Raw genomic sequence first — 61,525 nt, forward strand, 5'->3', positions numbered from 1 at the left:
TATTTTTATGCTCGCTTTTTGTCTCCTTTTGTGCGTCGGCAACGCCCTCAGAACTTTCGGTTGGGCCAACAAATTGTCGTCGGCACAATTGAGTGCAAGAATCTATGATAGATTTACGGGGAATTATTGGGAATTTGCCCGATGACAGCCGGGAGAGAGAGGCCTGCTAACTAGGATAATATGAATGGAATTGTCCTTGGCCAATGGAGGGAGCATCTTGAAAGGAGTTGAAATGAATGGACCTAATGGTTTGTAAGGGAAACATGACCCTAAATGGCAGCAAGTGTTTGCACACAGATACCATACAGTGCGTTTCGTAAGTCAGCTGCAGGTGTGCTGGTAATTATATAGAATTTGTATTGTGTTTGGGCAGGGTATTACATGGATTTGCTCTAAGACTTTGATGGAGATATCGTGGCTATACTTAAGGTTATTATTTTGATATTCAAGGTACATTTAAGGAGTTAAAGAGGGAGAACTCTCTTCTTGCATCCACATTTAGTTACAATTCCATCCAAAGTAGATCCAAGCTCTTTACCTCTGGTTCATAATGGGATTCCATGATCTGTAAGGAGAAAATAGGTATTATGTTAGTTTCCCTTGTGGAAGTGCCATTTGTAGTGTAAGTATTGTGATCTTTGCTTTCATCAATTTGTCATCTCATCCCAGCCATCACTCGCTCTCTCTATATTTAGCTCTTGCCCCTCTTAAGCCCATGGAAAATCCCCTTTTAGCTCCACCACTCACTCACCTTTTGTCATTGAGAAATGTTGGGCCTTTGGGTTATCCGAAAAGGGCTTTAAGCATTTACTGATAGACGGGGAGTGGGCGGGGCAGGGGGGCCCGTGGGGCTTACCAGGTATCTAGAAAGTTTTCATTCTCTTACTCTTCGGAGCTGGAGTTGTCGCTTTGCATAAAGAAACAATTATAAAATTGCCAAAAAGCCAAAACGCCTTTTTTGGGGGTAGCCGCACAACAAGACAGCCGCAGACGGAAAGAGAGCTACAGATAGAGACAGGGAGTCGAGTACAGAAATACAGGAATAGCGTTAAGTACACCCGATGGTGGCATTTGGCAGGCGCGAAAGCGCGAAACTCATTAACTTGTGTCAAGAGCAGAAGATGCCACAGCACAGCCCAGGGGCTGTCCCCCGCCCCCTTCCCACCCGGTGGCAGGCAGCAGAGAAAGTGAGAAAATTATCATTATCACCACGCGGGACGGGGCCAGTGCGGGGCGCGGTGGGGAGGTGGAGACGCCCACTATTGTTAGGCTTAATTAACAAGGGCCTGGTCGGGGGGTGGGTCTGGCCTGGTCTGGTCTGGTCCGAGGAGGCATGTCTTGGGTGGTGTAAACGCAAAGTACTAATCATGAAAATTAAAAATAATTAAAACTTTTCTTTCAATTTGGCTTCTCGGCTGGGCCTCTGGGCCTTTGTCAAGTTGTGGAACATTTCCTTGGAGGCCATAAAACGCGGAAATGTTGATAAAGTGCCCCAGTGCGCGGGAGGGGGGGCGATGGAGCCAGAGCGGCAGGGTGGTTGGGTAATGGCCGTCGCGGTTAAATGGCGTTTCAGCGATTTTCATCACAATTTACGCCTCGACCCGAAAAAGGGTTCACCCTAAAAGGCAAGTCGTAAATTATTCAAATAAGACAAAGACAAAGTAAAGTCAAGACCCCGGAGGAAAGCCGGTTAATATTACCCAACAGATGGATGCAAATCCTCGCGTAAGACCTGGATCCAAGGATATGATTTCTCTTCACTCTTCTACAAATCGGTGGTTCCCATGTAGCTCTCTTTATATGATTACTGTTTTTCCTGTAACTTCTAGAGTAATCCGATGCTTGCTGGATAAGTCCTCGATTAAAAGATATACTGGTCCAAGGAAAACTCTCGCTTTTAGATACATCATCAATGTGGTTCCGTTTGCATTCAAAAAAGATAAACCATGGGCTAATGTCAATATCATCTTCGTGAGGCTGCAGATTGGCTTTGATTTTTGGTGCACAGATGCACATGGGCCTCCGTTTGAAAAGCTGTGTGGAATAACTATTTTTAAGATACTTTAGTCAATAATAAACAGACTATATGGTATCTGCACATATCTTAAAGACCCATAGATGGTTCCAGCCAAAGGGGTTGGGATTTCGCTTTGGTTATTCTGCTTGTGGCGGGATTAGAGAGGCTGGGAATCTGTGGCTGTGACACCTGAACCAGCTTCAGTGCCTCCCCCCTTGTCCCATAGGATTCTATGATCTTTTGCCGCAGGAGCAACATCCATTTAGGGCTATGGTGTGCTACGGAGATTCATTCATGGGAACCAATGTCAGTGGTAATCGGCTCTTAATCGGCTGGGTAATCAATCCTCCTGCAGCTACTTGATGTCGGTGACATTGCCACAGGTTGTGTGTTGTCGTTGTACCGTTGTCCTTGTTGTCCTTGCTGGGATTACTATTTTCCCATGTCCTTTTTGCCGCCGTTATCTCCGCTGAGCCGCTTGCGCACGGTTAGCCGCATTGTTCTTTTCCCTTCCCGAGGCCATTGTCCCTCCTTCTGTTTGCTTGATTCCTTGATATATGTGTCTACAATATGTATATAGATATACCTTGGATATCTTGCCATGTCTTCAGCATGTAGATGCAACATGATGCATTAGGCACTTCCGAGTCGATGTCGTTGTCGTTGTCGTTGTGTAAGCCGCTTAGCCAAAGTGTCCTCTTATTGATCTTTGGGCTCTACTCGGATCGGTTCGGTTCGGAGCAGTTCGGGGCATTGTCCTGCTTTTCTCTGGTTTTAATGCATTTTAGCTAAATGCGCTTGACAGATGATCCTCCTCCCAAGGCATCCTAGGATCCTGCCATTCACCTTTCCCTGCACTGCACTGCACTGCACTGCGTTCGTCCTGGAGTCATTCAATCATCTTTTCCCTCGGCTTCTGGCTCCTTGCTGGGCCCGGCTCAAACAGCTGACGAGGGAAGTAACCAGGGGTTGTTCTCCCTCTCCCTCTCTCTCTGGTTGACCATGGTCCAAACTACGCTCCGCTCATTGGTAGCTAATTATGTAATTATGTTGTCAAAGGGTTTCGCCGTTTGCCTTCGGTCGTGCCAGGCGTCAACCAGCTAAATGTGCAACAACAACAACAACAACCATGACTGCGGAGCTAATCAATTTGTTGTTGCCTCTCGCTTGCCCCGTTGCGGTTGACCAAACTTGCTGGTCACTCACTCGGAACCAATTCCCGGCATCTTTGGCCGGGCCTGGGCCCCCGGCTTCTTAAGACGAAGCTTGGCCAAGCGTGGCGCCCCCAAAATCGAGGGTGGCGCTGCTCTGGGGGCTCTGAGGGCTCTGAGGGGCGCGTTCAACCGAAATGAGTGGCTCCGAAATCTGTAACTATATGATCGTATATGAATTCTGGTCATATAGCCCATGCCACACACATACCAGTAATCCATAAATGCAATTAGAAGTACATCATACTACGGGCAATGTCCACTAACCCATAGAACATTCTTCAATCAAACCCAACTGCGCCGAAGCCTTGGGAACAATCGAGGTAAATCCATAAGACTTTCCGGAGAGGCCCAAAAGTGTGTTGATACTCTCCAGGTGTCTCGGGAGATATTCCTGATCGACGAAACCACTTTATATCACAAATTAAGTTAACTTTCAGTTGCTCTCATATACACAAAACAGCTGTTCTCCGAGTTGCCAGACACATGGAAACGCGAAATGAGTGCGTAAATGGTGAATGGCAAATCTAAGATTAGCGGATTCTTTTTTCTTTAATTCGATTAATTTGAATAAATACCAAATAGTAAATTAATCAAAAAAACAAAAAAGGTACATTCATCGTGCCTCGAGGTCTTTAAGGTCTTCCTTGGGGGGCCGTCTGAATTGAAACCCCGATTTGACCATCAAATTGCTCATTAATATGGTACATCCATATGGTTAGAGAGTGCTGGTTGCCACTGCCACTGGAGCTGCGTGGCATGGCGTGGCGTGGCGTGGCCCTTTGTTTGCTTCCATGTCGCTCTCGGGCTGCCGTTGGGGGCTGCATTTTGACATTTTGACGAAGAGGAAATGTCACGTCACGTCGTGTTTTGCCGCACACCTCCAATTTCCGGTTCAGTGAGCTGCCTCGACCGTCCACCAGCCACCAGACGAGTGCAAAGTTGGCTGGCTGGCTGGTGGGGCCGCGGCCGTGGCTGTGGCAGAGGCAGGGCACATCTGAGTAGTTTACCCCCCGCCGGACTATGGGCCGTGGCCCAGCAAAAATTGCACGCACAAAATCATTGCACTTGCGCCCAGATACGACGAGCACTCGTGTTCGCCACTTGGTCGCGAACAGGGCAGGCAGGGTATGGAGGCTTTTCCTGCCTTGCACGATTGGTTGGCATTTTCTGGTCGCTTTGCGGATATGCCTGACTTTGACAATGCCCACACACGTATTTCCACATATACTTTGCGGTTTGGGCGGTGTTCAATGCGGCTCGTCACGGTGATAAGGTGCTCTGCTGTTCGATGGGATGATATTAAAGTCATTTGCTTGATTGAGAGATGCTTAACCGTGTAAAATGTGTTTGGCCTTCCATCGAACTTCGTTTGGCTCTGGCTCTGGACTTAAGCGGGTATCCAAATGATAGCTAATCGCAACTATTTCAGGTGCAGTTTTGGTGCTCCATAGCCACTTATTCAGGCATCTCAACCTCATCATCATATACATCAATTTTTTATTTATTTATCATATTTTTGTATTGTCTTTTGTAACACAAATTTAGCTGTAGGCCAAAATACTCGTACTCCTCAAAATCTTCTTCAAAAACGCATTGGTTCACAGAATTTTTCGATGTTTTTGGTTTAGCAAATGAAAAATATTTGTTTTATTTCGAAAAACCCACAAAGGATACAAATGTATAGCTTTAAACCAATGAAAAAACATATGCAACTATCAATGCCTTTCAAATTATTGAGCCATTGAAACTCTGACATACGAAACCACATATTTCGAATTTAATTAGGTATTACCTAGTTCATGTATTTAGATATTATAAACAATACTATAGGTAAGAGTATTGCCGGGTACTTAGAGCCTTTGTCTGCTCCATCATGGCATTGGGATTGTCCTCCTGGTGTATGTCCATCCATATTCATGAATGGATATATTTAAAAAAATATATATTCGTTATCTTTTGTATTTAGAGACACCTTTTAATTTTACTAAGACCAATCAGTTATTATTTTGTATATATTTTTATTGTAGAAACCAGCAAATTTCCGTGTCAATTATAATTACTTTTATCCAGTTCATTTAACTAACGACTCACACCAGATTGGCCAGCTTGTTTGGCTGTTTTTTGTTTCGAAGACTTATTCTTCGATTTTCCATATCCGCCCTCCGTGGCGCCATCTGGCAATCCGCCGGTGAACCCGTACAGACCTGAACTTAATTTCAATATCTTTTGCCCGCCTTCATATCCATATTTTGTGTGTTTGTGAGCCGCGTTTCTTGTCTATTTTCTGGCTTTGCGAATGCCTTTAAATTCAGGGCCAAAGTTTGCCATATTCGATGACGGACACAGGAAATCCTTTGTATTTTGGCTGAAAGCGGCGGCGCCATCTGGTGGCGGCGGCAAGCAAGCTGGAATTTTTATTTAAAATGGCGAAAGCTTTGGCGCCATGGCGCTTTCTCTCATCGCTTTGGCTTAAAAAGCGAGCGAAAGGGTTGCGCCTGGGGCGAAAAAAAAGTTCACTTCACGGACTGTTGCCGTGGGGATGGTTTTTGGTTGGGGTAGGGGTGGGTGTTGGGGGTCTGCGCCTGCCCCATGGCCGAGCTCGGGCCAAGAATGTTTTGTGGCCATCTTCAGAGCGTACTCCCCGGAGAATTGTAAAGGGCAGGGATCTTTAGCCAAGCTAGAATTAAATGTAAGGAAATCTGTTTATGTTTCATTAAAATTTGTACACCATAACTATGTGAAGAAAAAGGGTCACAAAATTATAGTTTAAATTGCTGAAGATGTACAATATCATTGGACAGGCCCATGGCCAGTCTTTGAGCTTGGACAGTCTTCTTCTGGGGTTTACAATCGATTTATGTGTGTTCAGCAGAACAAACGGAGAGGAAAATACTTTGGCCAACCTTTGCAAAGATGGAAGCAAACAAGAGTTGACGTACAGTGCGCTCCATAATCAGCATGGACATAATCATAGCTTAGTGAATTTTTAAATGGGGTCGACACACTTTTATTGATTAGTCAGGTCTTAAGAAATGGTAGAACCCCTTAGCTTTTAATCGATATATCTTTGGGTAAACAAATCCTAGGAAAAGTCATCCAATTGCTTATATTATTCCCTCAATTCTTTTGTACATCCATGATGTAGGACCACAATTAACCTATTTATATTTAGTCCATTTAAAGCGGTTTATCTCTTTTATATTTGGGAGTGCAACTGAAACTACAGCCATGAACCGTACTATATGTGTGGATTTGCCTATGTATCCTTGGGTCCTTCGGTGGGTTTGCTCATTAAATAAACGAAGACCCTTGCAGTGGGATAATACATGGAGAGCACCAGCCAAGAGCAGCAACAGCAACATAAAAGATTGAATCAGCCAGAGCCAGGGATTGGCTTTTTAATGCCACTTTTTTTTTTTAGCGCTGCCGCCTGTACCAGCACCAGCACCACCCAAGCCAACCACCCACCCACCCAATGATCCACAGACTCCGTCTGCTGCGTCTGCAGCTCTTCATCTCTTTCACCTTTTTATACCGAGTATTTGCCAAGCCAAAGGGTATATTGCGTGGAGAGGTATTAGAGGTAATAGAGGTAATATCTACACCCAAATATTGCACCAATAATGGTATTGTTTATAGAAGAATTTCCTTGTTTTCTTGTGCTCATTGTAAAGGATTGTCTGGTTAGTGAACCGTTTAGTTGGTATCTTATAGTCGAGACCCTCTCGCTCTTGCTTTTCTCCTTTTTTTGCGCCATCGAAGCGCACGCATTAATTTTCTTTTGTAACCCTTCTTTGTATTTAGCATATGTTCTGCATCTGTCTGTGTGCCTGTGTGTGTGTGTGTGTGTATCCGATTTCGTATGTGTGGGTGAGACAATTTAATGAATTGTTACACATGTTCCGAGCAGCAATAATAGCAACAAAGTGCCGATGCTTTGTCCGCTCATTATGTCGATATTGTTCGCCAGTTTCGCCATTTTAATTGCCAAAAACCAAACGCACACGAAAAAAAACGAATTAAAAAAATGGTAAAAAATAAAGAAAAAAACCTTACTGATGGGTCTTATGTGTGTAGGGTTCAACTTGGATGAAATGTTCCAGAAATGATGCACAGACATACGAAGATGGAGTGGAGTGCAGTGGAGAGGATTGTGAACTTTCTCTCTATCCCTAGATTGTTTCTATAACAGACTCAGAATATCTTAAAGGCTATATCCTTGGTTAGTCACAATTCTGAACAGTGTCTGGTAAATAGTTCCTTGCCAGTAGCAAAGTCCTTCCAAATAGTTCCTTGCCAGTAGCAAAGTCCTTCCAAAAGGTTGAAACATGTTTTTCCCCCCATTACCTACGGACGATCCCGCCTCACAGGATACGCACACGTAAATTAGAAATACTCCTCTTCAGGCCTTGGGAAACATGAAAGGATGATCCGTGCTTCCGAAATTCAAGAACAAACCATATATCCTTTGAGCGTGTGTGGTCCATCTAGCGATCCCAATCTGTTGGCTGTGGGTCGCCTTTTGTTTGTTGTCGCTGGCACTTCAACTGGAGACCACTTGAGGCCGCCAAGCTGTCTGCCTCCGATACTGCCGTTGTCCATAGTCCATACATGTCCATGTCCTTGTCAGCTGACAAATGTCTTGTAGCCTGCTTCCGGCACTTGAGGCGGCGGCACAGCAGCGGCGGTCAACCAACAAATTTCCTCACCCAAGCACCAGCCACTTGACCAGACCGGGCCGGGCCTGGCCTGGCCAGGAGGGGTCTGGAGGCGGTTTCCCATCACAGCCAGAGACAATCTGGCAGACATATCGGAACTTTGGCTATCCAATATCAAATGCGACGACGGAGTGGTCGTGGACCCATCCGCCGCGAGGATAATTAATGATTTGTTGTTTTTGGTCGGGATCGTTAAATGTTGTGATCCGAGAGGCGGGCCGAAGGTGCGACGAGAGTTCTAATGATAGATCTCTGCCCACTGATTGATGGAGCTACGGCCTCAGTAATGATCTTTGTGGCATCCTGAAGGAACTGAAATAAACATTTTTAAATGTGCTCAGAGACTGATAGTTGAAGAGAGAAATAGAGTGGATTTGAATTCCGTTGGAATAACTATATCCCCAAGTCCATTTCGCTTACTGCCATTGTAATTAGCGATGCTATATCTTTTTCTTGATTATGTACATTTATCCTTGCGCATATAGTTTCCCATTAATTGGACTTGGAATCTTCTCTCAAATTAATCTTCATTCTTGAGTTTTGTCTGGGAAGCAAAAGCCAGCATCTAAGCCAACTCTTCTACCCATCAAAGCAAACATAATTAATGAGGCAACACACACTGCCACCCATTCGACAGCCCCTTCTATATAGAATACCATTTTCTTTCCATTTGCAGCCGCCTGCTTTGCCCCACACATGTCGGTCAAATTCCGCTGGAAAACTTATTTTAAATTGCTTGGATTAAATGGCAACAAAGAACGAGATTCGACTAGAAGATACCTCTTTGGGAGAATCGAATGCACTGCACATCGAATATTTACACTTGGATCCCACTATATTTCTGATTTCAAATAAATGTATTTCATATTCAGATTCAATTTAGAAATATTTGTATTTAATTTAATTAATAATGTTTATCTTAAAGTGTTTTTATTTATCTGGAAATCAAAGTGGAGTCATATTTTTGTACTCAAAAACCGAATATTTCATTTAAATATGGCTGTTTTTCTATGCACTATGCCACATTTTTCTCTCAGTTTTGCCACAGATGTTATAGCCAGATGTAGTCTCTGCCAGTACATATATCTACCCATCTTTTGATGTACTATAATGTTAATAGACACAACATACCCTTGTACTCAGCGAGTACCCGAGGTACATTTAACAAGCATAGTTTAGCTTATGGCAAGGGAAAGATAAGCAGATGTGGAGAGATACGATATGTGGATATAGGAGAGCTGCATGAAGAGAGTGAGAGTGAGAGTGAGAGTGAGAGAGGGACACAGGGTGACAGTGTGCATGTGTGTGTGTGTGTGTGTGTGGGTGGGTACGTCTGGAGCTGAGTGACAGGCCCACCTCAGATGAGGACGCCTCGTGCTGTCACTTTTGACAAATTATAAACGTCATTGCCAGCGACTTTGATGTGTTGTTGGTTCGGTTAGCTGGTTTTGGCTTTTCCCGAGGTTTTTCCCGCCTCAAACTGCAAACTTTCGCTACAGCCAGGAAAGTTTATCCATCTGATTAATGCAATAGTTTCGCCAGACGTGAAATTAATTAAAAATTTGCTTGAGCCCAAGACCGGCAGCGGTAGTGGGACGGGAGTCAATCAAATAGGGCCAAAATGTGTCGGGCCATATCCTGCTTAGGGCCAGTAGTCTTCCCGGCAACAGCCATTCTTCACTCTATTTTTTATGGGAACCCATTGTCCCGTCTTCAATTCCAAGTATTTTCCCGAAAAGAATGGGAAACAGAAAACAATTTTGTAACAACTGTCCGAACTGTTGGCTGGGCTAACAACCCCCGAGGGAGCCGATAGCGGATGAAATTTAATAACACTAATAAAGCCATTCAAGGAGCCCAGGCCAACACGGGCCAAGAGCAGCAAGATCCTCATCCTCCCCATCATCATCATCATCATCATGATCGAGGAAGATCATGAAGATCGTGTTGATGGCGCAGGCGTATAATAAATCAATTAACAAACGATCAACACAACAGCCTGAACAGAACTGAAATGTTACTGCCGGATTAGTGTAGGGTGGACCGAGCATATAGTGTGTGCATAGGGAGCCGGGCCATATTTATTGTTTACAGTTCCGGCTGGACGAGCGTGCAATAGGATCATGATCCCAGGCTCTGCCAGCCGATGAGCCATAACGTAGGCGCGTAGCGCGCAGCGCGTATCCTTCGTACAGGAAATGGCACGCGTTTTGAGGGCCAGGGTCGGGGCCGCCTAACGTTTCAATTCCAATTAACGCATCTTTGGCATCGGCTTACTCCTTTGTCCCCGTTTTTATGAGGGGTCATGCCCCATCCCATTCCGAGCCGATCCTCAACAACTGGCGCATATCCTGTGGCACCCACACACGAAGCTGGGGCGAACGTGCCCGGGATAAGTCTCTCGCGTGTGTTCCATGTGTTTGTTTGTTGCTGCAATTCCTCTTAGTGCTAATCCCTGAAAGTAATATCCTTTTGCACTGTATAAATATTCTTTGGTTTGTGCTGTTTCTTGTTACAGCAGCCCATCCTTTTGAGGATGGTTTTCAGTTCTTAGGCGTCGCTGTTGCCTAAGGGAGGGCGCTCTGCGGCGCACCCAACTGTGGCATACTTCTCGGCTCCCGATGGAAAGCGTTACCACCACTTGAGCCATAGATGGCGCAAGTGAGATCGGTAGGAGGAAAGAAGATCGATAGCGATATACATATCGATAGTTTCAGAGCTGCCGCAATGAGGATGATCAAATGATCGCATTCAAAATGATGTAAGCTATATTTTGGTAGGTTTTTTGCTTTCCAAAGAAGGAATGGACTGATCATTCTTTAGGGAAAGTAGAAAAACAAAAGTCAATAGATTAAAGGATCATAAAACAACTGTAGAAACTGCCACCACTACGCAGGCGCAACCTCGGAAACCTGGACCTTGGATAGAGGAGTTGCAGAGTCGTGGCATTCCAGATCTGGATGGCTGTAAAGACAAATCAGTTAAGAGAGATAGCTTCAGCTTTGCTCAATTGTGGGCTTTAATTTGTGGAGATCCAAGTATTTTTCTCTCAGAACTGGTTTAGCCTCCACCGCCAGGGACGAGAGGGGATCAGTGATGGACTAGTGACTGTGATGCATAAAATCGAGCGTAAAACTACTACGACCCATTGCTGTTGGCTTGTATCGATATAGATAGCAGACATATCGAATAGAATACTCACTAAACCTGATAGATGACACCTGACACCACATGATGGATGATACATTTTGCTGGTGAGCCGCCCATTAACTATGATTGACCACAGGAAGAGTTCATCGCACCCGTGTATTAGGCAATAGTCAAGGTAAAATGACTTAAAGTCTTTAAGGAATTCTAGATCAAGTGAGTTTTCTCTGCCTTAGTCCTATTATCTATTAGCCCTATTAGTCCTATGTCTTTCTTTATAGCCGACTTTCCCCAATGTACACTCGATAGTACTTTGTTTAGTATCCATTGAGAAGAGCTTCCACTGCGTGCGAGAAGGAGACAGCCTCGAACAGGTAAACTCATTAAATAAAAGTCTTCATTCCCATTCTGATGACTGCCTCTGGCCATTCTGGCCTCTGTTTTGCCGTCTCCCTTGAACTGAAGGATCTCCAAATGACCCGCAAATACGCAAATTCTCTAATACAACTAACGAAGTGGACAAAGGACCCAGGCAATGGGTTTTTGCTGCAGCTCATGATGGGGTGCCTGGGCCCAGGGCCCAGGGCCCAGACTCAGACACACAGACACCCCAGAGAAGGCCAGAACAGAGAGCAGACCCCAAAAGAGTTGAAACGAAAACAAAAGTGAAACTATGTGGCCCAGATGGTGGGGGCAGAGAGTGGGTCTGGGGCTGGGGCTGGGGCTGGGCCTGGCCAAAAGAAAGGGCCAGGGGGAGGGTAACACCCATAGAGGCACAAGGAGTGAGTGAGAGGGGCAGAGGCATGGTCAACCGGAGGAGGTTAAATGAATGAACGGATGAATGGATAAAGGCCACCGCATGTTACACAAGAGTCTGCCGGGCTGACTGGCTACATGTGTATGTGTGAGAGTATCTGTGTCTGTATCGGCTTGTGTGTGTGTCTGTGTGTGTGTGCTTCTAAGTGTATCGCTGTGTCCGAGTATTCGTGTGCTTTTGGGTGGTTCACTCTAGTTTACTTTGGGATTTATGAATGCTTTATGGCGGCTTGTCTGGACAAGGTCTGGGTGGCATACAGTCTGCGGAGACTCCAAGAGGGGCATGTGGGTGTTGTGGGGTTGGGGGTCTTTTGGGTGGTTGAACACCCAACTAATTTATTGCCAACTTCCGGCAAAGGCGAATAATTTTGTTTAGTTTTTGGTGTTGATAATGAACGAATGGTCAGTGGAATAAGTCAGATGGACACAGAACCCTACCCACTCCACTCCTCTCCATCCCCTTTGCGGTGGTTTTGTGAAAGGGTTGGAAAGCTTTTGAGCCATCAGCTCTCGCTCACTCACTTCTCAGAACTTTCATTTTTGAGATATACTTTTCATCGTCGTCTCTGGACGGGACTGGACCTGGAGTTGGACCTGGACCTGGACCCACCATTGACTTCCAGCCAACCTCCTCCTCCTTCTCCTTCCTCCTTTTCTTTCGCCCTGTGGGAGTGGGAGTGGCAGTGAGGGGTAGTACGTTTGACCAACCCTCTGAAAATCCTCATTTAATTTTCAGATATTTGCGCATAAAACTTGCCCTGAATTTATTGCTTTTTAAATAAATAAACGAGCAAATAAAGTGCAGAAATTAAGGGGCTAGGCAGATGAGAGGGTTTCCTAAGGGTAGGGGGCAAAGGGAAGGGGCAGCTGCCTCCTTAGTTGCGGCACAACTAATTGAAAGTCACTCAAGTGTGAGAAAGACAGCAACAGAGAGAGAGAGAGAGAGAGGGCTAGATTGGAGGAAAGATAGAAGCAAATTTCCTGTTTGTTTAGTTGGAAAACATTCAAATAAATATTTAATTAAAATATCTAGCAAAAAATTACAATTTTATAGAAAAAGGGGCGCTCAAGGAGTGTTCAAGGATACCACACAAATATTACAATTATCCAAACCGATTAGCAATGTTTTATGATTTACAAGAAATACTTAAGATTGGGATTAAAAAATTAAAAATAAATTAATCAAAAAATATTCCCATTTAAATTTCGAATAAAAGAAATCAATCACAATTTGGCAAATGTTTATATTTTTTTATTTATAAAATTAAAATATTATTCGTTTAAGTAAATCCTGTAAAAAATATAAAATAAAAACGACGGTATATGTGACCTTTCCTTTGGGGAGTGTGAAACCTTCATGGCGGCTCCCAATGGTGCCCCAAAGCATATTTGCCCAGCAAAGAAATAATTATCCGAATTAGCCCCAAGTCCACACACAAAAAGCATACGAATGGCAGTGGATTTTTCTTGCCATTTTCTCTCTTTGCTGATAATAAAAAATGAAACTTTCGTTGGATTTTCTTTATGGTTTTGCCATTTGCTTTGTTTGTTTTTGGTAAGCACACACACACACACCACCCCACCCCCTTGGCTAAGCCCTTCCCCCAGTTCTTCCGTCCCCAAACAGTAAAAAGCTTTCAGCAGAAACGCAACCTCAAAATCGTCTGCCATAACTAATTAATGCTATACTAATAGTGATGGCATACCCCGCACCGCCAGCCCGTGGCCCGTGGCCCGTGCCCCGTAACCCTACCCCTAACAGAGCACTCTGCCACGCCTGCCACAAGGAACACCTAACCCCCAGTGGTAGTCCCCTAATTTCCTACCATCCATATAGATGTATGTACATCCATATACATGCTATATATATATATGTGTATATTCTTCTTTCTGATTCTGTTTTTTATGTGTCTCCGAGATGGTGCTGTTGCTGCGACGGAGGATGCCCCCAGAAGAGGGGGCTGGGGCTGGGGGGAAGAAGAGTCGAGACAGCCAACCACAGCTACGCTGAGGCCGAACCACTGCCGCACCGCCAACCCGAACCCGAACCACCCGCTAGGGGCGCCACTTAGAGCAGAGGCCAACAGCAAATGAGAATCACGAAAACTTTCGTTTTTCTATTTTTCACAAATAAACGCACACACACACACACACACACAGAAAGATACGAGAGAATGAGGGAACATTTTCCTTGCATTGCATTTATTTTTGTTTTTCTTCTACACCGCCCACCGTCCCACCCATAGCACCCGCCGCTATGCCCGCACCACCCGTACCCCCCCCCGTACCTTGTCTGGCATTCGTTTTGCCATTTTTTGCCCCATCGCCGTCTCTATGGGAATGGGGCATCATCAGCAGCAGCAACAGGAGGCTGATGAGGAGGCGGCACCAGAGGAGGCTGCTGCTTTCTGCACTTTTCCAATTTTGTTCGGGAGGAAGGGAGGTCGGGGGGCCTGCAAGGGGTATGAAAAAATTCTGCGCATGTTCCCTACCAAAAATGGGAATACGCAAAAATGAAACAAAAACTAGAAAAACAAGAAAAGCGAAAAACGAATGCGAAGGCAAAATGTATGGGATGAATGACAAAATCCCGGGGTGCCAAATGCACTGTGCACCGAGTGCTGTGTGTGTGGGTGTGTGGGGTGTGTGGGAGTGCCCCTCTGGAGGTTAGTGGAGCACCATTCAACGTACACCAAAATGGCGGAAGAAGCAGTGCACAAAAGTGGCCACGACTATCGGACACTCTTCCTTGAACGAAGGCCAATGGGGCTGAAGGACATCCCCGAGACGAAGAAGCCACCGAATGACGATTCTGTTGTTGAATATTTCTTCCGCATTATTATGCAAATATATGTTTAAAGAAATTTTAGAGTATAGATATTTCAAGATACATTTTCAAGAATAAAAAGCAATATTTTCTTTCTTTTAAATTGAACAAAATTACTATTAAAACTGGACTAAAATACAATCCTTACAATTAATACACTACCTATACACTACATATACATACGGCCATGGACAAAATACTAGAAACGATATAGCTATTTTTTCGTATTTTTCAAAATGCTCTTCGGTGCGTATTTATTTTTTTAAGTTTAAAAATCGGAATTTAAAAAAAAACGATCCGATTAAAAAACTGTTATGCACCGAATATAAATTGTTTTACATTTTTTTATGGCCTGTTTAAAGATCAAACCCCTTTCCCTTCCCTTTGCCGGACTGTTCGAAATGCCTCTGGTAGCTGAAATGGCCGGCCGCCTCATTTTCCTGCACAAAATGAGCAGAAGAGCAAGAAAGTAAAACGAAATTGTCACCCACAAGTATACCCAGGCAGGTCGGGATTGAGGCGCCACCAGCCACCAGCCGCCAGCCAGTGGCACACGGCCGCAAAGTGCAGCATGATGAGGAGGTCGAGTGGAGGCGGCAGCCCCCAAAAAGGGGTGCCCCCGATATGGTCGGGGGGGCGGCAGAGTCACCCTGGGAAACTATTAAGGCATCGAGTCGAGTCGAGTCGACGGTCGGTCCTCTTCCAATCAGCGGATCGGATGGCTGCGCATTTTTCTCATTGCAACAAAAACAACACAAAAACAAAAGGAAAAAACGAATGAAAAAAGATGAAAATCCGGGCACAGAAATAAACTAGAAAAGAGACGGCTCCGCCTGCTGCTGCTGCTGTTGCTGTTGCACTTGCAACACACACAGACACACAGAGGGAGGGGGTGAGAAACGGCAGATGGAATAAGAGAGACCCGACCCCTCGCTCGTTCGAGTGAGAGCCGAAACGAGTGAGGCGGCACTGTGAGTGCAACTAAATTGGGAGCCCGTTCGGAGCACAATGCGATTGTGGCTCAAACAGCAGCTAGAACAGGGTTGCCAGGTGGCCAGGATTTACAGGGTTTATTTATTTCATTTATTTGGTATAATATTTGGCATCTTAAGAACATATCAAGCCCCTCCGCACCCCAACCGAATCACCCACAAACAAATCTTCAAGGAAAATTCTTCTACAGACGCTGGCAACCCTGGCCCAAATGCAAATTGAGCGCAAAAAAATACTCACTTTTTGCCCCACTGGAAATTGCAACTGGGCACGGCAAGGCCATCGGGGCAGCCCAAGGAGGGGGTGGGGGGCTGGGGGCAGGCTGTGATTCTTTCTTTTGTTTTTATTGCCTTCTGTCGTGGCACGTGGCACACAGAATGTAAACAAGCCGCAAGAGTGAAGCGCGTGGGAGGTCCACATAGAATCGAATGGATGGAGAGGAGGGGAGGGGAAGGGAGGGCGAACTGGTGCCAAGGGTGGGGGGGAAAGGGTGCTTCAAATGTGTCTGGGATTAGGGTTCTGCGGTAAGCAGGAGAGAAGATTCAGTCCTGCTCCCCTCGAAAGTGCATTAAATTAATGCGAAAGCTGGATAAATAAAATCTGCATATGACAAATAGATTTTGATTGTGTTTGTGAGCTCATGGCTTCAGAATTTTAGTTCTTAATTGACAGAAAATAAATCCAAAGGTATGGAAGTTTTAGTTGAACAACATTTAAATAAATGTTTATTTGTTTTGATCACATGAAAAGTATATCAGAAATGTACATGGTCGGTTCGAATTATTATTATTAAATAAGCCCAGGTTATGTGAGGTCTCATTAGATTTTATAAAGGGTTCCTATTTTGGTTGTGAATATATGCTTTTAGGGTTCGACATATACGAGTATTTCCGTATTATTATTTGCGGTTAGGCTTCTCTGGATTTTTCTGGGGGTTCCTAAAGGTTTCCAGAAGTTCAATAGTTGTTCGAAGGCTTTCCATGCATTTAATTGCAATAGAGATATGTTTTTCTGATCTTTCATAGGACTGAAAATGGGACTGGTGTCTCAGTGTTTCAGGTTTTACAAAGGAAGTCCCAAATTGAACAAGAGTTTGGTGCCCATAAGAATGGATAACCCGAAAGTTACTCCTCTCCGATCAGCCAATCCAGAAAATCCCATTTGTATCCTTGGAGAAAGGCATCCTCCCCACAAGAAAGGCAAAGAAAAGTGTTGTATTTGCTTAATCATGATTGGATTGCCTCGCTGTATTACGCACCTGGCAACGGGGATCGTTGTTTCCCCCGGATACGCGGACGAGCACGAGTACTAGTATTTGCCCCACCCATTTCTGGCTCAGCTCCTCCACCTGTTCGACACTCTCTTTCTCTCTCTTTATAACATGCAAAATGGCCGGGCCATGCCGATGCCGTGCTCCGAGCTCTGTGCTCCACCTGGTCCGCTGGTCGTTTGGCTCCTCGGATTGCATGTGCATTGGTTTACTTTTGTTTAGCAAAATGTTCATGCAAATCCGCGCTGCATTTGCATTTGCATAAGCGGCCCCAGGACGAGTCGGTGCCGTGGCTGGGTCGGTTTCGTAGCTCCATCATTAACCGTGGGTGAGGGACGGGGCATGGGGCACGGAGCACAGGTTGAGTGCGGGATTCAACTTTTCCGTGCAGCAAGCAGAGTGCGTGCCACGCCATCCAGCCAGCCAGCCAGCCATCCCATGCCTTGCCACGCATATTCTCGCACGCACAATGACTACACATCGACCTCCCCTCCCCTCCCCGGCACATCCCCATCCATTCCCCTTGGCCAGACCATCCCATCTCAACTGAATCCTTTTCGAACTTGCCAAACTGGTTGGTTTAGTTTTCAAAACGGCGCGGCGCGTCCTTTACTCCGGCTCCGGCTCTGACTCTGACTCAGGCTACGACTACGGCTGCGGCACTGGCTTCTGCCTCTGTGTCCCCTCTGTGTGTGTGTGTGTGTGTGTGGAAAACCATTTAAAATTACTGCAAAAAAGCAACAAAAGTTTTTCCCTGCTAAAAGTGGGAATGCACACATGGACAGGGGGCTGAGGGTTGGGGGAAGGACTACGGGTCTCGCGTTGCGTTAAATTAAAACGCGTATGTTGCACACATTAATTGCCAGGAAGTAGATACAGCAACAACAACAACAACGGTCCGAGAGGGGGTGTGGGGGGTGCTGGATGGAATGGTTGTGTGAGTGTGCGAGTGGGTGAGTGGGTGTGGGTGGTGGCGAGTGTTGCAAAGGTTTTTCTAATCATTAACAGAGTTGCCATCGCCATCGCCATCGGAGTTTGTTTTGTTTGCAAGGAATTACACACACACAAGCACACGTACACACACGCACACACACGGTCACCGATACGCGTACACATGGAGAAACATTTGCAAATTAGAAATGTCCGTCACACATATGCCAACCTGCCTCTGCCCCAGCCGTGTGCCACGCCACGACACGCCTTCCGCCTCCCGCCCCTCACCACCACCCCCACCAGAGTGCAGACAAGTTGAAAAGGTCGCATCGACAACGCTCAGATGCCAGCCCGTGCCGGCCTGCTGTAAGGATAATGCTGATGATGTCCTGGGCCCACGCCATTGGAGCACTGCACGGCACGGCACATGTGAAGACAGCCACTGAGGCACAGTGTGGCAAGATCACAGGACAGTCCGCTTAGAGCTGTGGAGCCTTCGATGGATAAGCTCGAAGCTCATAAGAGGGTAAATCTCTTCTTAGATGGACTATTTTCGGATTGAAATTATGCTCAATTAGGCCAAGGCAAGACTTCCAACCACTGTTCTAAGACCAAAAAGATCTGATGTCATGAGGGTTCCAGCATACCAAAAAGCGTCTGTAATTATCTTGCAATGTTGATTGACAAAATAAAAATATACTAAGATTAATTGAAGAGCTGAATAATTTCGATTTGTTGATGGGAAATTTTTTAGATATTTTCTAGAAATATTTCAAATTTCTTTTTGGAGCCAGTTCAAAGTCAACTGCAACCACTGTGCATTATCTTATTTAAAATAAATATGCAGCACAGAAAACAACAACAACAACAAAAAAAAAACAATTACAATCAATTTAAATTTAAATAGAAACTTGTCTAAGTACAGTCCCGCTCTCCCGTCACACACACTCGCACACACCTGCAGCACCCCCATCTGGAATAGAAAAAAAATTAAAAAAAACAAAAAAAAACAAAAAAAAGAAAGAAGAAAGCATCAGACGAGTGTCAGCAGGAAGGAGCATACGAATGCGAATCCGAATCCGATTCGAAGTCAGCAACAAACTAATGGCAAATGACGATAGTTCTCTCGCTCTGCCGCCCCTTTGGCGGAAAATAGTTTAAAATTCATTTGATATATATATATATATATACGTATGCTATATACATATGTATATAAGTAGATGTGTAGCTGAGACTGAGAATGAGAGAAACTACTCAACTCTTTCCGGCTCGCTCTGGCGGCACTCAGTCTCTGTGGCCCACTCCGTCTCTGTTGCTCTCCAGCGGCCGCCGTGTGGGACTCTCTTTTGAGTATCGCCTGTATATATAATTCTGAGCGCTCTAACCATATATTATATGTGCATATATCCGTGTATGTTCAGCGTGCTGTGTAAATCTCCTGAAACTACTATATATGCCCGTTTGGGGGTATATTATGTAAAATGTTGCATTTTACTGCTCAAAAAACATTTGCGCCTGGGTGGATGTTGCCGTTGCCGTTGCTTCTGCCACTGCCACTGCCACTGCCAACCCAACTGATTGTTGTTGGAGTTTATGATAATGAGCATTTCGCTCATGTGGCACACACACACACACACACACATGTGTGTATCTGTGTGTATATAGAGCCATCCTATGGAGAGCAGAAAGCCCGCACAAAATATAGCCATCTCGCTTCATTTGTCTATCCCACCGACCCCCACCCGCCACCTCCATACCCAAAGCGCATACCGCAAACTTCCTTCCCCTCCCCCTACCGCACACTACACGCTCTCACACCACCCACAACCCCACCCCCACCCCCTCTACACACTCTCTCTATAGGGTTGCTTTCTAGTCAAAAACACACTCACACACCCATACTCGTTTAACCCGTTCAGATAATGATGCAAAATTTATGTATTTTGTGTAGAAATAAAACCTGATTTTCAAATGAGTGAAAATTTTCGAGTTTCCAAAAAGGGGGGTGAGAGACAGAGACACAGAAAGAGAGAGAGAGAGTGAGAGTGAGAGAGTGAGATAGCCAGCGAGCAGGGGGTTGGTCACTCGTTGGTCCATTGGGGGGCGGACTGACCCTGGGGTTGCTCATTTATTATCAAAATTTATTCAATTCCAAAATTTTTGGCGCGCTTCTCCAAGGCAACTCCGAAGAACAACTGACCAAAGGGCCGCCCTTTGGAGGCACTAAGGGTTGGGGTACTACCACTACTACTACTCCAACTTGAACCCCATCTTGCGCCACTGTTTTGTGCTCTTTTAATTGTTGCATAAAATGTTACGGTAAACACAGGCCCCTCGACAATGAGCCTGAGATCTGAGACCTCGGCCGCTGCGTCGTCATCGTCGTCGTCGTCGTCGTTTTTGAGCTGAAACTCAATTTCCGTTTGAGTTATTTAAGGCCCTCTGTGCCATATGTGTGTGAGCCGCCACACATATGTATCATCATACCACCCACACACACAAACACATACAGAGAGATAGGAAACGCCGACGCGGCGTTGTTGCTGCTGCCTGCCTGCTTTGAAATTTGAAAAGTTTTTTTGTGTGAAAATTTCGAAAATTTTCAGCCCGAGCATTTTCGTGTGCGTGTTATCATTTGCAATTGTGCCGTTAACCGGTTCAAAGCGTCACACGCACGGCACGACAGGAGACTCGGAGACTCGGAGACGACCCACGCACCAACAACGCATCCTATAGCTCGTTCAGAACGAACTCGTATCGCGGGCTTCGTGTCGAGGTTCGGGTTCTGGTCGAGTTCGAGGTTCGAGGTTCGGCACTGCTTGCCCTTTACCAATTGCAATCTGCAAATCGGGTGCGCTCAAAAGCTGTTGTTGTGCGTGGCATTCGGCGGCACTCGTGTGCGGCACACGAACTGCATTCCCATCCATCCATCCATCCGCAGCAGCAGCGGCAGGCAGCAGCAGGCAGCAGGCAGCAGCAGCGAACCGAAGACAGCTTCTGTGGGGCTCTGGATGCTGTGCAGGTACCCCCAATGTGTCACTCTGCATTCTGACCACTAACTCGCCGGCCGTGTGCTTCCGTTCCGTTTGCGTTCCGTTCCGTTTGCGTAGCCACTACGTGAGTGCGAGACCCTTCGGTGTTCCTTCGCTGCGTTCTCCGCTCCGCGCGCTCTCCCGTTGCAGCTATCGAACGTTATCGAAGTGTATCGCAAGTGATTGAGGAGATCGATCCTGTGAGCGATCGGTTCGTTTTGGATTTGTGTGATCGATCGCCCGAAATATGCCAGGCCAATCGTTTATGTGGATGGTTTTCTTTTTTTTGTTTTGAGTGTGCTCCAGCTTCAGAGCGGCTCTCTGAGCGGCGCCCAAAGGAAAGATCGAAAGTTGAGTACAGTGAAGAGAGAGATCTTGCAGAGAGAGATAAAGAGTTCTGTGTCAAAGATAGTTATAATCGATCTATCCAATCGTTCCAACTGTTCATCATCACACCAGCAGCTGTCGATCCCTCGATACGTGCACTCCGGTGCACACACAGCGGAAGCCAGCGGGTGAGTTATCTGAAGGAATTTCTTACATTTTTGGGGTTCATTTTGGGGTAGAGAAATGATTCAACTTGAGCGATTACCAATCAATCATCAAAGCTCTTCAAATACTGCTTTTTAGTGGACTAATTTCCAAGTTGAAGATCTACAAACTGTCATACACTTCAAGCTCTTTAATGGTTCTCGTATTTGATTCTTTCGAATCACTTTGGCTTGGGAAATCTATCCCAAAGGTGATTGAACCATTGGAATTGGAATTGGAAATGGAATAATTTTTTCTAGATTATGATTAGGGCAGAAAAACATCCAAGAAGAGGTGAATCAATAATTAAGAATAATTTAGGAAATGACTATTTGATCTGGAACAACATTCGGATGAAAGTAAGCGGTAAATATCCAGTAAAAAATCGCATCTAAATAAGATATAGAAAAACTGTAGCAAGAGCAATTTTATATATGCTTGAATGGTTAAAGAAATGCTAACAATAACATTAATTGAACCAATTGAATAATTGAGTTTCGCAGAAAAACAGAAGCATAGCCGAATGCAAGAGAGAAAGCGTTTCGAAGAGCATTTAATGAAGCACTTGACATGTCAAAAATGCAACGTGCAGTGAACCATTTTTACTTAATGTAATTAATTAAAATTTAACGTATTAATTTCGTGCTGCGAGAGTGTCAGTGCGATTGTGTGTGTGTGTATGTGTGTGTGCAAACAAAGACAACAATTATAGGACAACTATATGTACAGGTGCTCACCCTCACACACACACACACACACACGCACACAGACGTATACAATATGATACCTTGGAAAACTCATTGGTGAACCGCACTTATGTACCGCAAGTTCAACCGCGAAATTGATAATTCAACGGTTAACCAAGCGGGCCAACAACTAAAAAAAAGAGACAGAGGAAATACGAAAACAACAACAAAAAAAGGGCAGCTTCTCCAGCGAGTGTTAAACGTTTTAAATCAACTGAAAACAGTTTGTAAAAAAAGCAGAGTATAAATGCAAACAGAACTCAGATGGAGTGGGTCGGATAGAAAGGCACAGAGGAGAGTACTTGACAATACTTATATCGTTCATTCATTGGGAAGATTGGAGTTGAATGTGGAAGAGATCAAGCTGTGCTATGCGATCGTCCAGCTTGCTTAACCATCCATCTGTCCCGTCATTTCGTAGATTTCTCTGGTATATGTATCTATAAAGAAGTATCTATCCGCAATAGTTGTGTTAGTTGATCAAACTTCTAGTTTACTTTCCACTACAGATAGCGATTCACAAGTGGAACATGGTCATCGGTAAGCCTTAGATTGGAGTCATTGATCGGCACAACTAAGAGTACTTGTGGCAAAAAAAAAGCAGAGTAGTAGACATCAAATATTGTGCATAATCAACAGAGATTCGGATATGGATCCAGGCGAGTGAGGGCGCGCCAGTCAGTCAGTCAGTCAGTCAGATGAGCCGACAGCTCAAGTGCGAGTGCGATTGCGATTGCGAGTGGATTGGAGCCTGATGTTGGACGTGAGCATGGGCAGGGGCATGGGTGTGGAGAAAGGTCGGTGGGCTGTATTTGAAAGTGGTCAACCAACTCGTTGACCGCAAAAGAGAAAAAATAATAAAATGAAATAAACACACGCAGACAGATGGGACAGATGGATGTATCTGGATCTGTATTTGCAGATGTATCTCTCTCTCTGTCTGTCTGTGTGTGTGTGTGTGTGCATATGTGTGTATGCGGCCTGGCAGTCAAATCACAAACAAAACAAATTGCAATGGCAACAGCAAAAGCAACAACAAAAAATAAATGCAAAATTTTTGCAGCCTACGCTGAAAAGTAGGCAATGAAATTATTCTTTTTCCCTTTTTCACATTTCACATTTTTTTTTTGTTAACTGCAGAAATGTTGTTTTCCTGTTTTCCCTCATTGTTATCTCTGTTTTTCCATATATTCATCTATTTTTTGTTTTTGTTTTTTTGTATAAAAAACATGCATTCATACATGTATTTGCATATGTATATATTTTTGCCGCCGCCTAATGCAATGCGACAGTTGAACGTTTCATTTTATAATATGTATTTAATTTAATTTCTATAATTTATTGCGAAATGTTTAGTTTTAGTTGTTGTTGTTGCTGCATTTGCTGCCACTGCCGCTGATTGGCCAATTTGAGAGTTTTGGCTGCCACTTTTTGTGTGCCGGCAAAAGCTTTTGTGTACACTTAATGATTTATTTTAATATGTTAAAATTATATGCGTTTTTTGGGTGGCAAAAAGTTAACAAAATTTTGTACAGCACAAAGTCCAACATTTATTGGTTCTGAATGAATTTCATTTGCATTTATTATGCGATGAATTATAATTTTGTATGATTATCACCGAAGTGTTAAATGTTTGTCGTGGATTCGAAATGGCTTAAAGTGAAATATAATGAAGTCCCATAGAAATCAAAAAATGTTCGCATTCCGCCTGGCATTCGTCAATTAAAAAAAAAATTAATACAAATTGCAGTAAATCCGATGGGAAATGTTTTAGATAAATTTATGGATGCTTTTTCAAAATTCAAAACTGAGTAATAGCTTTCAGTATATTTTGATCATTCGAGCTGGCATATTTGCGTGATTTGGCTATAATAATGATTTAATACAAATTTCAAAATAAAATGCCTTGGTTTTATGTCTATTTTATCTAGTGTTCTTTGATACAAGTCCAATTGGAAGTAAAGTGCTTGAAATTGAGAATTTCAAATATAATTTGAATGGGGAAACCCATATTTAAATATATCAATTTGATATTTATTCCAGTGGAAAAATTGAGCATAATCTGTGTTCCTTTTTTGTGAAGATTTTCCTGTGAAACTGTGGGTCCATTGAGATAATATGGTCTCCAATCAACACGTTTTTGTAGCTCTTTCATTAGCCTCTGATAAAGCTCTAAAATGCATTGTAGTCTCTCCGTTTTTCTATTTCACAATTGTTTTTTATCATAATTAAACATTTTCCGACCATTTAATGGCAAACACGAGAGTGGAGGAGGAGATTGGTTGGGGATTGGGGGTTCGGTTGGTGATGGGATTGTGATATACGGCTGAGACTCCCTATAGATGAGGGTTGCTTGCAATTATATTGTGCTCTGTGTGCGATTGTTGTTGTCTTCGTCTGGGTTTTTGTGTTGTTTTTGTGCGAATGCAACTTTTATCGATTTAAATTAAAAACGCATTGCTGCAAATTGTAAAAATTATTGTGCGTCTGTCTCGCTGCATTTCTCACTCTCTCTCTCTCTCTCCACGTATGCCTCTGTATGTGTGCTCTCTCTACGTCTCTACGTCTCTGCTTGCAGTCTGTTCTCTGTGTGTGTTTCTGTCTCTCTTTGTGTGTTTGTGTGCCAGGAAATGCCAGCACATTAAGTTGGTAGGCCTTTGGACAGCATCCTGGTGGCTTCCATTGCTTCCACTGACATTGCTGCCATCGGCATCGCCACCGCCATCGCCACTGCCACCGACCGTTTCGCCGTGCTCCGTTCCCCATGCCGCTGCCGCTGCCACTGCCACTGCCATTGCCATTGCCACCGCCATGTCCATGTCATTGGCCGGAGCAATGCGGAAAATCGCATTTTCTCATTTGGCTTCTGTCATGCAAAAATATCAAAAGCGCGTTGCGAAAATCTCGTTTATTTTTCACACGCATTTCTGACATTCTCCCACTCTCCTCTTCCTTCTCATTACCACTCCCTTCCCCCTGTCCCTTCCCTGAACGCTGGTGCAGCAGCAGCAGCAGCAGCAGCAAGGAGATGAAGTAGGAGGAAAGGAGATGGCGGCCAAACAGAAGCCATACAATTCTTTAACGTCTCACACACAAATTGGCTTAAAGTTGTTCGATCTGCGGTCGAGTTGGATGAATTGAGTGAAAGGCCGCTGCAGTGACAGCTTCAATTTGCAGTGAAATGCTCCAACATCCAACGTCCAACGTCGAACAGTGTGTTCTTTATTTGATATACTCTCGCACTCGCACTTCGCAATGGACATTCCATGGCATGGCTATTGAATATTGAGTATACGACGCGTTGTCACAGGGACTTTTGCGTTGCTGCATTGGAGAGTTGATGGAAAGGTGAGCAAGAGATGCCATCTTGAATCCAATCCAATTCATCTTTATTCCATTTCTAAAGGTATCTCCATATACATCTGAAAACAAGTTCGCACATTGAAATCTTTCATTACAGACACTCTGAATATCAATCAAATAATATGAGAATGGTATTTACTTACCATAAATTTGAATAAGGAAATCTTTTCAAGTGGATTCAACTTATTTCGAGCCGAATTTCCTACTGGAATTGTCTCTTAAAGACTTAAAGTTATTCGAAATCATTCGTGGATTTCCATATGCCTTCCCTTTCCCATTTCGCTTGTTTCTCCAACCAAAGAACGAAAACCTTTCGATTCTACCCGTCGCCTGTCGATATCTTTTGCTGCTGCCTCCACAGGATTCCGCAGTCCGCAGTCCGCACTCCGCACTCCGTGCAGCATTAAATATTCAGGCAACCTGCAATCTGGTGTTCTATTTAAAAATGCGCAAACTGAAAGAGTTAATGCTATGTCCTGAATCCAATGCATTAATGTCCTGGCCGCCATTGCACCAACATCAGCAAAATCCCTGAAAATTAAATACCTATACATACGCATACAGTATATTCGTATGTGTTTGGTGGGTGGCGAGGGGGCATGCAACAACAGCGCACACAATTAATAAGAATTACAAGTTGCACGATGAGGGGGCGGGCGGTGTCTGCCCGACGTTCTCTGCCGTATGCGTGTGTGTCCGCATCCTGGTTGCATCCTGGCCAGCGAGAGGAAACCAGGATAGGGGGCGGACTACCAGCAGCAGCAGCAGCAACAGCCACACAAGTGCTAATGACTTAATAAATCATCGCGTGCGACAAAGAAATATATGGGATATATGTTCCTGGTCGGTTGCTCCCCAGCAGAAACCGCAGCCAGGAAGAGGCATGGCTGCACTGCCCCCGGGGCCAGTGCGGGCTGAGGTTGTGATTGGTTGCGAGTGGGAGGAGTCGTCCGACCAGCAACAACAGCAACAAAATGCATAATTCAATGAAAATCCAGCAGAATTCCTTTAATCCTCAATATTCATTAAAAAATATGAGAGGACCTCATGTTGTTGCTGCTCCTGCTGCTGCTGTCGATGTCGTGGATGTTGTTGTGGATGTTTCGATGGATGTCGTTGCACTTGTAGTTGTTGCTGCTGCTGCTCCTGATGATCTTGCGGATCGTTAAGCGTTTTATCCAAGGGTTCTATAACCAAATCCTATGGAAATCCCTCTCCACTATTGCCGCTTCTTGGCTGAAATCCTCAATTTAACGCTTCTGCTTCTCCTGATGCTCCATTTTCCATTTAAAGTGTTTCTGATCTGGGTCCTTGGCTCCTTTTCTTTAATTTTTTTTCAATTAAAGCTAGTTAAAAACAGCCTCTGTGTGCCTTGTAGTTTATTAAGCCGAACGTGGACATCCTTTTGCCTGCCGGGTTGCTGGTTTCTGCGGCCATCGGCCAGGTGCCACACCTCCCTCTACCCCGCTACCCGCTACCCCTCTACCTCTTTATCTGTTTCTGTCTCGTTTTTCTCATTTTTACCATCGCTGTGTGTCTCTTTCGAATGTACGGCATACAGGTCATTACATCTTTATGTGCTTAAGTACATAATATACGGAAATCCCATGGTGGAGTACATAATGAGTGGAGCGGAGCGGTGCGGAGGCGTAGACGGAGGCGGAGTCAGAGGCCGAGCTTAATCAGCAACTTAAATGTGTCGTGTGGCAGAAAGGATTTAATGCATCGGATGATTCTCCCCCCCCTCCACTCTCCTGGGCCGCCCACGGGCTGGAGTCTGGGGGCGAAAACTTTTGCTGGCCGGACATTTGCACGTTACAAAAATTAATTCGATTTGCTGCTCGGCGGTCATTTTAATCGTTTGCCGTCGTGCGGTGTCGTTTAATGAAAGGACCGAAACCAGGACATACACACTCACACACACACACACACACACGCATACAAAGAAAATGCAATTAAAAATTAAAAACGTGAGCAAAATGCATAATGAGCTCTCCAGCAACACTTCATTAACGCGTTTTCTTTGCCTCCAACTACAACTCCAACTCCAAGTGGCCTTCAATCCGTGCTCCAGTTAATCCTCCTGAGCCTTGTCCAGATCCTCCTACTCCTCTCACCCATGCTCCTGCTCCTTCTCCTTGCCTGAGCCTGTCAAAATAGGTTACGCTCCTTTTGTGCGCCCTGCCCTCTGTGTGACGTGTGGCAGTGGCAGTGGCACGGGTTGTCCGTGTCCAGTTCGTTGCATTTCCCATTGATGGGCGACAAAATGTTAACAAGCTGTTGAAAAATTGGCAAACAGGCAGTGCGTAACCAGAGAAACTCCCACACGCCAAAGAGCCTACGGACAGAGACAGCAGGAAGGTCGTAGGGCACGACTGACTGATGACCTGTAAAGCGGCTGGAGGTTGTGCCCCTCTTGAAGTGTGGTCCAACCCGACTAGACGCCACCTTAAACGCTGCAGCGGCTCTAAAGGCTTCAACCATTTTAAGATTCGGTGCAATTCCTATTGGCAGTAGATTTTATGATTCTTTGAACACATTGAATATGGATCATCATATGCCCAAATAACTTTTTTGGCGGCATTCAATCAGCTGTTCTTTGTTTAGCCCATACTTTGACCATTCGCATGTGAACGTCAGCGCTAGAGCTGCGATTATCGTCGAATAAGAATGGCAGTGGAAAACCTAATCAATCAGCTTAATTACGAGTGCTCCATTATATTGTCAGAGATCTGCAATGAGTCGAACATATTTCGAGAGGGTAAAATATCAGCCAGGCCTACACAAATTAGTGAGAGAGAGAAAAGCCCAAAGGCGTACAGGTTAAATACGAACAACGCAGTCGTGAGTCGTGACAAGATCTCAAAAGTCAGTCTGTTGCTGCTTCTGGGATACCCGTTGCAATACCGATCGAGGGTATCGAGAAGGCAGTCAACTGGCTGCAACTACTTAACCAGCGTCATAAATTTACACACCAGCCGAGCCAACAAGGCCGAAAATAAAAAATCCACAACAGCCATCAGCAACAGGAGGAGGAGCAGGAGGAGGAGGAGGAGGAGGTGGGGCAGCTCCGTGTCAAAGGATGAGGAGGAGGCACCATGTTACCATTGCCCTGTCCATTCCGCAGTTCGTGGCCTCAATGTTGGCCTCAAAATGCAAAACCCCAAAAAGAAGCAAAATGCAAAAGAACCTGGGCCGATGCGATGTGTGGCAGTAATGGCCCAGGAGGCAGGCCTTTGCATGCCGGGTCGCGATGCGTCGAGTCGCGGCAAACGTGATTGTCAACAAGTTTGACTGCAATGGCTGTCCCCGGGAAGGACTCCCAGTCGCCCTCTCTCTCTTTCTCCGTGTGTGGGGGCTGTGGCACAAGACGGACCCCACCGTGGGCTTGCACTTTTGTTTGCTTGTCTTTTGCCCTTTTTGTTGTGCTTTTTATTGATTTTTTTCCCCCATTTTTCGCTTTTCGCTTTTCGCATGGCGCTTATTACGCATACGCCACGTGTGCAGCGGAAACCAGCCAACTGACCAAACGCGTCCTGCCAGGTCCCGCCGATCAGCCCTGTTTGTCGGTCTGCGTTTGTACAGCTGTCAGACAACCCAATCTCCCCCTTCTACCCTGTCCCCCCCCCCTACCCTGTCGCTCCATCGCACGCACCTTACAGCCCGCAATGCAACGTCATGGCGTACCCGGGACTCGTATACGTATGCGTACAAAGGCGGGGAAAAATGGGGCGCTTGAATGGGGCAGCCCACTGCGTAATTGTTGTTATTGGTCTCGCAGAAAAAAAGAATGTGTAAAATAAGTGGTAGCCCTGTCGTTGGGTTTGACGACTGAGGGATACCGTGGATTCTCCGATTCGTAGAAATGGTCTACAAGAAATGTGTATTTTTCTTCATTGTTTAGTAAAGTGTTGAGCTCCTAAAGTCAAAGTGCATTCATAGATCCCCTGTTGGGTCTGCTGAGCATGCCTCTGTGTTCTGCTCGTTCAGGGTATCAAAAAAAGGGCAGGGGCTGGCAGGGAACCGGGGAGTGCTGGACACGCGTGTTCTTCCATGTTTATTATTGCAGCAACAAATTGGGTGTGGAGTGGAGACCGATGTCCACACGTGGGCTTTGCTGCGGATTGTTGCATTGTCCTTGCCCCAAAGTTGCATTGCAATCGTTTCACTCTCTCTCTCTCTCTCTCTCTCTCTCTCTTTGCACAGCACTTTTTTGCTTCTTTGACACTGAACAGGCAGAGAGACAGCCAGGGAGGGAGGGAGATAGAGAGAGAGTTGAAAAAAATTGACCACCAAACAACTCACCTGCTGGCCATCCCCTTCCACCGCCCCAAAAAGCACGCCCAAACCACTCGCCATGGGGCTCTTGGGGATATGTATTCTCTGTTTTGGGCCTTTTGTTGGTGGCAACCACATATTTGGTTGCTGATTTTTGGTTTCGTAATTTTTCCTACCCACAATGCAACACAACGGCAACAGCCGACAGCCAACAGCCGACAGCCAACAGGCAACAGCCAATTGTTGTTCCTCTCCGCTGGTTGTTGCATTTGTTTGGACCTTGTTTTTGTTTGCGTGTGTGTTTGGCGGTTTTTACACACAACATTTTTTTGTTTCTTGCACCTTCCCGTTTTGCCTGGTCCTGTTGTTTGTTTCCCCGGTTGGGGGTCTCTACAAATTATAACGAGTGTCGCTTTTTCTTCGTTTTTTTGCGAGATTTGTAAAATTGCTAGGTGATTGAGTACTGGCCGCTTGGTTGCGGTCTTTAGTGGGGGGAGGTCATCATCGTAGATGACAGTTATTGGGGAGCTCTTAAAGGAGGTGGAATATCAATGATGCCTCAGGAAGGATCATCATAATCCTTACAAAAGAAGGTCGGAAGAACCTCTAGGACATCTTAAAGCCTTCTGCAAGCGCTTAAAGAATCAAAGGAATGCCCAGCAGAGAAAACTCTAAATTAAATGGACCCACACCTGGCCCACGTCCTGGACACACTCCTCTCACTGGGGAAATCTGTTCATCTGTCATTCCCGAAATAGAGTTTAGCCGGTTGATTATTTCCTGGCTGCCAGCCTGAAAGGTTTCGTTCATGCACTCAAAACTCAATTCATCAATTGGCCGGCATCTCCTCCATCACCCGAATCTGCATGTGCCACACTCTTTTGTGGCACCTGCACCTGTGTGTGTGTGCGTGTGCGTGTGCGAATAGGTAATAAAAATATTTGCAACAACAATCATAGCAAAGGCTTTTTGGGTCTACCAATATTATTCCACACAACTTCAAACCCACAAAATGTTGGTTAGTTTTTCGTAATAACTTCAAATCTGCACTTGCCACTTTGTGTGTGTGTGTGCGTGTGTGTGTGTGTGTGTCCAGGGGATCCCTTAAATGCAAAATGCAACCACCCGCACAGCCCCACAGAGAGCAACCCAATGTGTTGCATATGCAACGCATCTCATGGGCCCAACAAATTTCAAATGGCATCGAATTTTGTGTTCAGGTTTTCCTCATGTATATCCCATTTTTTTTTTTGTTTCTGCTTTTACTCATGTGTTGGGTGTTTTGGTTTGGCATTTTGGGTGTAAAAATAATTTAACTAAAAATTGCACACAAATATCTGGGGCCCCTTCCCTTCACAGGAACACCGGAACACAGGCACAGACACCGCAAAATGTTGTTGTTGGTCGTTGTTGTTGTTGTTGTTGTCGTTGGTGGTGAGGCGAAAACCCCATACGTTGGTTGGGCAAGGTGGTTGAAGGTGCGTGTGATTAGGCCAACTGAAGCCCTGAAATTTACACGGGAATAATGAAATCAGTGACGCAAAAATATACATACACATGTGATGGCGGAGGGCAGACAGACTGAATTATTCAAGTGAGAAAAGCAACAAATTTTTGGGTTGGTATAGAAGCAGCCACGTCCGCTTTAGAAGAACATTTGGGCAAACAAAATACATATATTTCATGTAAAAGAATCAAATAGGATGTAAGGGAATCACAGGGATTTTGTGGAGGCAATTCTAATTGATAGAAATATGTGCATATTTCTTTGGTTCTTATTTTGGTACAAGATTATTTTAGGCTGGCATTTTATACTGTCTTAAATTGATCTTGCGCTTAGCCATTGAGAATTTCTCTATAGGTTACGACTTGTGACGATGACGATCTGGCTTCAGACATTCTCCCAAAACTGATGTATTCTGTTTCGCTTTTGAAAATCTACGAATAACGATGTCTGATAGTTTTCCTTGGAGAGATTTAGATAGATTCCACAAAAGATCGTTCTTCTGGCAAATAAACCGCCAACAGTCCGATTTTCCTCAATAAGCAAAAAAAAAACTTGCACATTAAAAACGTAATAGAAAAGCCCCAAAAAAAAACCCAACAAAAACTGACCGCACGCACACTCCTGCACGAGACACACACAGACAGAGGTGATTGCAATGGCCTGCATCTGGTGGGGGCGGGGTCGCCGTTTGGGGCGACTCAACTAATTTTTGAGTGGAGCAACACAATGGCGAGAGCGAACGAGAGCGAGAGCCCCAGCACGGTTCAACCCTTGCTTGGGGCACGTAAACGAACACGAGCACAGGAGCACACGAGTGCAACTGTGCGAGTGAGTGCCTCTGTGTGAGTGAGTGTGCGAGTGAGTGTTTGCGTGAGTGCGAGTGAGTGCTTAATTTGCTAATTGAGAGCCTGCAACGGCGCATTACAGTGAAGACAAAGTGGCACAACGAGTGAGAGCTCGAATGGAGTGCCGGACTCCACTCCACTCCACTCAACTCAGCTCCGAGTTGAGTGGGGGAGGACACTTGAGTGGAAGTACGAAGCCACTCAAAGTTGGAGCCATAAAAAGTGAACGGAGAAAAAACCAAATGAAATTCAATTTTTATCCTTTTTTTTCCTGTCCGTATGTACGTATCATCAAAGGCGGCAAAAGGAGCGTCAAAGACGACTCAAATGCCATACACTCCCCCCGCACACAGCCACACATATGTATGTGTGTGTGGGCCAACGGGATCCAATGAAATTTGCCTAGCCAAGACAAGGAAACGCTTCAGGATGGCTCGGAGACGAAAAGTGAGAACAAACCCCAACCGACTTCACTCAACTGACGGCAGACAGAATCCGTTTGACACTGCGGTTGCCCCCTGGCATTCCTCCTTGGCTGGCTCCACCCCCTAGTACAAGCCATCTCTATGTGGGTGGCGCCTCCGATACCCACACGCGGGTGTGACTACGAAAATAGTTTTAGCGGCTCTGCCATCAACCGTCTACATATCTACCCATTTTTTGTCTTTTTAAATACTTTTTACACACATATGTATACCGCATCGAATCCACAAATTTATGTGGAATATTCGCGGTGAATGCTTGAGCGAGAGCAAGAAAGGAATGAAAGGAAAGTGAATTTGTGATACTCGTAGGTGGAATTCAAGGAAAGTTCTCGCCGCTAACAAGACAACAAATTTTTCTGCATATCGGATTAAGGCCCTCACGAATTCAGAGTCAGACTGGCTCCAAAAGAGGTCAAAGTAATTGATGAAAGAAATCGAAATAAACGCGATCTTAATTCCCTTCAAGATCTATTCATTCGATTAAAATAATTGCGGCATCTCTTACCCCAATCTTCTCTCCTCCAGGCCACCTTCGGCCACTGCGACTTCCCCCGCGCTGTGGCACACAGTTTTTTATGGTCCATCGGTTGGGGACCAAACAAGGCATAAACAATTTTCTACCTACCACACAATATATCCCCCTTATATGACGACGATCAAGTGCAGTTTTTGTGTATTCCCGTTGTTGAATGAAATTTAATTGCCATAAACATAAACAAAATAAGACGACAGGAGGACGACAAATGGTGTTCTGGGTATGGGATGGCATCGGATCCGAGCAGAGATCATTTCTCATATTTTTCGTTTGGGCGTTTTTGTGTATTTATAAAGACATTAAAGAGAGCGTAGATCGTCAGAGATCGCGGAGATCGCCGAGATCGGCGCAAGACAAAAACGGGTGCGGGTGCGGCCCATAAAAATGTATGAAATGTATCAAAGGCGGCGCAAAAATGATTATTTTGGGTGGTCCAACGGACCAGATGGGAGCTACGGATGAGGACTGGGCTATGGGGCGGCATAAATAGTTTCGTTTTGTTTTCTTTTTTTGTGAATATTAATATTCCCTTTGCTGGTGTTGGTGTATGGCCCGAGGGAGAAGCAAACCAAAAACCATTGCAAAACCAAAATGTTGACTGCAGTTGACAACGCGTCATGGAAAGTGCAGTTACCGTGGTACCGGGTACGGGTACCAACAGCCCTGCCAGCAGCAAACCTTCATCCAGCACCCTACCCCTGGCCCTGCTCCTGCCCCTGTTCCCCTGCCCTGCAGTGGTCGAGGTGGGGGCCCTGTCAAATGCCTCACATTGCAGGTGAGCCCTGACCCTGTCCCTGCCATCCACACGGCTTTCCTGAGTGTCGAGCAATCAACAGCAATTTGGCATAGTCCAGACGCTGCCCAAACTCCCGTGACGCCATGCTCTCTGGGTGCGGGGAGGGCGGTGGAACTGGGGGCACATCCGTGTCAAAACAATGTACGCACTAGAAGTCATTTAATTTGTTAAACTCGGTGATTTGGACAAACTCCTCACACACAGGACGATAGGCCGATGGCCCACGGCCGATGGGCTCTGAGCATGTCAATTGCTGTACTTTTCATAGCAGGACCCCCGCCACCGAAGAGGGGTGATGTTTGCAGAATGAGACATATGCCAGACATGGGTGATAACAAATTACACTGGTCAGCAAGCTGCAAGGTTCCTAGTCCCTTAGAACAGGCAATTTTGTGGAGCTGTTCCGGCTTAACAGCCTGTTACCGCTGCAAGTTGCAGATCTCTATTAACAGCCTGTTACTGCTCCTCGCTGCAGCTCTCCGTAACAGGCTGTTACCGCCGCCAGGTGCTTGCCGCTCTCTGTTAACAGACTGTTACCGCCACCAGGTACTTACCGCTCTCCGTTAACAGGCTGTCACCGCCACCAGGTGCTTGCCGCTCGCTGTTAACAGCCTGTTACAGCACCTGGTTAAAGCTATCTATTAACAGCATGTTACCGCACCTGCCTACATCTCTCTGTTAACCGACTGTTACCGCCACCGGTTTCAGCGCACTGTTACCGCTCGCTGTTAAAAATGTCTGAGAGCGCTGGAAAATCGGCCTCTAGCCGGCCGCCTCTCCACACGGCTCCCCACGGCGCTTAGCCTTCGAACTAGAATTACTTATGCCCCAAATCCCCAATATGATCAGAGGGAAAATATACTGCAGTCAAGTTGTATAACGATTATATGTAGACATATTTGTGCTTACCTCCATCCTCCGCATTAAGCTTCTTGAACTATTCTTTTAAGAATAGCTCCTCAATATTTGAAGAGTTCGATTCTACAATAAGAAACGATTTGGACTGTGTCTTCTTCGAATCTAATTGCTAGCTGGACAGTGTTAAAGTGTTTGAAGGTGACACAACACACAGAGTGCAGATGGAGATGGAGACGGAGAACGCCGGACCGAGATGCAGATAGACAGGCGTGGCATGGGGCATCATCATCATCATCGAGGCTTGGGTCCTTGGATCCAAGGGTTGTGCCTGCCTTCCTGCGTCTGCGGTTGGCGACGATGCAGCTGCCGTTGCCGTTGCCGTTGCAACTGTTGTGGTAGTGGCAGGCATCGAGAGGCAGCTCTCTCTCTCTCGCTCTGTTCAAAGCATCATTTATGCATTTAAACAATCCAATGCCCCAAGGGGTTGGCTTGGGTGGCGTCAGGGGCAGGCAGGCAGGAAATGCAAATTATGTTTTGTGTCAAGTAACCGGAAAATGCATTTTAATTGCCGTAGAAATGCAATATTGAACTTACACCCCCACATGGCCCAGCCGGAGTGAATGGGCGTGGCCGAATGGTGGGGGGTCATGCTTGGGCGCACAGCTTAAGGTGCTAATAAACCGTAAATGGGCGTGCCAGATGGCTTAAAGCAGCTTAAAGACGGCAGCAGCGTAAAGAAAAGGCGTGTGGCACAGGACACAGAACACAGAGCACAGGAACAGGAACCGGAAGGGGAAGAGGGGAGCGAGTGAAACAATTGCATTATCTCTTTGTGTGTTGCATGGAAAGTGTGGTGGCGTGAGGGGCAGGAACAATGGGGCATGGGGCATGGGGCATGGCCGGCCACATGCATTTCACCGCAAACGAGCCACTCAACGAGTATTTCAAAATAACAGACAGCCGCAACCCTGGCTGACCAGCAAAACCAAATGAAACCAAAACCAAAGCCGACTTCATCAACAACAACAAAAGCAACAACAGCAACAACAAAATTTCGGTTGCAACATGCAGCCGAGTCAGAGGCAAGTGCAATCCAGCAGCTGCTCAAAATGCAATTTTTCACTTTACGCCCAGGCCTGTGTAAAATCCAATCAAGCCTCAAAAATGTTAAACGCCTCCAACAGCCTCCGTTCTCCACTCGCCGCACTCGCCCCACTCAGCTCTCTGCTGCTGCGCCTAGTCCTAGTCAAACTTCTAGTCCTAGTCGTAGTCCTTGTCCTAGTGCTTGTCCTAGTCCGGCTCCTAGTCCTCTGGCTTAAAAGCAAAAGCCAAAGCAAGCTCTGCGGGCAGAAGCAAACAAACCGAGACCGAAACAGAAACAGAAACAGTTCAAACCCGAAATGGCCCCGGCAATGTGCGGTGTGGTGTGGAACGGGGAGCGGAGAGCGGGGTAGAGCCGTGGATGGATTGCGAGACCTCAGGACAGGACCCAGAAACAGGCTGCAATCTGGACTTATTACGCCACTTAAAGCTTAAACATAACACACAATGGAAGCAGGGAAGCAGAGCAGCAGCCACGCCTTCAACAACGACCTGGAAATACTCTGGTCACAGAGTTTTGTCCTTGGCGGGACATCAAACTTGATTCTGTGTGATATCCCAGGAGTCTGGATTTAAGATTTGGTTGCTCTAGCTGTTATAGTCTCTGAGGACTAGGCCAGACAGACAAGGCTATATCGACGCGTCTACTGTTGCTGATCACGAATATATATACTTTATGGGGACGGAAAGGCCTCCTTCTAAGCCTTACACACATCCACTTTCCACTATGAGCACCGGGTATTAAAATACAATGAAGCAGCAATAGGTATTTCCCCTCATGGCAAAGCTTTTCCAAGTCTCAGAATATCTTATGTGGAATCTCCATATACCCCGCTAGACATGGAGCACTTAACACTTAGTCCACACATCCCATCCCCACACAAGACTGAACAAACTCCATCTCCGGTTCGTGTTGGCCTGCGGACATAACGGACCCCTTGACACCTCGGTGAGATAATTCAGTGCGGTGCTCTCTCCAATCCCCATGGACCATCCCCAATACCCATACTCATGCCCACACCTATCTCACAAAGGAGGCTCTCACTCCTGTAGCTCTTGGCCTTAAATGTCGTCACATTGTCGCCTCAAAAGGGCGAGGGGATGGGCGAGGGCGAGAGCGAGGGCGGCACTTCCTCGTCGTAGTAGTCGTCGTTTGTCGTTTGTCGTCTCCTCGTCGTTTATCAAATGGCCAACGGGTCGCATGGCCAACAGTCGGCCGTCGGCTAAGTGACAAGCAAAACCGCGAATTGACCAGAGAAAGTCCAACTCTGGCTCCAGTTCCAGTTGCAGGCTGCAGAAGGATGCACGCAGCACAACGATAGAGGTAGAAGGAGAGGCGGAGGCAGAGGCAGAGTCAGAAGCAGGACACGTTGCATGCTGCACACGTTATTAATGCCAGCACACACACGCACAGAGAAAGAGAGCGAAAGAGAGAGAAGAAGAGGCACGAAGGAAAAGCACAAGATGCGTGCCCCATGTGGGTTTTTTTGGGGGGGGGGCGCTTACGCACGGAGCGATGCCAGCACGGAGGTCCTGGGGATTGGGCATTGTTTTGGCCGAAAGTTGACCGAAAACTTGGCATTGTTGGTTGCTCGCTTTTCGGGTTTTTACCCAAACCCCCGCCCTTCCCCCTCCAACCACAGGACGCCAGGGCAGACAGAAGGATTGCATTGCATTGGATTGGATTGGATTGGATTGCAGCAAAGACTGCATCCATCTGCCGTTCCAGTCCGAAAGTTCTCTTTCATTTTTTGGAGAACTGCATCTCCTGGTTGGGCAGAAGGCAGAAGGAAGAGCTGAGGGCAGGGCGTGTTACTGCATCAATTTATGGTTGAATTTTGGTGTCCTCCTTTGGCCAACTCCCCTTGCCCTGCCTCTCTCTATTCTTGGACTGTTGATTCCTGTTTGGATCTGGCTCCGGCTATGGCTCTGGTGTTTTGGTAAATGTTCTCGGCATGCCGGAAATAAGTTTGCTGCCCACAAATTTAGTTGATTTAGGCATTAAAGCGAACGTTGTCGGACTCCTGTTACTTGACTCCCAGGACTCCCAGGCCTCTGGGATCAGGCATCAGGGGCTGGTACTCGTACTCTGGCAGTCCTCTGGTTCTTTCCGGGTGGTTTCTGTGGTCCCCACTTGAGCACTTATAAACAATGTATGACTTAATTTGTTGTTAGTTAGCAAATGTTGTTAATTTCGGGCTTTGCCGCCAGCCAATGTCAGATGGTTGTCCGTGTCAGATGGGACAGATACTCGTACACGTCCGTTGATTGGTTTGGGTAATGGGCTAATGCGAACAGATCGAACAGTCTCCGGCTGCTGACAGAATCTGGTCCAAGTTGTATCTCATGGGCTTCGAATACTGACTGATAATGTTGGATAGGTTGGGGATTCTTTTATTCAATCTCTTTCTGATGGAGCAGCACCTTTGCAGACCTCCTGCAGAAGTCATTGCGAGGGATTGACAGTCTAGAGGCTTGAATGCCTATCTGGCAGTGTCCCGTGATGGGACTTGTACTCTACTGAGTCTATACAATGACCCATTAATATTCCAAAAATGTAGATTGTCAAATAAAATCTTTATGAGCTCTTCTCCAGTGGCCAATCAGTTCCAGCACATCGGACTGCCCACACAAGCGACTTCCATTTTGGTTCTTTAGACTCCTTTTAGCTGCTGTTTCAGCGCTGAAATTGGTTAACTTAATATGGGAGTAAACACACACACACACAGTGTCGTATATAAGCATAAACCCCTGCGCATACTTGACATAGTTGCTGTTGAAATACCGCAGACGGGGAACAAAAACCCAAAGTCCAATTAAAATTTAACTACATCAAAGTAGCAGCAGCAGCAGCAGCAGTGGCAGTGGCAGTGGCGTCGTCCAGTAGCCCTGTTTTAGATGATACTGCGACACCCACACATGTGCCCATATAACCCTAATACACCCACACAGACACGGGCACAGACACAGACACACGCACATATTCTATATATACATTTAGCCATAACATTTAACAAGTTTAGTATCTGGGTTTCCCATTTTTTGCCACTCATTCCGAGAGGATTCGATGGGAGCCCAACAGCTGGACACATACCAAACTATGGCTGCGAAAAAAAAAACCCCCACCCCTTACACAGATACTGTCACACAAGGGTGGCTCTTCACGTCCAGTGCGTGTGTGTGTGTTGTGTATCTATGGCATGTCGAAAATTGCGCAGCTTTACGGCAAATGCCGCAAATTGAAACAATTTACATGTTGTACATGTGTGCTGTCCGGATCAGATCGGGTCAGGAGCGCGCATCTGGAGGCTGGAGCAGGACTGGGAAGAGGTCATCAAAGGGTTAAACTTGCGTGTAACCCATCGCCATCGCCTCCATGGTCCTTGTCTATCGATACCCGGTTGCCGTTTTAACAGAAACCATGAATTTTGATTTAGCCACCCATTCCAGACCCCGGACCAGGGTTCGGGCTTCTAACGAAAAAACAAAAACAAAAAATGAGTCTGAACCAAGAGGCAGTGGCGCATGGGGCAGCAGCAGCAACAACAATGAGGTGACAAACCGCGCGTGACTCGTTCGCTCAGGTTCGTGATGGTGGCAGTGGCAGGAACTTCTGGGTGACGGCAAGCGCGGATTATGGCGCGTTTGTCGAGCACTTGCCGCTGATTTTTTTCGCTCTTCTCGCATTCTCTTTTATTGTCTCTATGGATGGTCAGATGGCCAGTCACTCTGACCGTTCGTTCAGGCCGTAGAAGCTGTTGAATGACCTGCAAAATGGCCAACTACTGGTGGCTGGTGACCCCGATCGTTGGGCCGTTCCTGGGCTTCCCTCTAAAGAACATTAGTTCGAGTTCTTCTAGAGAAAAGCTGGCCTGGTTTGCCCAGGCTTGCTCTTTGCTCCCTCGCTTCGCCCGCTCGGGAAAATGAAGGTGATCCACCAGGCTCTGATGGCTGGAACCACATCTTTGCCTTAAATGAAGAGTCCAGTCTGCTACCCCGACCCCTTCACCGCTTATTGTGAGCTCGGTAATAACCTTTATAAAGTAAATTTACAATAAAAGGCAGGCAAACGAAATGAAAGGCAAATGACGTTGGCGACTGGCGACTGACGACACCGCACCACGCACCACGCCCCATACCCATTTGCATATCTCTATCGGTCTTTCTCCCCCTACCTTTCTCCTTTTGCACTCTCTCTCTCTCTGTGTGTGTGTGTGGGATGTGTTGTCTGGATTCGCGGCGACACGTTTGGCTTCCGTTGGATTTTTGCCGCGATTTCCTCTTTGGCATTGTTCCTTCTTGTTCCTCTTTCTCCTACTCCTTTTGCTTCTCTTTTGTGTGACAGGCACGGTTATTTGGTGTTCTGCTTTTTTCACAGCTTTTCATGCCCGGTTTTGTTCGCTTTTTTCTTCTTTTCGTTGGCAACGCTGTTGGCCAAAAGTCAACCCATGAGCTGTGGCATTTTTAAGTAATTTTTATCGGTCAGCAATGTGGGGTCCGCTGTCTGGGAGTGGGCGAAGCCCTGCGGGTACGCGAGAATGGACAACGAGTGGAGAACGACGACATGGGGCAAGGAGGTCGAGATTGAGATTGAGCAGGGTCGAGGGTCGAGGGTGGAGAGCACAGCACTGGTGTGCATCTATTAGTGTTACCAAAAAACATTTCCAGTTAGGAAATTTTAAAGTTGTTCTGTGAGGAATCATTTAGCCAAAAGAACAACAGCGTATGCGGTCGGGTCAATCTTCCCCAACCACCAGAGGCATTACTTTGTATCTGTGTCTATGTCTGTGTCTCCAGGTTAATCTTCAGTTCCTATGAGTATCTGTATCTGGGGCTCCATTTACTGCTTTTGATCCACCTGTATATCCGGCTGTCTCTCTCTTTTTGTGGCATCTGCAGCTGCCTTTCTCCTTTGCACTTCGGGACATGCGTCCAGCATGTCGACAAGTGACAAAATATGCAAGTATCAAACCACAAATTCTCACCCGTGAGTCCACAATCATTTTGACACTGGTTACGGGGTGACGTGTCCCTTGTCCGGGGTGCTGCTGCTGGTGCTGCGTGCTGCGTGCCACTACCCACATGTGCCACATGCCACACACACACACCCACCCCGAGAACCCACACATGAGGCACAAACGCATCCCGCATCGCAACCAGCGCGGATGTCGACTAGATTTGCGTTTCGTTTGGATAGTGCTGCATGCCAGGACATTTCCACACTTCACTCCCGCACACACAAGCACACATACATGTGTATGTATTTGTATATGCCGAGGAGAGCAATGAAGTCCTTTGCAGGAAATTGAAAAGTGCAACGCAAATTGCGTTCCGCTGCACCCTGTCCCAGTCCCAGTCCCAGTCCCTGTCCTCAGTCCACACACACACACACACACACACCTCTAATCCCATTCCAAGTGCCTCGTCCTCGTAGTCTTCCTGGTGCTCGTCCGCGTCCTGTTCCAAACCGAGAGAGCCGTCTGAAGCCGTCCCCGTCGAGTGGTTGACAATTGATTTGTGTTTATGGTTGCCATACCCAGGGCATGCCTGGCCTGCATTGACCTGCAGTTTGGCTCTGGACCTGGAACTGGAACTGGGCTTCTGCTTCTGCCTCTGGTTTGGTGACCATGTAATATGCCATTTTGGTACAGTGATTTAAAGACATTAACCTGGGTTGGCTCGCAAATTTTATGGCATGCGACACGACAAGTTGAAATGAAGTTGCTCGGGATGGATTCGCATCAGGGCGATTGATGACCTAATCAACTTGGAGACTCCACACGCATTGACTGTCTTAGTCTCTCTCTCTCTCTCTCCCGTACGTTGCTAGATCTTTAAGTGTTTTTGTCATTGGATCAATTGGTTTAGATCCCTCTTGACATTCACTCATTGTGAATTTAACCGATAGGCCTGAATGAGTAGATCACTTCCTCATCCTTGAATTTTCCAATATACCCCCCAACATCTTCCCCTTTTACAATACACTTACATATATACTAAGAAGTGCTTGTTTAATTATAATGTTAAATGTTTGAGTACAATTCCAAAATGTCAAAACAATCATTGTTTAGTGTAATAATTTTCAATAATAAAAGGCCAAGGCTGTGGTGGTACTGTCCTCTGTGGTTCCTATGCACTGTTTCTGTTCTCGAAACAAATTTAGTCAATTTAAGTGTACTCGTAATTAAGTGTTAACGAAAAAACCGTATTACAACTACAAACTTCGGCGGGCGTTGCGTGCCGGGGTGTCCCTTAGATTGTATCGGTGACGGGGCATCGGCTTTTGGTTACGGCCACGGCAGGACATCAAAACGAAGAGAATGCAGATTAGAAAGATCACAGCTGCTCCCCACTCCAGAGTAGTGGAATGCTCCTGCGCCATGGCCAGGACCTTTCCAGCATAGTCGCCAATAGCCACCAGAGATGTTTTGTAGGAGTCCATGTTAGTGTGGAATATTTTATTCAATTTTCGATTTTATTTTGTGTTTTCTGTGCTGTGCTGTACTGTGATGTGATGTGCTTTGCCCTCAAAGCTGTAGAAGTTTATTGTAACGACTGCTTTTCGGAGATGAATTGATTTTATTTTGTTGAAAATTTAAAGAAAATGTGCGATCTATGTAGCCTACCATGCACTGACAAATTTTCAACCAATATTTAACAAAATATATATGACCCTCAAGGCCTTAAAGACCCTTATAATGTTATATTTTGTTGATCCTATGGGGATCTGTGGGGACTATGTATATGTTGCTATTCCGTCTTAATCTCTTCTTTATATTCTTGCAGCACTATCCACGGTCTTCAAAAGGCAATTTGCTTGAATTCCAACCGACGGTGCGATTAACAGAAGACAAAATTGTGCGATTAAAAAAAGTGCAGGCTCACGCTCAGGGGCAACTGGAGCAGTTTGAGCAGCAGCAGCCACATCCACATCCACATCCAGAACAGCCGCAGCCGCAGCAGCACCACTTGCAACAGCAGCCGCAGCAGCAGTTACACCAACACTATAATCACAACAACCACTTTAATAACACCAATAGCAACAGCAACAACAATCACTTTAACAGCCCCAACAGCAACACCAACAACAACTACAAAATGCATCTAACAACAACCACCACCAATTCGACGGCATCCAATGCCAACAACAACAACAACAATTCTACAACAAACAACAACAACAATTCAACAACAAACAACAACAATAACAGTTCAACAACGAACAACAACACGAGTAACACCAATGGCACCAACAACACCAACACCAACAACAACAACACGGAGCAGAACACACCACCCACACCCGCCCAATTATTGAACGAGGCATACACGAAAATGACCTCGGACATCCTGGCGGAACGGACCCTCGGTGACTTCCTCACCGAACACCCCGGCGAGCTGATCCGCACGAGCAGTCCGCTGTTCGTCTGCACCGTCCTACCGCCGCACTGGCGGTCCAACAAGACACTGCCGGTGGCCTTCAAGGTAGTGTCGCTGGGCGATATCATGGACGGCACCATGGTCACGGTGCGGGCCGGCAACGATGAGAACTACTGCGCCGAGCTGCGCAACTGCACGGCGGTGATGAAGAACCAGGTGGCCAAGTTCAATGATCTCCGGTTTGTGGGCAGGAGTGGCAGAGGTTAGTATTATGTATTAAGTTCTTATGTACATTCAATGTCCCTCTCCCTGTGCCTGTTCCTGTGTTTCTCCTTCTGTCCCTAATCGCATCGATTCGTTGAGGATCAGATCAGCTTTGATTTTACAAATCTAGCTCCTACAGCAAATATGCTACTCTCTTTTAGATCAATGGATATCCTTACTCCCCATCATCCTTTCATGCTTGGATCGGCTAAGAGCTGCTCGAAAAATCTGTATCTTGTGACCACTGCAACCTCTGTCTCTAGCTACATTAATCTCTGAGGGATGTCCCCTTCCAGAGAACGCCTCTTCCATCTACAGTTTACAGTTAATCTCTGCTCTTTACGCAAGGACGCAAAAGTTTTTTCGCCAAGTGGCGCCTCTTATTGGCCCTTGTCAGCACTTGAGGACCGCCCAACCCTGTGCCTGCCAAACCAAACTCAACCCAACCCAACCCCTTGACTGCACTCGAAACAATTTGTTCAATTATCGCCCAGAGTCGCGTCGAGTTCGCCGAGTGGCAAAACTTTTGCCAGCTCCTGCTCCTGCTTTGGCTCTTGCTTCAGTTCCTGTTGCTCTGTGGCCCCCCTGGTGTGCTCGACTCGCTTTTGTATTATTCCGGGGCACTTTTTGCATTGCTGTCATCTTTTTTTCGGTTCATTTTCTTCCTTCTTTTTTTTGTGCTTTCTGTTGTCAGTTGTTGGTTTTTGTGCTCGACAGCCTTTTGTATCCTTTTAACCGCTTGTTAAGCGCTGCACAAATTGTCAGCAGTTCATCAGTGGTCGCCATCGCTTCCATTCATAGAATACAAGCGGATTCCTCTGCTCCATTTTATTTTTGTTCCGCCTTTTTTTGTGGGTTGGTGCTTTGTCTTAAAGTGTTTAATAAACTGTCAGAATGGAATGGAACTGAAGTGAACTGAAAGCCGGAAGTGTAGAGAATGGATTGAGCCTAAGGAGAGCCCACAAAGCACCGAATTAATGTGGGCTTCATTGCGGAGTAATTCCAATATTAAATCGCCTGAATCATTTTCGTAGTATCCTGGAATTCTGAAGAAGTTCTTTCCTCCAGTTGCGCACATATTGTTCCCCTTTTAAAGACTCTTTCGTGGTATCCATTAATCACTTGAACAATCAGCAAATGCCGAGCAACGGGCACAGTGGGTGCAAGACTAGAACGTTGGCCATTTCAGGAGGCCAAGAAATGGTGGGAATGCAGCGGGGGCGGTGGCCGATGGGCGATGATGGGCTTACGCATCCGCTGCGGTAGAACCGCAAAAACCAAAGCCTCAACCAGAGAGGATGTCAGCGGAGATTGGGAGGCGCTCAGAGGGGGGGTTTTTGGTGGAGGTGCAGGGGCGCAGCGAATGGATGTCTGCGATTCATTCATTGTCATCATTCGGCCAATGCCGAATGGATATGTGTCCACGTCTATCAGTCACTCCTTCTCTTCACTCTGTGGGCTTTTGTCCATCAGTTTGCCCTCTCTCATACTTTGTGTCATTCGTTTTCCTCTCTTCCATCTTCCATCTCCCATCCCAGCTTTCTCACTTGTATTTCACATTTTCCCAGCGTGCTTGCTCCATTTCCATTTCCATATCCAAATCCCAACTCCGCTCACCAGTTTCCCCAAACTTCATTTCCCGCATTGAGGCGTTTTAATTGTAAATTTCCCATTCCCATTCCCATGCCCGACAGGACGCATGAGACCATATATTCATCATCTTGCATCCATCTTTGCCTACTCCCCCTTCTGGGCTTTCCCATTTTGTGGCCTTTGGCCTATGGTTTTCCTTTCACTAGGCCTCCTATGGGTGCGGGCATAATTTCAATCGAATCTTCAGCTCTTCCCTGCACCAATTAGGCGTTTGAGTGATTTACGCGATTTGACGCGACTGGGGACGCCATTTTGTTTGGTCTGGTGCTGGCTCTGCTCCTGCTGTTGCTTCCGTCTAATTACAATAACAAATGCATAGTGCAACAGTACATTAGCTAGACCTCGGGGCTCGGGAATCGGGACTAGGGACTCGGGTCAGGGTCTGGGTCTGTCATGCAATTTAATTACCCGGCCATCGATTTATTTGGGGGCTCAGCGCCCTGCGTTAGGCTACACTTTTAATTAGCAAAGTGCCATGCACATGCACGCACACTGCCACACCCACACCCACTGCCACACCACCACCACAACGACGATGATGATGGGGAATTTGATTGTGGGCAGGTGGTGGAGGGGAAAGCTCCCTTCGGTGCCAGTTGCCGCCTGTTACGAGCCCCTCTCCCTGCTTTTTTTTGGCTGTGCGTCAATAAATCGCTCAGCAGAACATACGCGAAACAGAGAGAAAATCCAATGGAAAAACATTTCCGCCTAATCGAGAGCAGAAGTTAGCCGAGCCCCCCGCGCCCTCGCTTGAGGTTTTTATTTACACAATTCTTGAGCCATTTAAGACGGCCCCAAAACAGCCGCAAAATGAACTGAGCCAAGAACTCCAAGACCCAAGACTCCCTAAGACAAACAGATTTGCTACCCGAACATTGGGGACAAAAGACACTGTGGGAGCGACCCGAGCCGACCCCAATACCAGACCCAATTCCCGCAACCCACCCAAAGATAAATGCCTGGCAAAAGTCGAGGCGTTAAAAAGGCAAAGAAAGAGGGCCGACAGCACGACAAAGCAGCTGCCGAAAAAAAAGGGAAACTTTTGCCAGCCACTGACACCTTATCCTGTGAAAAGGACACGCCTGTCTTAACTCAGCCAGGGAGCCGGTGGGGGAGCCAGTGGGGGAGTCATGGCAAATTGTGCACAATTTGCCGTTGGCTTTTCTTTTTCTATTTATGTCTTCTTGCCTCGACTTATTTTTCTTTTTTTTTTTTGTTCCTCAGCATTTTGTTCTCGTGCAAAAAGTTGGCAATTGTGTGAGGCAGATTCGGTCGGGGGGAGATTGGGGTAGGGGGCAAGCAACAGGCAGTAGGCAGAAGGCAGACAATGGTGCAATTTAGAATTATGATGGGCTGATGGGCTGCAGTGTGGGGCACACAAAGGATTGTATGGGATTGGATTGCGTTGAAAGGTAATTTCAAATTATTCACACGGAAAGGAGAGTCTTCATGGGTTGGCCAATAATTAAGAAACCTGTATCTAGCAGAGCTCTATGGCACCTGCCACCAAAGGCTAGACTCGGGCTTTATGGCATCTGGTCTTATAGCTCCGGATAAAAAACAAATCTTCAGAGGCAAACCATAATGGATTTAATAAAATCAATATCCGTGGCACTCTCCCCAGCTTCATGACAACACAATTTTCCACAATCAATCATCTGAACACATTTTCTTCAGGTAAATACACACAAGAAATCAACAGGCAAACAAATGTGAAAAAAAAAACAAAAGAAAATAAAAGAAAACAGCAGAAAACAGCAGAAGATGAAAACCAAAGAAGCCGCAAAATGATTTTCTTTTCGTGTTGAACCGACTTGTTGGCTGACTTGAAAAGCATTTAAGAGCTTAGTGTTTGGCTTCAGAGACTTCAGTCAGGTAAATCGCCGAAAAGATACCCGATACTTGGTTGGGATTTTAAGAGTAGTATTACGCACTCGAGGTTGTATCTCTTTCCAGCCATCAAATGAATGTTTGCCAACCTGAACAAATATTTGTGCAAAAGGTTGCTTTTGGGGGAAATATGGAGCAAAAATTTTAATTGCAAATAATCCGTAAATTGAATAACGTAGGCCCCACACCGATTATGTGGTGGGGGAAGAGAAACAGCATCGACGGAAACAGGAAACAGGTTGGAGGTGGGGTGGTATGTCTTGGGGGTTCGTTGTTGTTTCTTGGTGATTTGTGACACGGCCACAAGTATTGACAGATGTGATCGGTGTGTGTGTGTGTGTGTCTTATGGCACAGCCTACCCCTTATCCATACTCATATATGTATTTGTCGCCTGTCAGCATACCTCTACGAACGACAGCCCCCAACCAGCTACACGTGTGTGGGTGTGTGTGTGTGTGTGCTTTCATTACCCCCAAATTGATTTATGACGCCTGTGCCTCGGCAAATTGCCAAGGATTTGCCAAGCAGGGATTTCAAGTTATTTGTCAACAGGATTTGATTTTAAATGTCGCAACAAACGGAAGTGTTCTGCTCCTCAAGTGTTGATGTTTCTATTTGTCGGAGTCTGTGGGGGAGTGGGAGGCGTGTGGGGGTCGGGATTAAGATGAATGTGTTCTGGCGGTGGGACAGGTCGCAGGATTAGGCATCGTTGAAATTGGGTCAGGGGTCAAAGGCTGGGTTAAGTGAAATCTACTTAGAAATCAAATATGTACAGATTTGGGGAACCATAAAACGATTTTATCTTCCGGATAAACGGAAAGAAAGAAAGAAAACTGTCATAATTCCTATCCTTGCTTTTTACAGAAGCATATATATTCTTTTTATTCCAAAAATACTCAAAAATTGAAGGCATTTTCTAAATTGAAAGATATCCTATATATATATTACATTTTTATACACGCCTTTCAAGGCCTTTCAGTAACAGGCTTTGAATTATTTCCCATGTTTAAAATCAGAAATCGAATTAAAGATACATTTCTTTGTCTCTCTTAAACGATCGATTATATCACTCCCCTACCCCGCATTCCTTACTGTCGGTTTCCCAGGGCCAAACCCATCGAAAGTGGCAAAGAATTGCGCAACAATGAACTGCACTTGATGGCAGTAAACACAAAAGTGTTTTCTCATTTCACCGCCCCTCGAGACGGCCCGAGAAGGACTCCCAATTCATTTTTTATGCAGGAAGGTTGAAGGTGGCGGTGGCCCGCCCAAGACATAAACCGAGGAAGACAATGGAGGAGGGCGGGGAGGGCCCAGTGGAGTGTGCCAGGGAACATGTGTAAGCCATTGCCTCTGTGTCAGGGGCTGTGTCTGTGTGTATCTGTTCGAATACTCCTCGTATGTGTGTGTGTGTGTGGGCGTCGGCGGTTTATTTGTATGTGTCGAAATGATTTACGCTTTGTTTGTCAACTTAAAAAGCAAACCCCACTCCACAGGCTCACAGATTCACAGATTCACAGATCCACAGATCATTTCCCCCACTGCTCTACTCCGCGTTGTCATAGACAAGACAGGAAATGGAAGAAGTGGCAGCATCTCAAGGAGCCCGAAATGCTTTTAATTGAATCCCGGAACGGAGTCGGGCTGGCGACAAAGAGTGCGGCCAGAGCGTGTCTCCGCGTGGGCCTGGCAACACTTGACAATGACACAAAAGGCGTGCCCCAAAAAAATGGATGGGGAGACGAGGAGTGAAGCAAGTTAATTAAAAGAAAACTGCGGCCCAAATGAAATAAATCTTGGTAAAAGAAGGAAACTTGTTTGCAGAACATTCACATGTGAGAGGGCGGCAGAACAGGAGCGAGAGGCCTTTTTGTTGACAGACTAAAATCGGTTTAAATTGTAATTAATTCTTTATTTTAGATGTGAGGCGAGTGTGCGGGGCATCAAGTTAAGGAAAAAACGTTATTTGTGGTGTCACAGGTGTTCTGCAGTGGCAAGTACGGGGGAAAATAATGAGCGAACATAACAAAAACAAGCTAAAACGACAATAGTAGAATAGGAATTAAATATTGCATTTAAAAAAAGTGCTGACTTTTTAACGATCGACGGAGAATAAGTCTTTGGTCTAGTGCCAGGGCACTTGGACAAAAAATAAAATAAGGAACGAAGGAAATTCATTGAGAATTTGTATGCAATATCCGTCCTATTCGAACAGAATTTTGTATATTAATTGATTAATTGGTCAAACTAAAGACCGCAAGACTGCATATCCCGCACAATATGTATGGTATATCGTATATACATTTATATATATATATATCTACGAGAGCCCTATCTAGCACAGATGACTAACGGGGTCTTGGTATTCTCAACAGTTTCTAGTCTAAACATAACGTATACGCACCGTGTGGCAGGACAAAAGCACAACACTTTGCCTTCGACTCAGTCGGTGCTTAGTTGATCTCAATTCGCCCATAGAGAAAACCGATATACTTTTAAATTTTTTTGAAAATGGCCTGGCAGCTTTTTCGATGATCCATGCATACGCAAATATGCAACACCAAATGGTGTTACACACGAAAATGCTCTGCCCTGAAAAGTAGATATCCCAAGCAGATAAAAAATAGAGAAAACTTTGTGTAAAACTCTGCTAAATCAGTCCTGAAAAGCGCATTCGAATTTGGATTATTAAAAGGGCAAATGCTGTTCCTTTCAATATATCTATAAAGAATGTGGCACTAGTGATAGCTGTATTTAAGCTACGTGGTAGACTAATTTTGATCTAGGCCCCTAAAGACTCCTTAAAATAACAATAATTTACTATCTCTCTACCCTCTACAACCAACCAACACATTGCAATTTTATGACCAACATTTTTACGATGTGACAATACCCCAAAAAACCGAAAAACATTATTGATTTGCATGTCAGACGCCCATTAGCTGAAGCCATGAAAAGAACCCATAAATTTGTTTGCCGCTTGTTTTCTTTTCTTATAAATTTTGTTGTTGATTTTTGCAGGGAAAAGCTTCACGCTCACCATCACCGTGTCAACGAATCCACCGCATATAGCCACCTACAACAAGGCGATCAAAGTGACTGTCGACGGGCCACGCGAGCCCCGCTCCAAGACAAGTAAGTATGCAAAGAGCCTCGGCCATAGAGCGTTCTGGCAGGGCTCCTTCTCCACTTCTCGATTCCTCTCCTTCCCTGTGCAGGCAGATAACTGTATTTCATTTGCAGGACAATGCATAACAATTTATTAGTTGCCAAATAGATAAATTGTCCTTGCAGCTGCAGGCAGCAGTCAGCAGGCAACCCAAACAGAGAGAGAGAGAGAGAGAGCGAGATACAGAGAGGCGGACACAGAGGCAGAGACACAGGCTCAGAGTACCACTGACTGGGAGTAATTGGGGGCTCAAGTTGAGGTCTTAGCTCCTGCATATGGATAGAGATTTCATTAAAGTTTAGCTCGGCCAGAGATGGCACTCTTTTGGGGCGACATCGAAATTCGTGCAGTGCAACACTATCATCTGTTGCCCTTTATAGATATCCACTAAATTTGAGGCAGATTTCTACGATATGAGCCACAGTTTGTTCACTCTGAAAACTTAATTTGAAAACTCTCCAATGTGAAACTTGAACAACTCTCCGCTCATCTCTGATTGAGTCATGGGGGAAATAGTCGTATTTCTTGGCTATCACTTACTCACTTACTCACTTTCCCAACTGTACCTTTCTCTTTCCCTGTTGGAGATAAAGTTTTGTTCGTAATACCTTGCTTTACACTTTCTCATCTCTCAGCAAATTGCCATTTTCTTTAAGGAATATTCATTAGACAGCTCTATCAGACTCTTCCTCTCTCACTCTCTCACTCTCTCTCTCTCTATCACTCCTATATACATGCCACATACAAGAGCAGTATCCCATTCTACCCATACATATTTATAAGGATGCAAATATTTTACTTTGCATATGTTTTGGGGCCATCAACGCGCTGCGCTACTCGGCTCAGACAGAGGACAAAAGTTTTGCTGGTCTGTGTAATCTGGCTTCGGTCCGAATACGAATACGAATACGAATAGAGCAACAAATTCGGATCCATGAAATGATTTATATGGCCCCAGAGCCAGACGGGTTATATTCCAAGAGACAGAGACAAAGAGAGAAGGAGAGAGAGAGAGAGGGAGACCGTTTTCTGCGGTATTCACACAGATACAAATACATAGAGCCCTAGACACAGACATGGACACACACATGGCTTGTTGTTGGGGGTTTTAAGCTGCCTCTTCAGCAGACAACATCAGACAAAAGGTTATTATTTTATAATGAATACAATCTGCCAGATAACTGCAACTCCTGTTTCAGAGAGGAAGGTTGGAGGTCGTCGAAATAGACCAGAGGACCGGAGAGTTATAGTGGTAAATGTCTCCGGGCTACTTGCCGGGGCAAAGTTTTTTGGGGCCATTGTCATTTCGCATACACACACACAGAGAGAGCCTTTTGTCAATAGTTTAGTGCAAAAAGGGGTTAAAAACATGGGGTTTCAGGGGGCTAAGAGGAGGCACTGGCAGAATCATAAAGGGTGGTTGAAGGGAGGTCTAGGAGGAGCCATGCCATAACCATTTCTACATCTTAAGTGAATCAAACGCTACAGTTTTCCATTCATCAAGTGCTTGACACTTAAGTTTCTCTCACATTTACACTTTAACAGAAGGACACAAGCCCACACACACATACAAAGAAACACAGACAAATGCAATAAAACCATTTAGTTAAGGACAGATAATTAAAACTGAAAAAAACTTAGTGCTATCCCTTTTAGGACAACAACAGCAGTTCCACTTTGCCTTCGGCCAGCGACCATTCCACTTCTCAACGGATCCCCTATCCGGATTCCGTATGCCGCCCATTGGCAACTGTCAGAGTAAGTATTTAACTATCATCCACCATCCACCAACCACCATCTACCATCTACCATCCACCGCAATCTCTTCCTTCTATGGTTTTTCTTCAATTTTGTGGAATATGATTTTGTATAATTTTTTTTGTTGGACTTCAAATCGGTAACCGCAGAGCAAAAACAAAAACAAAAACACAAACAAAAGTAAAAGTAAAAGCAAAAGTTAAATTTTGGATGAGGATACGAAGTGGTTTGCTTCGGTTTTGGACATGTGGTGCACCCACAAATGCAACCACAAAAAATCACACAAAAAACCGATTAGGCAGCCAAGCCATTCACATTGCAGGCCCCCAAAAATGTGATATAAAACAAAATTTATTCGCACTAAAGAGATACATATATAGTAATGAACGAAATTTGATTACAATTTTGATGAAGAATTTTGGGTTTACATAGCTGGCAAATCGTTCTCTTTTCAAAGCCTCTAAAGAACGTCCCACACCTTTGGGTTGTACTCACCATTCAAAAGAAATACTCTATTCTGCGGAAAAGATTGTTTTGAGCTTTATTCCCATACGAGTATCAGTCAATGAACGCTTTCAGTAAATGGCCACAAAAAGTGGACAACAAATGTTTGCTAAAAAATATTTCATTCCCTCGCACCGCACCGCACCGCACACAGGCCCAAGTGTGACTCATGTGTTAATGAGTAAAAATAACATAACAAATTAAAGAGGACGACAAAAAAAAAATACTTTTTATATGGTTGCTGTTTTTGTTGTTGCCGCTGGGCAACCATTTGAATGTGGTAAAATTGTGGGTCACCTTGCCATAAAGGATTTTTTTTTGTCGCTCCGGATAAGTGGGTGTGTCAGTCGGTGTCGGTGTGTATGAGTTGTTGTTAAACTGTTGGCCACTTTATTTAACCAAAAGTTTACTATACAAACAAATAAACGTTGGTCAACACACAATCACATACAGCGACAGGGAGACAGACGGACGGACGGACACTGACAGCAGCCAGTACTGGCGAGTACTGGAGGGGACGAGAGAGCGTATGGCAAAAAAGTCAAAGCCTAAAAAACTGTCTGCCTATTTGTATCTGTGTGTGTGAGTTGTTGTTTTCGTATCCGTGTGCGCAAATCAGAGCTTCGCATACAAATTATGATTGCAATGGAAAAAAATACCAAACTACAAAACAATTTTTTCTGCGGCAGTCAAATATATATTTAAATGCATTTATCCAGGCGAATATAAACCATTCTGACGGGACAATCCCTAAGCCATGAGTGGAAGAAAAGACCCTTGGATACCCTGGGAAATATAATCGGAGTAGTATGATTCAGATCAGATATGTTTACATTATTTACGTTTACAGAACCTTACAGCCCCCTTCTCTCCCCTGTGGATAGGGCATTTCAAATAAAATCAATAATTAATCTTGTGGGCGACACGCTTTTTCTGGTTATTTTGCTGTTGTTTATGGTGCTGCGTAGGTGAAATAAATTTAATTGTACATTTTAAAATGCATTTATATTAAATTTGATGTTTCAATTTAAATTGACAATTAATTGCATTACAACAACAGCAACACGAGCAACAAAAACCGTACTAGACATTGTCCATTCCCCGCAGCTGCGGGGCAAACTATCTGCTCCGGGCACAACACCAACAACAGCAACAACAACAACAATAAAAACAAAAAACCATCAGAAACGACAAAAATGATTTCCTCTTTAGAGTTTGATGCTATTAAAAAAAAACACACACACATAAAAAAGGGGGGGGGGGGGGGGGGGGGAGAGAGAATAATAAAATTAACACATTAATGATATTAAAGCATAAAAAGGCCATAGACAAAGTGTTTAAAAAATTCGCTAAAATCAAGCAGGAATAAAAAGCAGAAAAATTAATTGAGTAATTTCGCATCGGAAGAGCTCCACCTCCAATGAAAGAAATGTTCCTGAATGGATACTGAATAGGTATTTCATAAATTACAAGTTTTTTAGTTACGAGTTTAAGAAATTTGCAAAATGCAATCAATTTATGGAACCAGCGTTCTTTAAAGCTCGGAAATTTCTCAAATTTCCTGCGGCTCTTCTCTGGCACCACCCTCTGGAGTCCGACGGCCCTCTCATTACATTTTTATCAGCCTTTAATTGGTTTTCTGTCAAATTTACCAACACTACTTGTGACCACTTATCTTTCATTACCGCCACTGACCAAAACCATTCCGGTGAACGCGAAAAAAGCGACCAAGTAAAATAAATAAAAATTACCCATAAATATAAAATGCAACTCAATCAATGCGCAAATTGCCTGCCAATCTGAGCTTGCCTTCACATATCATACCCTGTCGCCCCCCACCCACCCCCTTTCAGCCCCATGGCTGAATCCCCGATTCAATCATCTCCGCCCCCCAAGCCCTCGGGGTCTGTCCAATATTTAACCGTCTAGCCCAGTGCACAAATCAAAATGCAAATTGCGCGATTTACAGGATTCTGACATTTGGCCGAGGTAAAAGGCAAGCCACACACACACACACACACGAATGCAGACAAGCACACACAGATACTACCTACAGAAGCCATTATATAATGTGTACATATGTGTAAGCCATGTATTGTATGTATGTACATACATACAAATGCGTGGATAACACAGACAAGTAAATAATGATTACTGAAAGCGTCTGTTGATACTGATTACCCATAAATTAATTGTAAATATGCAAAAAGCAAAATATTCTGAATTATTTATTAACAAATTTTATTGACAGTCGCTGCTTGACTTAATTACTGGCATATATTTTATTAATTTCGAAAAAAAATAATCAGGAAATTGTATGCCTCGAAATGAAGGCACAGAAACAGTAAGGGGAAGGTCTACAGCTGGATATACTCGTATATATTGATGGAATGGTTTCATTCATGATATAGGCATCTCTAATCCTCTAATACCATCTGATAGATCCATGTGTATGAAATTCTGAGTTGGAAAATACTCCTGGTTGGCTGTTTAATCCTTGGAACCATATCCTTACCTTTCTCTAATGATAAAACGGTCTGCGTTTATCCCGAGCCTATGGCCATTTTATTGTTAATAATTCAGAGCCCAAAAAATGTGCTCAAATAAAGTCAATCAGTGTGACAACAAACAAGCGGACACACACACACACACACACAGGCACACACACAACGAGCACAGGCACTCCCCTATAGATACGCACACACAGACGGAGATACACACATTTACCGTGAAGCCGTAGCCCACATCCCACATCCCACAACAACAGCAAAAGCAACGAAAAATTGTGCACAAAAAGCCACGTAATTAATGGAGGTAGAAACATTTAAGCCAATAGCATTAATAAAGCCACCACAAAATCAATATCCGGCTACGAAAATGCGCCCGTCGCCTATAAAAACTAATTAATAATTTCCGAATGGGCTATTAATTAAGCCTAATTATCTGTGCATGGGTCCCGGAGACCCGCAAAATGTTGGCCCCATCTCTCTCTCTCTCTCTCTCTCTCTGCCTCCCTCTCGTTGGCTGTCTCTTTCGGCTTCTGTTTAAACCCCACTGCCCCCCTGTTCTGTGCGGCGCGGTGTCCTCTATTGCGAATTGCTGAACGTTTTCCGAGGGTCAGAGACAGGGACTGGGACTGGGACTGGCCCGGCACCGAGACCATTCAATTGATTTGCTTGTAATTTTTTCTCGTATCTCTGCAAAATGGCCAAATCGGTGGTAAAAGGTCCCGCATAATGAGCACCGATGGCTGGGAAATGGTGGGGGTAATGGCGGGGGGCAGACCTCCAATTAGCGACCCACATGAGCGATACATTTTGGATAGGTGGCCAGAGGGTTCGTCAGATGTTCATTTTGGCCACATCAATTTGGTTTCTAATATAGGAATACACATATTTATTATCCTTTATTTTGGTACTTTTCTTGGGACTATCGCAGCCACAAAAATCACTACAAAATAATAAGCAAAAAATCGTATTATAAATCTAAACATTTGTTGCTTTTCGTGAATTATTTCCATTGTTTATTTCGCTTGCCATTCATTCATCATTCATCAGTCGCTTCTATCGCTTTCTTTTCATTCACTCATTGAATATTCCAAAAAAATACCATATAAATACCAACAACAAAGATGTGTCCCAATTTGGTTTAGGTGCCAGCAACACGCACTGGGGCTATGGATCCGCAGCATCTGCCTACTCCCCGTACTTGGCCAGCAGCGGGCTCTCCTCGTGCACCACCCCCACATCGGCACAGTTCAACAATCCGGCGCTGGGATTCACCTGCTCCTCGAACGATCAGAGCAACAATCAGGACTTTGGCGGCGCCACCAATCGCGACTGTGTGCCAAGTAAGTGGCATTTTATGACTTTATTGCACACCCTTTTAGCGGCCTCGTTGATGGAGTTTCGTTGAGATTCTATTCATGATAAATGATTAATGTTCCTCTTTGCCTTATTCTGATTTTCCTTTTTAGTGCTACCCGATTCGACGGCCAGTGATCTGGACCAGCATCTGAGCAGCCTCGTGGGCTCCACCAGCGGCCAGATGACGCACCACAGCCTCCTGGGCGCCACCGGGCAAACGTCCATCTCCTCGACCGTGAACGGAGCGAGTGCCGGCAGTGCTGGCACCGGCGGCACTGGCGCTGGGGGAGCTGGCAGCGGCGGAGCCGGCGGCAACTCGATCCTGGTGCCGCGCTACCACACCAATGCCAGCAACGACTACAACGTCCACTCCAGCCAGAACGGGCCGCGCAGCCTGAGCGACAGCTCCCAGGCCGAGTCGCCGGTGCAGGAGGATCTGCTCTCAACGAACACCCCCAACCTGGGCAGCGGCACCGGTGGCGGCGGCGGCGCAGCCAACGGCGGGGCGGCCAATGGCGGTGCGGGAGCGGCAGGAGCGGGCGCCGGCAGTGCCTCCTCGGCGGGTGCCGCCGCTGCTGTGGGCGTGGGCAATCCAGGCGCCATGCTCGGCGCCAATCAAAACTTCCCGGGCATCGTGAACCAGGCGCAGCACGCCTCGGCATCGGCCTACGGCGGCGGGGCTGGAGTGGGTGGCGGACACGGCAGCGCTGCGGCAGCAGCGGCCGGATGCAATGGATCGCTGTACCCGGTCCTGCCCGCCAGCCTACTCTACTCGCAGCTGTACACGGCGGCCAATCAGTCGGCCCACGGCTTCCACTCGCACACGCTGCCGGCCCACGCCTCGCCCAACTCCTCGGTGCATGGGGAGCTCCAGAGCGTGATGGATCACATCAGCAATGTGGGGGTGCGCCAGCAGCACAACATCATGGCCGGCGGGGGGGTGACCCATCCGGGCGACCTCACGCTGATCGGCAACTGCGGGGCGTCGGTGAGGAATATCGAGGACGGTAACAGCAATCGTCAGGTGGCCGCCTTAGCTGCCCATCGCGGCCACCACAATCCCACTGACAATGGGGGCAGCGTGTGGAGGCCATATTGAGGTCAGGTTCTGTGGTGCGGCTCTGCGGTTCTATAGTGCGAGGGGCGCGCAGCGGAGACGCAGCACGAGGAGCAGGGGTATGGGTACGGATACGGGTATGGGTATGGGTATGGGGAAGGTCTTGGTCATGGTCTGGGTCTGGGCGTGGGTATGGGTATGGGTATGGGTCTCGGAAATGGCTGCCTCGGTGGCTTCTGATTGTACATACGAGTACATACGAGTGTGTCGAACACAGGATGGAATCTGTCTGTACATAATGTTTTTTTAACCCAAACACTGACACACACACGCACACATAACACCACATATATATATAAATATATATATATAAATACATACAATGAAAATGATCAACTTTTAGTAGAATTTGTTGGAGTTCTCCATGGATCTCTAGAATACTCGTATTATAGTTAAATAAAAACAAAGAAATTAAAAAGAAAACTAAGCCAGAACCACTTAGCAAAATGAAGAAGAAGGAAAGGAGATAGAGCAGGAGAGAGAGACGCAGTGCAAGAGCTGGGGAAAATGTTCCGGAGTCTCGCCAAAGGATTTCTCCTTCAGCCGGAACATTTTCCTTCACAATTTTAAACTACGAAACGAAATGCAACGTAAGAGAAATCTTAGAATCTTAAGCAGCATTGGGTCTGTAATGTGTTTTTTTTTGTACTTTTTTTTTAATCAGGCCCGTGGTATGCCCGAGCCATAAAACTAGTCATATATATATAGAAGCGATAAGGAACATATACCAAAAATGAATACGAGAGAATACCAAAAAGAATACAGATAATACCAGAAGAATACTTAGCAACTTTAAACTAGTGTTAAAGCAAATTGTAAACCCAGCAGCCAGCCCTTCGTTGAGTTAGTATTTTTGCCTCGTTTCTGTAAAATATGAATGATCATCGGATCGGGTGGGATAGGAAAAAGATGGGGATGGGTATGGGTATGGGGATGGGGCTGGGATTGGAAGGTGGAATGGGTATCTATGGGCTTCGTTTTGGGGTTGCGGGGGATTGTAGAGCCGATGTATGTCTGAGTTCCTAAGCCGTAATCCATGTTCGTGAATTTGTTTACTGTTCATTTCATGTGCTTCGATATGCGTGTACTTTAAATGTGTATAAACATGTGCAATCTAAGCTTAACTATAAATATAATCCTAAATATACGAATACGAATACGAGTATGTGCTATATCCATGTATATGTATATGTATATGTATCACGATATCTGTATACTACTTAGCCACAACAGTCTACGACACTTGAGAACTCAAATTGTAATTCGGTTTTTTTTGCTAGCTCCTAAGTGGAAACAGGAAAATTCCATAACACATCTTTTGCGGGGGCTCCGGTTAAGGAACGGAACGGAACCCCCAGTCCAGAAGAAAAGAATCATTATACGAATTATTATGTACTATGCAATGGAAAATAGTGTTAAGCGATCGGTAAGAGATGTCCAAAACAGCACATTCTTTAAAAATACATAAATACATATAGGTATATACCATATTGTATATGTGTACTGCATATGTATTACCTAATAGAATCGAAGTAAATATTTAATTGATGTATACCACGGGAAAGAGCAACAGAACAGAAACGGAAATCCAAATCGATAGAAAATACTGAAAATAGCTACTGTATGTGTATAATGTAGCAACGATGCAAAGATCTCGCCTACATATATTATACATAGTACATTAAAATAAAATAAAAGAGAATTTTGTGCAGAAACCCAAACAAAACAAAAAATAAAAAAAAAAAATGAAAAGAAATTATTTCTTTTTAATAAGAATAAATAAATGTAATTACAAAGTTTATTTGAGAAATTAACGAAATCGAATCAGAGGTCGAATCCGTTGAGATGTCAATGGAAATTAAATTCAACAATTATATTAAATAAAATTATGAAAAATTAATAACAAAATAAGTCATCGTTTTTTTTGGTTTGGGAAAGAAAAGGATTAACAGACAGCTGAACAAGTTTCATAGCTGTCAGCTTAAATAGCGCATGGCAGCCAGCTTTAGTAGCATCAAGCTTTGATAGTTTCATAGCAGCCAGCTTAATACTGCTCAAACAGAGGCCAAGCTACAACTACAGAACGCTGCCGAGTAAATTGCGCAATTGATCGAACAGAATCGATACAATACAATGCATACAACACTTACGAGTATATACCGCCAATATATACTCGAATACTCGACCTCAGGACCTTGGAAATGTAGTCTTGCCTCTTAAAACTTTGGTCTTAGCAATAGATGTAGCGGATTCCGACTCTCCGCAGTTGGAGTGTGTCCGGAGCTCGGTTTGAAGGCCCTCTCAAACAAATTTTGGTAGTACGGCTTCTCATTGGTGCCCTTCGATGGCAGGTTCTGCGTGGCTCTCGAGCTGGATATCATCGGAAATTGGTTTGCTTATTGTGCCACGGAAAGTGAATGTGACTGGTCGAACGGACAAGACAAGTCAGAATGCTGGATGCGGTAATTCAAAGGAGGCGCGCTCTGTCTGGAAATGGGACGGCTTTAATATGGGATAGGCCAATATTCGTCAAGAAACTCCAGATAGGCAAAAAGCTGATTAGGAGCAGGATACTGTTAAAAATCTTGGGCCTTCTAACAGAGCCCCAGAAAAAATGGTTTAGAAAAAAAAAGAAGAGATACAGAAACATTCAGCTCTTCATCTAGCACATATGAGTGTGCCAATCCTTAGGAGTTTTCAATGGCTTTACTCCTTCATAGTCTCGTATCCCTTGCCGTTTGCTGCTCAGACTGAATGGCCAATCAAGGTTTTCCGCCGTTGTTCAACACTTTAACGACACCGGCGGGGACAATGGCCAAAGCTGAAAACTTAGGGCCCAATCCATGTGCCCCGTGTGGAGTTTATCTAGAGTGCGGTTTAGATTTGGCGGGCAACGTAATTTTCTGCTCAATTTATTTCACATTGTGGCATCCAATTAAGCTGCAAACCGAGAGTGGAGTGGTGCCCGGGAAGGCGGCTGGCAAATATCGCAATCCAACCAGAACGTAGAACCGTAGCCGGAGCCAGAGCTGGAGCCAGAGCAGGCAGACTAGTCGCGTAGTCGATAGGTGGGGGCTCTCTCCTATCCTGCGATGGCCATAAAAATACAGTCAACTACAAGATGAAAGCGGCACTGAAGCAGCCCAAGGATATGTGGGGGCTGGGGTGGTGTTTCAGGACGCGAAGCGTAACAAATGAGTGGAGAGCAAATGGAGAGGAAGCGGTAACCGCAAAAAGGTAGCCGGATCCGGACAGGCACAAACGAGATTAAGCAGCAGATAAATAAGAGATCGATATCAGACTAGGGGGAGTGGGGGGGGTGGTGGTGAGAGCGGGAGAGGAAGAGCACTAAAGGGACTTCCACCCATTGGAAAAAACTTTTTAATTATTTCCCTGCTGAAGATGTTTCGCATAACAAATTAGCCCAGTCCCGAGCGCTGGCGCCCAGCGCTCCAAAGTATGCAGCCGTGTGTGTGTGTGTGTGTGTGTGTGTGTGTGTATGCATGAGTAGGGGGTGAATAATTAAAAATTCTACCCATTACTTGCGATGCTTGATAAAATTTCAAACAAACACCAAGACGCAAACGTACACGGAGTCATATGGGGTTCCTGCGACTCCTCCGACATTTACGAGTAGCTAAGCGCCAGGAAGGGCTAGAGGAAACCACTTGAGACGCTGATTTAGTCCTTTGCCAGGCATTCTTTAACCTCCTTAACCACTCCACGCGAAGCAACCCAAGCCCAACCCCATGGAACGTGTGCTGCCTCGCATATTAACACGTTTCACATGGGGCACAATCCAAATCCCGTGGCGACCATCGCCGGCTGAAAGAGTCAACCGGAAGAGGAGGAGCCGACTTGAGTTGAGTGGAATGGAATGGCGTAATGTGGAGTGGAGTATGGAGTGGAGT

At 45.5% G+C, this 61,525-nt stretch overlaps 1 protein-coding gene across 2 annotated transcripts; it reads left to right on the forward strand.

Annotated features, from left to right (window-relative positions):
* The first annotated feature begins 20,571 nt into the window (after positions 1-20,571).
* On the forward strand, positions 20,572-57,872 carry RunxA (Runt related A). Of its 2 annotated transcripts, none has more exons than XM_033383909.1 (6): positions 20,572-21,482; positions 42,799-43,654; positions 50,222-50,335; positions 52,011-52,127; positions 56,284-56,481; positions 56,608-57,872. In XM_033383909.1, the coding sequence occupies exons 2-6, from the start codon at positions 43,111-43,113 to the stop codon at positions 57,594-57,596; spliced, it is 1,962 nt and encodes a 653-aa protein (XP_033239800.1). In that variant the 5' UTR covers positions 20,572-21,482; positions 42,799-43,110; the 3' UTR covers positions 57,597-57,872. The 2 variants fall into 2 exon arrangements, with proteins under 2 accessions (XP_033239800.1, XP_002134321.3); XM_002134285.3 differs by having other exon boundaries at positions 21,058-21,482; positions 52,026-52,127.
* Positions 57,873-61,525: the final 3,653 nt, after the last annotated feature.

Source organism: Drosophila pseudoobscura, chromosome X (assembly GCF_009870125.1).
Source record: "Drosophila pseudoobscura strain MV-25-SWS-2005 chromosome X, UCI_Dpse_MV25, whole genome shotgun sequence".
Taxonomy (NCBI): domain Eukaryota; kingdom Metazoa; phylum Arthropoda; class Insecta; order Diptera; family Drosophilidae; genus Drosophila; species Drosophila pseudoobscura.

Excerpts from the sequence above, each read along its gene's own strand:
- RunxA (XM_033383909.1), top strand. The coding sequence starts at position 43,111 with ATGCATCTAACAACAACCACCACCAATTCGACGGCATCCAATGCCAAC. Across the intron at positions 43,655-50,221 it reads TGTGGGCAGGAGTGGCAGAG|GGAAAAGCTTCACGCTCACC; the intron begins GTTAGTATTATG and ends TGATTTTTGCAG. Across the intron at positions 50,336-52,010 it reads CGAGCCCCGCTCCAAGACAA|TGCTATCCCTTTTAGGACAA; the intron begins GTAAGTATGCAA and ends AAAAAAACTTAG.